Source organism: Aquila chrysaetos, chromosome Z, assembly GCF_900496995.4.
Source record: "Aquila chrysaetos chrysaetos chromosome Z, bAquChr1.4, whole genome shotgun sequence".
NCBI classification, from domain to species: domain Eukaryota; kingdom Metazoa; phylum Chordata; class Aves; order Accipitriformes; family Accipitridae; genus Aquila; species Aquila chrysaetos.
Window position 1 is genome coordinate 1,065,270 of NC_044030.1, and position 70,102 is coordinate 1,135,371.

Below are 70,102 nucleotides of genomic sequence, written 5' to 3' on the forward strand. Positions count from 1 at the left end.
AACAAAAGCACAGCATTTGCTTCAGAAATGTCAGATCGTCATGACATGATTACGTTTCTGTATAATTGATTACAGAAGTGGATAATGTCCTTCGGCCACATGAATTACTGATTGGTTCTCCTACTTCTTCGTCCAAATCTCGGTTACCTTAGCAACTTCACATTATCCAGGGGAATTTAAAACATATCACAGCCATGCAACTTCTGGTAAAACAAAGGTGGTGTGCCATGCTGTTTGCGGTGGGTGCTTCCTAGCGGTTACCACGCCTGCATGGCATGTCGCCGGTACACAGTGTATATCCAACTAATCCTTTGCCTACGAAATTTTTTTTTCTTTAAGCAGGATAAAGAAAGGATTGTTTTTAATGGCAGGAAAGATCACAAGAATCAAGAATAACTGCAGCATACATCATGCAGGTATACTTCTGTTTCACAATTCTGCTGAATTTCAGGGGGAAAAGTAACAGTCATGACTAGTAGACTTAAGTTATCACAAAACATTTTTCTGTTCTTGTATATTTTCAACAGCCTTTTGAAAACAGAAATCTTGCCTATGCTTTGATATATATGCCACAGAAATAAATACCATATATATATATGTGTGTGTATATATATATACACACACAGACACAAGCACAGCTTTAGGACTGATGGAAAACAGCCATTAGCTTAAAATTGCATAGAGGTTAAATTTTTATTCCACATCTTTCCTGTGCCTCATATAGACCAATAATATGCCTAAATAATCAGTCTGGGCAATTTGAAAGTGGTACACCTCTCAGTCTCACACAGCCAGTGAGTAGCAATAAAAATAATCCACAAACCAGAAATTATGCAAGATCAACCTTGGCACTAGGCAGATGTAGAAGGCAGCTGTACAAAGGACTTGGATTGCACAGGAATTAGGCATCTGGAACCTATATGATACCTGTTGTGGGTTCACGAGAAGGGATGGGAAGGTTTCACTTTTTGCTACGGTGATGAACAATCCCACAATAGAACAGGGATTATGGATTATGTGATCCCTATAAAAACAGAGTCTGTATAATATGTAATTTGGCATATCTTGTATGATAGACAGTATTTCACTAACTTACACTGACATTTTATGAATGTAGTGCAACAACCACATAAGTGGTTAAGTAGATTAAGAAGTCAATACTGCACTGAATTTGAAAGCAACATTTTGACATTCTTATAACCAATTTACTATTGGAGACTACTGAAAACAAAGTACAACTGTTTCTTGGGTACACTTAAAAATTTTGTTTCCACTATTTGTGGAAGTATATTTTTTAACCTCTAAAATGAGGAAATGGAGATTTTTCTTGGCAGACCACAAAATAGGCCCACATCATTCACCGCTACTCCAGCAGCATGGATTGTCACTGCAGCCTCCATTGCTCCATGAACTACAAAGAGCTCACAGTGCATTAAAGAAGGAACAAATAATGCAATTGGCTGCTTTGCAGCAGTAATTGGCTGTTTCTCCCCAAACGCTGGCTACTTTTTTTTTTTTTTGGAAAGCATGTTCGTTAGAGGAAGTGCCAGCCATAAGAACTTCAGGCGTCCTGTTTATCCAAGCTGGCCACATGTTCCAGTGGGTTCGATTCTGCACCACAGTAAGAGCGTGCAGGACTGAGGCCGTCTGAACTTTGGTTATAGTACCATCCATTACCAAGCATAAAGAAAGAAAACCCCAAAACCCCACAAGCCAGGTCATGACAACCACCTGTGAGATCTGACCTTACTCAACAGGAGCATGTGGATGTCCTGCCATTGACATTAGCGGCAAGAGGAAGACCATGCCAGAAACTTGTAGTTGTGAAAGTCCTTTGCAATTAGCTGCCTTCATCAGGCACCTAGCAGCCCGCCCCGCGTCCCCAGTGCTCTGCTCTCTTGCAGCAGTGGCACTTCAGGGGTGCTGAGCTGCCACCCCCTCGCCAGGGCAGGGCTCCAGAGCAACCCTTGGCAGAAGTGAAGCGTTGCCAAAGCATCGCTATCTCTTTCCTCCCTTCCTCAACACAGAGCAAAGCAATGCTGATTTTCGGCAATGGCATCACAGGAATTACAGCCCGATTCCTACCACCTGTCAACCAAAGCACGTAGCACAGTAGTGTGCAAGTTAACACGTCATACACCTTAAAATCATTGCTAACGTTTGCTCTTTTAATTTTGTGTGTGTGTGCACGCGTATAAATATGCTAGTGTTGAAAAACGGCAAAGCATTTTTGCTCATTTCAGTATGGAATGAAATTCAGGAAAAGCAGTAGAAGGAATGAAAATAGTCTGCTTTTATCTGTCATTTGCCTTTGGTTGTTGTATTTGCTATGAGCATAATTGTGCACCTCTGAATCACATCTGGGTTTTTTCCATATGCACCCCCTGCCTCCTTTCGGCACATACGCTGCTCTGTCATACCTCAATAGGCAAGGGATGAATGACACCGTTGCCCAGCTACCAAGCTTCTTACTTCGCAGCTCCTTTCTCCAAGCAGCTCTTCTAAGGCAAAGTAGACTATGGAAGAGGAAATAGCGTAAAAAACTAGCAGTACAGTCAGCTCCTTTCCTTCATACACTCTCCTTTTCCATTTCAAAAAACAACACCCTCCCCTGCCCCCAACCTTACATACAGGTACTAGCCTCTGCTTATAGAAAGCAACTATCAGAAAGAAGCAATAGTTTAAGATTTTTAAGATTAAATTACATTTCTCACCTTGACACTTGCAGAATGCTGTTTGAAATAACTCTAATTATCAGAAGATCTAGAAACTGCACAAATGTTAAAGCTCATCCGAGCATGGAATTTGCATGTTAAAAGAGTGGAAAAAAATAAGCCGCCTTCCATATCCACCTGTGCCAGTGGAAGAAATTATTTCACTTATCATTTGCCACTAAAGCAGTTTGTGTCAACATTTCTTAGTTAACTTTTGCAAGATAAGCTTAAACAATTTACTGCGAAACCTCTGCCATTAGCCTAAAGGTGTCCACTTACAAAGCTGCACCAGTTTAAATAGCTCAGCATACAATCACACCTTTAATTAAAAAGGTGCAACTTCATACATTGGCAAGACCACAGGTTCTTCCCTCTATAGGCAAGCCCTAAAGACCCAAAGGTCTGTAGCACGGAGAATGCAAGGCCATTGACTCCCGTGGGACACCTGCAGGCTTTTCTTCTGGGGGCTGTTTTCGGGAATAGGGCCTATGATCTCACTTTGTAAAACCAAAGAGTGAGCTGCGACACCGTCATCAACCTGGTAAGCGGTCCATTTTATTTTTTGCGAGTCTCATATTGTATCCTTGTTCACTTTGATCCTGATAATAACAGGAGCTGGACCAGATCCTAAGTTAACTGAATGACCAGAAATGTTTCATTTCCTATGAAAGATTATTTACGCTCTGCATGTTCTCACATATGAAAACTAACAGCAGAAAGAAAATCCGCAACTGGGTGAAATGAGCATAAATTAGGCTTTGCTTTTGCAATTGCTGAAGGTGTTTATATTTCCACTATAAATCTTTGGCTTGTCTTACTAAAGCTCCTAGCTGTGTGTCTCACAGACGAGGTTCTCTCTGCTTTTCCTGGGGCTGTTGGTGGGGGAGAGGATCTGCCGCCTTCTTCCTGTGGTGATGTATTTGGGAGCTTACCAATGGGGAAACGGATGGACCAAGCCTCAAAGTCGGGAGCTGAAGCAGACGGCTCTATTCTCAGGTTTTCGTTCACCTGATACCTGAAAATACAGAGAAAATTATTATAGATAGCACACACCCCCAAAAAACCAAACAGAAGGAAAGCAAAAAACCTCTTTAAAGGGCTGAGCAGTGGCAGAATGTGTTAAGGGAACAGAGAGCTCAGAGGAGGATGATGATGAATGCACTGGCTTACTAAAAGCGTGAACTCACTTCAAGACACTCATACAAACATTTTTCCTTCTACTTTCTTGCCTTTATTCTTGTACAGACTCTGCATTACCGCTTACTGCATATGTTATGACCTGGTGAAAACTTTAAGACCTACACATCGACGCGTTTTGAAGGAATCACTGATTCCTTCATTCCACTGCTCTCCATACACCGTTGGTCCCTGAGTTGTTATTATTTATATAATAATCACGTTAAGAAACTTTCACATTCCGGAGAACCAGTCTTGCAAAGAAACATATACAGGCAAGCTTGATTGCAACAGAACACTGCATAGACACACCTACAGGTATAACATTTATAGGACTTACTTAAGCCTTCCCTAAATAAGAAATGACACAGTATGGATAGAATTATGCATTATATGGTCAAGACAGTGTTACCACTAGCTTTCTTCTTACTATGTATTTTATTTGCTTAGTTTGGCCAGGAAATAATCATCACAAAAAAGTGAAGCTGAACAGGTATGTATTGGGAAATGACCAGAAGAAAGGGGGCTGTATGAGGGGGTGTGCATATATGTATGTACGTATATATATATGTATGCATGTATGAGGGGGTATATATATAATATATATATGAGGGGGTATATATGTATGTGTGTGGAGGAAAAGAACGAAACTGCTGGAGGTGAAAATCGGAAGAGTAAGTTACAATCCGAGCATGGCAGCCAGGTGACCAGACCAGGGCAGATATGGATACGGTCTTGAAGGTAAAGACAAGGTTTTAATTTGTGACACGAAAAATGTGCTTTGGAAGACAATACTCAACACATTTTAAAGAGCACGCTTTTACACCCTAACATGTAAAGATTGGACAAGTTTTTCTCGGTGCCAGCTGACCGAGATGAATCGTGGAACACAAGTGAGATTGGGCATGGGGAAAATGAAAGTAGAACTACTTGAAGCCGCCTATAAAGTATTTTCCACGCGTGTAAGTAACTTAAATGGCAACCTGCAGTCAGCACAACGATCAGCCTGTAATTTTGGTCAGCGTTAAACCTATTGCTCTGCCATGTCAGGTCCTCCTGCGGAGCACGCGGGAGCGCCCGGGTGCCTCTGGCTTGCCTCCTGTCAGGAAAACCGTGAGGCGAGAAGAGACCCGCGGGGGTCATTTCGTCGAACAGGCGGAATTTGAACGATGGTGCACCCACCCTCATCCTCACCGACGGCCTGAAGCCAGGACTGGCCCCTGCTAGAAAGGCTGTACAGGTTGCCGTTCGGGTCAGCGGTATGACGCCGCTCCCTTCCCTATGACGCGATAAAGCAGAGCAGTTTTCTCCGCCACCCTCGACTCGCACTCGAAAGCCGCTTCAGCCATTCGAACGGCCAGGCTACTCCTTTTTTTTGTTTGTTTGTTTTTTTTACTCCGAAAAGAGCAGCTAACTAGCGACGGCGGGCCGGCCCTGAGGTACCGACACCCTCCTCACACGGCGACGCGTTACCGGACGCTCCGGGCAGCCTCCGCCGCGGGGGGTGGCAGGTGCCGGAGGCCGGGGTTTCCCCGTCCTCCCCCTCAGGCCTCGGCTCGCCGGCGGGGGTCCAGCCGGTCCGGTGCCCACAGCCACTTCGGGGCACCCACGGCGGAGCGGTTCCCCGCCTCGGCCTCCCGCCTTCCCCCTCATCGATCGCGCCCGCGCCCCCTCCCGCCGGCCCTCAGCAACTGCCGCCCCAACCTCCCCCCCCGCCGCCCCGCCCCCTTCCCCTGGAGCCCCGCCCCCTCCGCCGTGACGCCACAGCGCCGTCCCTTCCCTCGCCGGGTATTCCGCCCCGCTGGGCCAATGGGCACGCCGCGGCTGCGCGTGGCGGGGATGGCGGGGACGGCGGCGGCGGGATGGTCGTAGTGACCGGCGGCGGCGGCGGCTGCTGCTGCTGCTGCTGCTGAGGGGTGGGTGGGTAGGGGGGGGGGGGGGGGTCGTAAGATGGCGGAGCTGCAGAAAGAGGAGCGGTACAGAGTGTCCTGCCAGAAAGAAGCGCAGAATGTCACGGTGATCCACGTCAAGCTGACCGAGACCGCCCTGCGAGCGCTGGAGAGGTACCAGGGCTGCAAGGTGAGAGGGGCGCGGGGTTCTGCGGGTTTACAGCGGGGGCTGGGGGTGGTGGGGTGTCTCCGCGGTGGCGGGTCTTGTGTCTTCGGTGCGAGCATCCCCGCGTCGGACCCCCCATCCCCGTTCCGCGCTCCCGTGGGGTCCCTCCCGCAGCATCCGCGGTGGCGGGTGTGCAGGTGCCGCGGCCGAAACCCCCACACCCCTCTCGGGGGGGGGGGGGACGGGACGGGACGGAGGACCCCCGCCGGGCAGGTCTGGGTCCCCACTCGTGCTCCGTGGGCTCCGCGGGAGGCAGCCGTCCCGGCGGAGGACGGGTCCGGAGCGGCGGGTGGAAGTTGGAGGGTGTTTGCGCGTTCTCCGCGCTCTGACACTTCGCAAACTTCCAGCAGCGCTCCGGCGTGCCCGCTGGCTAAAATGAATGAATTTCTCGTTACGGGTTCTTTTCGCAAGCGCTCGCCGAGCGCCGTCACGGCGGGGGGGGGGGGGGGGGGGGCAGCGGCGGGGATTTCGGTTTTTCAGGGATTTTCGAGGCTGCAAAAGGCTTGAAGGTCGCGCGCGTCCGTGCCGTGTTTGAAAGTGACTCGGGTATTTGATATTTGAAGTTGCAGCCGCTTTTCGCGGTGCCGGCATCCTCGCAGCTAATTTAAAGTCGTTAATTGGAGGTGAGCGAGCGCTGCGCTCGGGAGGAGGGATGCGTTCCCGCAGCCGGTGGGATGCAGGTGGGACGCGCTGCTGGGATGGGAGCGCTTCCCTCGTAGCGGAGCGTTAGATGAGCTGAACTCTTGATCTTGGGTATTTCACACTGTAACTGGGGAGCGGAGATCCGGAAAGGTTGTGCGCACCTTGTGGAAGTGCGATACGGGATGTTGCGGTCTGAAAGCAGATGCTTTTGTGTATTCAAACGTATGACAAGTTGGAAGTTGTGCTGACTGAAATAAAACTGCTTTCTTTACTGCAGGTAAATACAACTTGAGAGAGGTTTAATTATTTCTGATTTATGAAACAACTTGGGTAAATTATTTACCTGTGGTTTTTTCTAAACCAGGATCAATTTCCAAGTTCATGTAATTTTGTGTGAAAAATGAGTAGTACATGCCTAATCGTCAGGATATTGCGAACTGGATAAAGAGTGGTTTGCGGTCATTATGCTCAAGAAAATAATTTAAATTCTTTTCCCTATTTCGCTATTTCTTCTTCTCCCTAACTGCAAATGAGACTCCAACTCTTCCTGCAGGTCTGCTTTCTATAATCCGGTCCTGCTGAAGTTTGAATGTGCCATTTGAGCAGTGGCAAGTGGAAGAACAATGGAATATAAAAACTTCAAACTTTGTTATTCTAGCCTCTGGAATTTCTGGGTTTAGAAAGGGTCATCTTTTAAACTGTTCAACCAAATCACACATTTCTAACTTCTGCACTGGCAGAAGAACCTCCTGTGGCACTGTTCGAGAAGTGATCCTCAGAGTTATCTTATTGCAGAGGCTTTTTGGTTTGTTTTATTAATATTTGACAAGAACACCAGCATCAGGGAGAGGCATGATGGAGGTGAGAATAGACTATCTCTTTCTGTTGTCTCTGCTTTAAATAGGTCTGGCCATGATCTGCTAGCTCACACGTCTGTCCAGTGCCGGAGGAGGACAGGATTGATGGTCTGTAGCTGGTGGTACCTTCCTTCTCTCTAGCTTAATGCTCAGCTATGTTGCTGACCCATTTCAGTTCTGGCTGTGCAACTGAAAAATTTGCAAGGAAGGCTTAAAATCAGCATTGCTGAGGACTGGGGCAGTGCAATAAGGGGAATGCAAGGAAGGTAACCTACAGCTCTGCTGCTGCCTCTGTTCTGTGCTGGAAGGTCTTATCTGTGTAGCACAAGTAATACTGCAGAAAGCATGTAGAGGTGAGAAATCAGGATAACCCTCCAATGACCTGCTTATCCCATCACCTGTAGAACCTGGGCAGCATGTAATCAGGCTCTGTATACTTAATTGCTTAACATTCAAATTTAAACTGTCTGCATAAAGAGTGAAGCAGTCTCTCCTTGTTGTTACCTCTGCTAAGGGTTTTCTTAGCTGGCGAGACAGCTAAAGAAAACTTGAAAGACTCTCAAGTTCTTACATTAAAAACTTCACTTCCACCTTCAGAAATACAGAATAGAGATTGTACCTTTCAGTAGGCCTGGTCTCTGAAGCTTAGTAGGTGAGTACAAATCCTGATTCCCCACTCGCTTTATGTGCTCTATCATCACGGCCTGGGGTCGACTGGCTTCAGATGACGGAGGACATTCTTGCCTAGATTTCGTTTGGCAATATTGAGCAGCATGCTTTAAGATCCTTAAGCATCATCTGTGGCAGTGTTAATTTAAAGCATGGCTCATTGTTTTTTTAAAACAAGTTCTATGTAGTAGGGGGTGATATTTTGGCTTTAGTTTAGTTAAGTGCTGTGGGTTGCCCTCAGAGGCCAGAGCTGCAGCTGCTCCACAGCAGAGGTCCTGCTCTAAAATCAAGGCTGAGTGGTCCCTGCCCACCTCGGGCAGAGCTGTGCCTGCTGATGGGACCACACTCTGGGGCTCAGCTGCTCTGGCATCTCACCACTACCAGGTGTGGCTTTGCTGGCCTGGTAAATCACCTCCCTCCATCCCTTGTATTGCCCTTTGGGACTTTTTCTGAACCAATGTATTTAGTTGTGAGCTTCTTTTATATTTTTTTTTTTCCATGCTGGTTCGGTGCTGGATGCAGAAGCGTGAGAGCTAACGTGGTGAGAGGGCACAGAGAGCAAGTGGCCAGGATAAGTGGTGGGAGCAGAACCTTCGTTTTTCAGTGGCAGGTAACTGATTAGATTAGCTCAAGTTATAGCATGCAACTCCACCCTCTGTGCAGAAACTTTGCCCGGCAAAAAACCAAAAATCACTTTTTGCTGGCTTAGCTGTAAAGCTGGCTTACTGTATGATCCTCAGAAGCAGAATAAAGAGAACAGGTTAAAGAGAAATGGAGTCGTTTTACTTTGGTGCACACGGAGCCTCTTATCTGGTTTGGCCACAGCATATAATTTCACTCTCACTGGTGGTGGCCTGACCTAATCTGCTGACTACTCTGAAGCTGATCAGAGAATACTGCATGGAGTAGTGTTTGCAGAGAAGTGGGGACAGTGCTGCCTTCAACTGACGTGGCTTTTTGCAGGATTAATGTCTGTCTACAGTCAAGTTTCAGCTGTGCTTCTCCAGGTAAAAGCAGCTGGAGGTCTATATTTTATTCTGCATGCTGTTAAAGCAAAGGTTTTGGCCTGTAAAATCTGAGCTTTTCAAACCAAAGGATAATTGTGACTCTTAGGAATCTGTTTTGCGTTTAAGTTTTTATTCTTCAAACAGTCATTGGGATGTTCCAGCTGCAGAGTCAGTAAGCATATGAAATGCTACCTTTGCCTGATGTTCTCCCACTCTAAGCAATTGAAATGGAGTCACAGGGCTCTGCCATATTTCATTTACCAGGGTCAAATCTTCCTGTGGCTTGTATCTGCCTCAGGTGGCCAGGGTTTGGGCTGGGGGTTAGGAAACTAATTTGTTTGAAGGGTTTGGCCTTTTAGGGAGCTCTGGCAGTGTCCTGCTGAAAATGAGGATGTGCTTTGGCTCACAGATGGGGCAGATGTCTTAGGTTTTGCTTTTGAGGTCAGCTCTAAGGTAGACACCTTGTTAGTCTGTTCAGAACTGTAGCTTGCATGTCCCCACAGCTGTGCTGGATTTAGATTAAGGTGTGTAAGGATGGGCTCTGGCACCTGTGGTGGGGAGATGCTACCCTAGATGAGCAGCTGGGGAGTTGATGTGACACTTGGAGGGGGAACTCCAGATGATGACACAAGAAGATTGGGAAGATAAGCTCTAGGAAAAGAGAAGAAGCAGACTGGGGTTAACTGGGAGTGAAGGAGAAGACTGGAGCAGGAATTATTAGGAGCTCTGAGGGGGCAGCCGAGAGCTGAGGTCAGCTGGTTATCATCCCTCCTGCCTCCCATGGAAGGGAATGGGGTGAACTGAGCTAGCAGTGAGCAACAGCATGGCTGGAAGAGGTTGAGGGAAGACGCTGAAGGTAATCCTAGGAACAGGAGTGTGCGGGAGAGTCTGGTTCCTGCAGGGCATTTCCAGACCCTACAGTGGAGCTGGGAGACCCCAAGGCATTCCATTCTACTATTGGCACATAAATGAAAATCTGCCACTGGCATGCTTGCCACCAGTATCTAAACTGCAGGAGAGTGATGTTCACTTCTGTGCAAAAGAAGGAATGTGCCTATGTGACATCTCTGTGGTTTTGCCTCCAAGTTGCCGATGGACAGTTGATGGCAAGTTGTGTGTCTATTTTTGTTTGATTTCTTGAAATCTAAGATTGCATCGCTCTTACTGTATGACATGACTGATAATGCAGAGTTAATTGATTTGAGCAATATGAGTATTCATTATAAATGCATTTTCATCAATGACTGGTTGATTGTGAGATCTTTTGAACCTATTTTCTTATGGCAGCAAGGCCTGTGTGACATCACTCTGCGTGTTTTTGTGTTGTCGCTAACTGCTGAGTCTGATTTCAAACAAATCTATTAGCGGGGGAAAAAAAATCTTAATCTCTATGGTTTCTTTGGGGTAGCTGGGTGGTAGCTATAGTTCTTCCAGTGGTATTGATGCATTACCTTCCTGCAGAATTCCTACCTCATCTAGCGTACAGGACGGCCCTGGATAAGTCAGAGGTATGGTATGAAGTGACTAAGACGTGTATCCTGTTTCAGATGTCAGAAGATTGTGGCTGATGAGACATGGGACTGCAGGAAGAACTTAGGGCAGTAAAACACTGTCCTAGCAAATGTGATGGCTTGATCGTAGTGCCTTGCCTGCATCCTGCACAGGTGATCAGTAGAGACACAACTGAGCTGCATGTCCAGAGTGAACTTTTGAGGTGGCTTGAACTGATTTGAGGTTTCATGACCCCTGAAAAGGGAAGGTCCTATTCCACTTCTTCCTATTGCAGAAAACTACCCATTTAACTATTTTGTGGCATGTCTTCTAGGTTAGCAAGTTGAATGAGGTTGTGGAAAAGACCCACAAGTGCTGGAGGGAATGGGTAGGGAAAGGAGCCAGACCTTCCTCTTCAGGCACTGTGGGCTGTTGAGCAGTTGATGGCCACGCAGCAAGAATACAACTTTGTTTTACAATACAGCGAAGTAGATTTATTTGTCAGCTTCCCTAGGAGGGGCAGTCCCACCTTCTGAGCCAGCAACTCCAGTTCTTTCCCTCTCCCAAGGCTGCTCCTGTCTGGCCCCAGGGCTGCGACATCAGTGCTTCTGATGATGATGCAATGCTCCAGGAGACGGCGTGAGCTGATGAGATGCACCCTGCCCGTTCCCCTCAGCATCTGCATGCTACTTCTGCTTGCCTTGTCCCCGTGCCAGTGCTGGCAGTCCAGTTTTGGGATTGAGTGATCGGGTGCTCCCTTTGGCAGCATCCCTCATGTAGACTGCCAATGCTGTGTGCTGGTCATGGGTATAGTGAAGGGAACCACAAGCTACAGGTGAGAATATCAAGTGCCAACGAGTCTCAGTGAAAACCAGAAGTTGGGTTTTTCACATTTGACACCCAAAACTATCAGGTAACACAGATCGTAGTCACCTCTTTCTGTTACTGCTTGTAAAATGGTAGTAATGCCCACTTACGGTGACTAGGAGGATAAACGCACTGGTATTTGTGAAGTACTCTTGGGGTAACGATGAGCACTGTGTCTTTAGGGTTTGTATAGTAACCAAGTTGTGGAGCTGTGTGCTAAGGTTTTTTCAATGTTTGGGGTTTTCCTGCTCACTGAGTACTGTCCAGATCATGTGAAGCCATCCTATATTTTAAAAAAGCCACCAACAAAATAATGTAACTCCAAAACTAATAAGAATGGGTACACCAAAGGAGGCTAAATTCCTTTTGTATTTCCGTATCCACTGTCAGAATAGCTCTGCCACCCCACAACATGGTTGTTTCAATATATTACACCTCTGGAGGTCAGAGTTGGCTATCTGAACTTCGTTAAGTGCAGTCTGGCTGGCTGCTTCAGTTTCTCAGTCCTTGCAGCCGCTTGGAAGCGTGATGTGACTGATGTGCTCGCTGGAGTGTGTACGTAAGGAGGAATCCTCCATGGCAGTGCTACGCTGTCTGGAGTAATTTAATGGACTTCATCAGTGCAGGTAGTCTTTCCTTCCAAATGCTTTTTCTTCTCCTTGTGAGGACACCTCTGTAATTCCTCAGCATAAGTTGTGCTGATACATGGCCATGCTCTGAATTGATGAATGACTTTTTTGGGCTCAGTTGGCGGCTCCAAGCCCCAGGGCAGGGAAGAGAAGCTGCTGAAAGGAGGAGGAGGGGAGAGGGGAAATCCTTAGGATGGCATTGCCAGACAACACTGGTATCTTGTTCTAGCCTCCCTCTACATAATACGTTGCTCTTTAAAAATTATTGAAGCATATGAAAAACTTTATTACGTATCACAATCTCTAATGTGCTGATACAAAGGCATCTTCTGCTTACTCTGAGTCAACGTGCCTGAAAAACAGTAGATAATTAGCTTCACATACAAGGGTGGTGCCTTATAAATATATGAGTTATTTGCAGTGTGCCATGTGTGTGCACAGATCTCAAGTCTTGTGAGCAGTCGCAGTCCCTGCCCAAAGGTTGTTAAGCAAAATAGTGGACCTGGAGGAGAAAGCTCTTGAGTTTTTGCCCCCCTGGATTAGAGATGTAAGACCTGACTGTCGCAGCTCCTCTAGCTAATTTTTTTTTAACCAGTCCTGTGTAGGAGAACTTATTCCTTATCTTAAATAGAATCTTCAGATGCAAATAAAGAGTAATTACTTAAATGAAGTGTGCCTGGAGCTGTTTGTAGCTTGGGTTTCAGCTGAGTTGACAGCAGATTATTCCTACTCCTTAGTGAGGCGATGCATGTGTTGCTCCAGCTGTTTTGGGTGCTAACAGTTTTTCCAGGATCACTTCCTTGGATTAACTAGGTGGGACTCTAAGAGTTTATGCCCTAGGTGTGGGATCGTAAGGTTTTCAAGTTTGCACTGTTCCAGAAGTTTTGGGCTGAATTGGCCAAACTGGTGAGAGCAGATTGGGACAAGGGGTCAGCTCACATGTTAGGTGAGAGATGAGATTGGCACCGGAGGAATGATGTGCAGAAGTGGGTCTGGCTTAGTGGTGGCTCTTCAGGGTGGAAGCAAGTCCACCTCTGATTTCCCAAGAGTCAATCTTGGAGTCAGTTTCACTTAACATGTTCTGCAGTGGCTTGGAGAAGGTATTGAGATGTCAAAGCTTGGAGGTGATGCTAGGATTTTTCAGGTGATCAGAAAGTGATGCTGAGTTGGTCTGGAAAGATCTTGCCAAGCTGGATCGGTGCCAACAAAGGTGGCATATGGTTTTCACCACAGGTAAGGTAACATGTAGGGGAAAAATAAGCTCTGCATGACATGAATGGGCAGTTGCAACTACAGAATAAGAGATCTTGGAGTTGCTGTTTCCAGTACTGGGAAATCATTTGTTCAGTGTGCATCATCAGCCAGAAAAGCTAGCAAAGACCCAGGTACCACCTGGGAGGGCATTAAGGGTGATGGAGAGGGTCCCTTTGGTGCTGTGTAAAGTTCTTGGGCACCCACATTTTGAGTCCCCTGTGCAATCCTGGTTTGTGAGGGATGTCAGGGAGGAGAGCTGTCCTCTGCTTGCTCTCTCCAGCTGTAGCAGCTGCCTTGCAAGGAGAGACCACGGAGGCTGGGACTCTCCACTGGGGATTGAAGGATACGGGGCTGCGGCTCAAGGAATCGTAGGTGACATGACAGTAGAGCTGATACTACCCATGTCTTGCAGTATTGGAGGGAGAGGGCAGCTGATGGAACCAGCAGATAAAGGAAATCTTTTTAAAGGATGGGTCTGTTCACCTGTTGGATGGTGGACTTCTGCACCTTGCTCTCATAGGAGGCTGGGGCAGGCAGTAGCAGGGCGTTTGGGCAGGGACTACACTAATTCGTGGACAGCAAGTGTGTAAATGGCTGCAGAACAGGAGTAATGAGGGATGCACCTTCTAACACCCCTAATAAGGGCAGGTGGTAGGGAAGTACAAGGGGAATGGGCATCGAAAGTGGTGAGGCTCCTGGTCTTCTGCAGAGAGCCACTTCTCTAAAGCTTCATGCTCTTTGCTGCAAGAAAATAAATGCAGGAAAACTGGGTGATCCTGGGGGAGCAGAGGGAAGGGGGGTTTGGAGAAGTGCTTCCTGCATTTGAGTTGAAGCCTGAGGTCCATGTGGTGGTAGTTCAGAGCAGTCAGGTCGTTGGATGTGGGCCTTAACAGAAAGTTTGGCTGGAGGGCCAAGGTCCCCTGCCCGACTCCCTGGCACAGCATCCTGCTGCTCCAGACCACCTGCCAGCGGGTAGGTGTGACCTTTCTGCTTGATGCCATGCTAAATTCAGATTTTTTTTAAATTGCACTTCCTCACGCTGAAGCAGGGGAGGTGACTGGTACACCAGCGTGGTTTCTCCAGCTCGAAAACCAGCTTGTGTCAAATTTTGTGAGCCACTGCAAGAAGGTGGTGGCTGCTGCGTGGTCCTATGCAATAATTGCATCAGGGTTTTGTGAATTGCCTTCATACGTTAATTTCTCTGTGGAGCACTAAACTTCATTCTGGAAAACCTCAGACAAGGGTTAGGATTTGTAACTGTGTGCCAGACTTTGCATATGTAACCCGTCGCATTTTTTTTAAATTAGTTTACTTGTATGTGCTGGTTAAGCGGACAGGTATGTTACTAATGTCAAACTCGGCTGACTTCTAAAACTTTTAGGCTTTAAGTCAGAAGGTTTGTGGAGCAGACAAATACGCAGCAAGCCATTTCAGGGCTTAAGGTTGTATGTGTTGTTGGCCGCTGCATAACTTGAGATAGTGTATATAAGCCTCCGATCAAACAAGTGTAGTCATTTTTAAAGACCCCACCGCCGATTCGTATGGGAACTCCAGCTCTTCAGTGGTATTATTTCTGCCGGACCCCCTCTCTGGGACTTCGCGTCGTCGGGTGATGCTCACAGGTGACGTTGAGCACCGGTGAGGCTCAGCTTCGTCACGCACTCCTGCTGCCTGCCCTCGGCCGGCTCCAGCACTCTCTGACCACCCGCATGAGCAGGTTCAGCTCATCGCCAAGCCCAGCGTGGGGAGTTTTCTGCTGGATGAGTGAGATGGATTTTATTGCTAAAGGGCGAGACAAGTACAAGTGAAGGAGGAGGAACCTGTGCCTGGAAGGAGGAGAGGACAGGGGTTGAATCTAACTTGCCTTTCCAGTGATGCAGAGTCCTGAATGGCACCTAAACTTTAAGTCCATAAGCACTTGCTTTTGCTGGCATAAAGTCTGTATTAGTCAGGATTTCATCCTTTGGTGCAACTTGTTTAGTGTAAGTGTTTGCAGTGTGTTGGCAAACTCCCTGTAACACCCTGTGGACAAAGCCTAGCAAATTGAGCTAGTCAGCATAGCTGCCCTATGTTTTTGTGTCCAGCAGCATAATTTCAGGATTCAGTAAAGCTGAGCAAAGTCAGCATTGCTGCTAAAATGGGATATTCTTATCAGTGGGCTCCTGCTGGCACTGGTGGTGTTGCTGTTTGGGCTGTGTCGAGGAGCAGATCTGACCAGAAGCCAGCCTGTGACAGAAAAGTAGTTTCCAGCTAGCAAGCTCCTTGATTTTTTAATTTTTTTTTTTTTTTTTTCCCCTTAACATTTGCAAGTCTTCACGGACTGCGGTGTCATCACAGCAGCAGTGCAGGACACTTCCATCCTCACAGGTCAGGAACAGTCTGGGCTTGGTGCTGTGAAATGATAGAGACAAGGTGCAGGTGGCTTTTGTTATTTTTGGCCATATTGTGTATTTCACTTGGCAGATATGTAGCTGAAGAAGTGAGGATTGTTTGGGGGAGCTCAGAAGTTTTCTGGAGCCAGTTTGATTGTGCTGCATGTCTTTTTCGTCTTTAAGACATATGCTAGCTGAAGTTAATTAGCTCAAGTTACGAGTGTAAGAGCAGAAGAGGGGTGCTATTCCCTGCCTTCCTGTCCACACTGCTGGGAGCAACGCAAAAGGTGCTGCGGTGGGAAGCTTGGTTTCCAGTCTTGCAAGAGCTCCTGGCAGTACTGGTGGGTGCATGGGTGTCCGGGCAAAGAGCAGGTCATCTGTGACAGTGGGAAGCGATGGGGGCCTGAGCGTTGTCCTAACGAGGAAAGCCATCATTAGGAAGACCTTTTGAGTAGGCAGGTTGCCTTTGTTAATCATGCATCTCGAGCTGATACCCAGAACTCAAGTACATGTGAAAATGCTGTTATTGAATAGTCTTTTTGGAAACTAAGCCAATCCCAATCTGTAAGCAACCAGGGTAGCAGGGCAGGGCTTGAGAGGGGGGAAGCACACTGCGTTGGGCTCCCACATTCAACGGTACTTCGGGCAGAAGAGGGGTTGGTTTTCCTTTCACTGCCAACAGATACTGCTGTACAACTTTCAGAATTTTCTCAGTCTCCCCATGTGTCGTGGTTTCAGCCCAGCCGGTAACAAAGGACCACGCAGCCGCTCGCTCACTCCTCCCGCCCCCCTCCGGTGGGATAGGGGGGAGATGGAGGAGAGAAAAGAAAAAAAAACCTGGAACCTCGAGGGTTGGGATAAGGGCAGTTTACTGGGACAACGCAAAAAAAGTTACAACAACAACGACGGTACTAATGAAAGAGTATACAGAAAAGAGTGATGCACAGTGCAACTGCTCACCACCCGGGACCCGACGCTCCGCCACTTCCCCCACCGAAAGTCGAGAGCAGGAGCCCCCTCCCCCCGGCCCACTCCCCATGTATATACTGAGCATGATGTCACATGGTATGGAATAGCTCCTTGGCTAGTTCAGGTCAGCTGCCCCGGCTATGCCCCCCCACCTCCCAGGTTCCTGTAAAAATTAACTCTATCCCAGCTGAACCCAGGACATTATCCACCCCTTATTCTATACCATTTACATCATGCCCAGATCTTACATTTTCCAATCAACCACTACCACTTTCCTCGTCTTATATATAGATATATATGTATATGGACCCTCCCCTCCCCCCCACACACACACATACAAATAGTATTCCCTTAGTCAATGGGTTATCCCTCCAATGTGTCCATCAATTTTATTTAGTCCATGACTTTGAGGCTCCATCTGTTGTAACACTTCTTCAGGATGAGAGAGATGGTGTGAGGTGTTGGGTTGTTGTATGCTGTCTCTGGAACTTCTGGCTGGTACATTTGATGCAACCCACACCCTTGGTCTGCAGGTCGAAGATGTTGATCTTGAGGAAATTGCTGGGCGCCAGTTCAAGTTCTATCACTGTTGTTCTTGGCTCAGTTTCAAAGTCCATTCTTCAGTCATTTGGGTAATTCTTACAGTAATACCCTTGATATGGCATATAGACACTATAGATACAATGACATACATTGGCAGGTTATTTAGCAGTTAAATATCATACAGCCTAGTTCACTGGCTATTCTCTCCCAAAATCAAATCTCCCTGAGGTACACATCGAACTTCCCCATCCTTCTGCATCACCCACCAGGTGTACCCAGGTCCCTGAGCAAAAACAACCCCTTGGATGGGTTTGTCTCTGCGTGAGGGAGGACTAACCCAGACTGTCTTTCCTAACATACTCCTCGTGTGCACTACAGGGACTTTATCCCCTTCTACAGTATGTGGAAGTCTTGGTTGGGCGGGGCCCGCCCGATTGGTGGATCCTCTAGTATTAACTAACCAGGTGGCTTTTGTTAAATGTGTATCCCAATGTTTGAAAGTTCCACCCCCCATTGCTCTCAATGTAGTTTTCAGCAGTCCATTGTATCGTTCGATTTTTCCGGAGGCTGGTGCGTGATAAGGGATGTGATATACCCACTCAATGCCATGTTCTTTGGCCCAGGTGTCTATGAGGTTGTTTCGGAAGTGAGTCCCGTTGTCTGACTCGATTCTTTCTGGGGTACCGTGTTGCCATAAGACTTTCTCTTCAAGGCCCAGGATAGTGTTCTGGGCAGTGGCGTGGGACACAGGATATGTTTCCAGCCATCCAGTGGTTGCTTCCACCATTGTAAGCACATGGCACTTGCCTTGGCGGGTTCGTGGGAGTGTGATATAGTCAATCTGCCAGGCCTCCCACTGTTTATATTTCAGCCATCGCCCTCCATACAACAGGGGTTTCAGTCGCTTGGCTTGCTTAATTGCAGCACATGTTTCACATTCATGGATAACCTGTGCGATAGTGTCCATGGTTAAGTCCACCCCTCGATCGCGAGCCCATCTATGTGTTGCATCTCTTCCCTGATGGCCCGAGGTATCATGGGCCCACTGAGCCATAAATAGCTCACCCCTACGTTGCCAGTCCAGGTCCACCTGAGACACTTCAATCTTGGCGGCCTGATCTGCCTGCTGGTTGTTTTGATGTTCTTCAGTGGCCCGACTCTTGGGTACATGAGCATCTACGTGGCGTACTTTTACCACTAGCTTCTCTATCCGATCAGCAATATCTTGCCACAGTGCGGCAGCCCAGATGAGTTTACCTCTGCGCTGCCAATTGCTCTTCTTCCATTGCTGTAGCCACCCCCATAGGGCATTTGCCACCATCCAAGAGTCGGTATAGAGATAGAGCACTGGCCATTTCTCTCTTTCAGCAATGTCTAACACTAGCTGGATGGCTTTCACCTCTGCAAACTGACTCGATTCACCTTCTCCTTCAGCAGTTTCTGCGACTAGTCGTGTAGGACTCCATACAGCAGCCTTCCACCTCCGATGTTTTCCCACAATGCGACAGGACCCATCAGTGAACAGAGCATATTGCCTCTCATTTTCTGGCAGTTTATTATACAGCGGGGCCTCTTCAGCCCGTGTCACCACCTCCTCTGGCGACATTCCAAAATTTTTGCCTTCTGGCCAGTCCATGATCACTTCCACAATTCCTGGGCGACTGGGGTTTCCTATGCGAGCCCGTTGTGTGATCAGTGCAATCCACTTACTCCACGTGGCATCAGTCGCGTGATGTGTAGAGGAGACCTTCCCTTTGAACATCCAGCCCAGCACCGGCAGTCGGGGTGCTAAGAGGAGCTGTGTTTCAGTACCAACCACTTCTGAGGCGGCTCGAACTCCTTCATATGCTGCCAATATCTCTTTTTCAGTTGGAGTATAGCGAGCCTCGGATCCTCTGTATCCCCGACTCCAAAACCCCAGGGGTCGACCTCGGGTCTCCCCAGGTGCTTTCTGCCAGAGGCTCCAGGTAGGGCCATTCTCCCCAGCTGCAGTGTAGAGCACATTTATAACATCTTGTCCTGCCCGGACTGGCCCAAGAGCTACTGCATGAACAATCTCCCGCTTAATTTGTTCAAAAGCTTGTCGTTGCTCAGGCCCCCATTTAAAATCATTCTTCTTCCGGGTAACTTGGTAGAGAGGACTTACAATTTGACTGTAATTTGGAATATGCATTCTCCAAAAGCCCACAACACCTAAGAAAGCTTGTGTTTCCTTTTTATTAGTCGGTGGGGACATAGCTGCTATTTTGTTGATCACATCCATAGGGATCTGACGACGCCCGTCTTGCCATTTTACTCCTAAGAATTGGATCTCCTGTGCAGGTCCCTTGAGCTTACTTTCTTTTATGGCAAAACCAGCCTTCAAAAGGATTTGGATTATTTTCTTCCCTTTCTCAAAAACTTCTTCTGCCGTGTTGCCCCATACGATGATGTCATCAATGTATTGCAGGTGCTCTGGAGCTTCACCTTTTTCCAGTGCAGCCTGGATCAGTCCATGGCAAATAGTGGGGCTGTGTTTCCACCCCTGGGGCAGTCGATTCCAGGTGTACTGGACACCCCTCCAAGTAAAGGCAAACTGTGGCCTGCACTCCGCTGCCAAAGGGATGGAAAAAAATGCATTAGCAATGTCAATTGTGGCATACCACTTAGCTGCCTTTGATTCCAGTTCATATTGAAGCTCTAACATATCTGGCACAGCAGCGCTCAGCGGTGGCGTGACTTCATTCAGCCCACGATAATCTACTGTTAGTCTCCATTCCCCATTAGATTTCTGTACGGGCCATATGGGACTATTAAAGGGTGAGTGAGTCTTGCTGATCACTCCTTGACTCTCCAATTGGCAAATCAGCTTATGGATGGGGATCAGGGAATCTCGGTTGGTGCGATATTGCCACCGGTGCACCGTCGTGGTAGCAATTGGCACCTGTTGTTCTTCAACCTTCAGCAACCCCACAACCGAAGGGTCTTGAGGGAGACCAGGCAGGGTAGACAGCTGTTCAATCTCCTCCGTCTCCAATGCAGCTATACCAAAAGCCCAACGGTACCCTTTTGGGTCCTTGAAATATCCCCTCCTGAGATAATCTATACCAAGGATGCATGGGGCCTCTGGGCCAGTTGCAATGGGGTGTTTATGCCAGTCATTCCCGGTTAGACTCATTTCAGCTTCCAATACGGTTAGCTCTTGGGATCCCCCTGTCACACCAGAGATACAGATGGGTTCTGCCCCTTTATAACTTGATGGCATTAGGGTGCATTGTGCACCAGTGTCTACTAGAGCCTTATATTCCTGTGGGTCTGATGTGCCAGGCCATCGAATCCACACTGTCCGGTAGACTCGGTTGTCCCTCTCCTCCACCTGGCTGGAGGCAGGGCCCCTCTAATCCTGGTTAGAATATTCGTTACTCACTTTTCGCACACGTGAATCAGAAGTCCCTTCAAGAGGATCAGAAATGTGATCAGCCCATCTACTGCATCTGGGGGACTCCTCACAGGAAACTGGAGCAGCAGTTTTCCAAGAAGAATCCTCTTTTCTGGTTGCTTTTTCTCGCAACTCCCGTACCCGTGCATCCAGGACTGAGGTAGGTTTTCCATCCCACTTCCTCATGTCCTCTCCATGGTCACGCACGTAAAACCACAGGTTAGCCCATCTTGTGTACTTTCTCTCTCCTCTCTCTTGGGCAGAGGAATGCTTACTCCCAATAGCTGCGATGCGGGCCTGTACAGGTGGGGAGGAGGACATATCCACTTTGAATTGCTGGAACTCTCGGGACAATTCCTCTACAGCCGAGACACAGGCCCGTAGGGAGGAAGAGAGACTTCCTTCGTATTGCCGGAGTTGGACAGCCAATTCATCCACCGTTTGTCCATGGCCTTCTTTCCAGGACATTACTGCCAATGAGTTGGCATAGGTTGGTGGTGCACTTCGTAGAAACTTCCGCCACATGGGTTGTGTGCATTGGACATCATCTGGGTCTATGGGTGACTGCACATTTTCTGGATCATTATAAATCACCTCCAGCACGGCTAATTCCCTCAGGTACTGGATACCTCTCTCCATGGTGGTCCACTTGCCTTGGTGACATGTAACTTCCTCCTTGAAGGGGTATCTTTCCTTTACACCTAACAGAAGTCGCCTCCAGAGGCTGAGGACTTGTGTTTTTCTCCCAATCGCCTTGTCGATGCCCCCTTCCCTAGACAGAGATCCCAACTGCTTGGCTTCCTTACCCTCTAATTCCACACTACTAGCCCCATTATCCCAGCATCGGAGCAGCCAGGTAACAATGTGCTCACCTGGGTGGCGGCTAAAATCTTTTCGCATGTCACACAACTCACTCGGGGATAGAGATCGGGTGATTATTTCAGGTTCTGCCTCTTCCTCCTGTTCTCGTGATGACCCTGGTTCATCTTCATCTCTCACTGAGCGAACTGATTTCTTTGTGTGTTTCTTTTTCTGTACAGGGGCGACTGATGCTGGCACAGGTTGGTTCTCTGGTTTAGCTGCAGTATCTGTCACTGTGGTTGGGGTAGCCACGGTGCCTGCTGTAGGGGTAGGGGTAGCCATGGTGCCTGCTGTCCTGTTTTCCATCTTTTCCCCCTTTTCTCCCTGAGGGTGCTGCCTAATATCAAGCAGTGTTTGGTAGATACTGGCCAGGGCCCAGCACAGTGCAGCGAGTTGTACGTCTTTGGAATAGCCACAGCATTTTTCTTTCAAATATTCTACCACTTCATGAGGGTTCTGTAGTTGTTCGGGAGTGAACTTCCAAGCCACTGGGGGTGAGAAGTTCTCTAGATACCTGCCCATATCCTCCCACATGCCGTGCCACCCATGAATATCCAGCTTTGGGGCAGATCTCTGGGTGGTACTCTTAAAGAGCCTTTTTGTAGCCCTAAACAAGACCTGAAACATATTCAGGAGGCATAGCACTAACAGCACAGTGGCTTGTGCATCCCAAAGATATTCAAAGTTCTCAAAAGCTGTTGTAATTAGTTGGAAGGAGAAAAGGGAGGCGAACAGACGGGGGGAAGTATTCCCCCCTAACTCCCCCATGGATTGGCTGTAATTACCAATAAAATCCGATAGAAGGTGCCCAAAGTATGGAAATGATATCACTGCCTCATACAGATACCAGCTTAACCTCATGACCAGTGATGTAATCATTTCACAAGTCGACATTGCCCAGTACAGCAAAATGATAATCCCAATCACTCTCCCAGAGGTGAGAAACGTAACTACAGGCAATACATAGAGCATATAAGGACTTACAAAACGCCACCATGTAAACAAATTAATCAACATTGTGACTAACATCTATTTATCTAATATAAGGAATGCGTATGACAAATTTGTTTCAACACGCTCTGGCCAGATCTGTCGTTATCTCAACCCTTCGTGCCCCACGTTGGGCGCCAAAAAGGACTGTCGTGGTTTCAGCCCAGCCGGTAACAAAGGACCACGCAGCCGCTCGCTCACTCCTCCCGCCCCCTCCGGTGGGATAGGGGGGAGACGGAGGAGAGAAAAAAAAAACCTGGAACCTCGAGGGTTGGGATAAGGGCAGTTTACTGGGACAACGCAAAAAAAGTTACAACAACAACGACGGTACTAATGAAAGAGTATACAGAAAAGAGTGATGCACAGTGCAACTGCTCACCACCCGGGACCCGACGCTCCGTCGCTTCCCCCACCGAAAAGAGCAGGAGCCCCCTCCCCCTGGCCCACTCCCCATTTCTATACTGGGCATGATGTCACATGGTATGGAATAGCTCCTTGGCTAGTTCAGGTCAGCTGCCCCGGCTATGCCCCCCCACCTCCCAGGTTCCTGTAAAAATTAACTCTATCCCAGCTGAACCCAGGACACCATGGCACGCCGTTGTCCTTGCTAAGCACAATAGAGCATCGGTTCTCGGGCTCCTTGGTGCTGAGTGGAGGAAACCCTGGGTGCTGCGAGGAGCCCAGACCTGCTGCTGAAGCCCTGGCCACTGCTGCCTGGTGGGGTCTGCATCTTGGTATGGGCATGAGGAGCCTTATGGTTTGCTGTGGGATCATCCACCTTCTCTTTCTGCAGCGAATTAACTTCTGCTGGAGCGCAAAGATTTGTCAACATTTTGCTTACATTCTATTTGTTTTCTTTCTCTTGTAGGATCGTGTTTCTTCTCAACCTTCAATTCAATTTAAAGGATCCCAAGGGGTGAGTATTTTGTACTCTTGTTATACTGGAAAAGAAATGCAGTGTAGATTAACCACTTTCACTTTAAAAAAAAAAAAAATCCTACAGACATTGTTAAGATCTGCTTAATGCCAGATATGTTTCATTGTGTATTTACTTGAAAGTTGTAGCTGAAAGTGGAAGAGAATCATGCTTTAGGTATGCTTCTTTTTTATCTTACTTTTGTCACCTTTTAGCCTAAATTTGAAAGCCATGGAAATAAGTTGTAAGTCATCAACTGAGCAGTGCAAATTTAATATTTTTTAAATAGATGTTAAGAGGTTGGTTTCAAGGTGTGAAGCAGAACTGCAGTTTTGAGGGGTGGGGTTTTGCATACCACAGACTACCGATGGTTCTTGACCCTTTTCTGAAACTAATAAAACAGAGTATTTCAAGCCTGTTATAGAGTTGAAGGAAAATATGAGGAAATGTGGCCTCCTAATGGCCACAGGTCCTGTTAAACAATCAGTCAGTGGTGCAAATTGGAGAACTAAAGCTGAAGGTAACATTAAAATACAGGCTATGATCTCTAAGTAGAATGATTTAAGGTTTTAGGTTTAATATTTAAACTTTAAGGGATGGCTAAAGTCTCATTTTTAAAGACTGAAGTATGGATTGTGCTTTTTGTGCTGTTAGACTTAATTCAGATCCATTAACTGATCCAGTTTTCCATGTAGCTTTGTGGTGCTGGTGTATAAATAGCCGGGAAGGGGCAAGAGAAGGATGAGTAAGGTGTTTATGCTGGTGTGAAGAGGTACTCCTGCCCACAGGTGTGAAACTACAGTCCTGGTCCAGCATTATTTTGGCTGAAGGGTGCTCGGATGCTGGGAGAATCATATCTATAACAAAGCTACTTGTGCAGACAAAAGTGTCTTAACTGCACTTGTAAGAAAATCCTTTGTCATTATAGCTTATTCGCAATTTAAACCATACTGGCAAATATTTAAACTACACTGGTGAAAGAGTTTCCTTACTTGAATGAATAACCGTCTTAGTTGAGAGTCAGCCAAAATAGCTGTACCAGGAGAGAGTGGCTGGGAGCACAGATGAAATTAAATTTGTGCTGCCATCAAGAGGGAAGTTGCACTTGCAAATCTGGCTGGGAAGTAATCCAGTAAAACAGACTGGCCAGCCCCACCGATTAGCTTCCTGGCCTGCCGGCTGTGGCAGCAGGCACATGAGTGCTGCAAGGAATGGAGCAGGAGCCGAGTTCAAAATAAGCTCTCAGAGTATAAATAATTAACCTAGCTGTTAATCTGAAGTTCCGCAAGTAGTATGCTGTGAAAGAAAAATTACCAGGATGCTTTATCTACCCTGCACCCTCTCTTTCTCTGCAAAAGTTCATGTGCTGCTTTCTCCCATGCTCTCTAGTAGCAGTTTTAAAGCAGTTGTATGTGAGGTTTGAGATGTTACTAAGCTGGGAGAGACTTTGTTTCTCAGCTGTAAAAAGTCTGGGGGTTCTACCAAAAGCTGTCAAAATCTGGGGGTCACAAGACTGCTGAAGAGCCAAATGTTAACTTACAATGGTATCACCCCTGTTTCTATTAAAAAGTTAATCCAGGTATGTACTTTTTGATTATGAAACTCAACAGTAAGGTCTGCTTCCATGCTCTATGGGGTGGAAACATCTGCAGGGACTTCGCTGCTTGCTGCAGAAGCAGTAATCTCTTATGGTACTTTTCAAATCTGTCCGTAATTAAGGAAACGCAAACTAAGGAATTTATTGCAGGAGATTCCTAGATTCTAAGTCTTTGCAATAGGGAGAGAAATTTAAGGTAATTAAGGCGGTTGGTAACTTAAAACAGGACATTTACTACTGTATATACAGTGGGAGAGAAATAGTTAGCTTGTTATTTGTGTGTTATTTATATTGTGCAGCCACGTTCTGAGTATTTCCAGAGTACACAAATTGCATGGCAGAGGACTGACCTGGCCCTTTGAAAAGCCTGCCTTCCTCTTCTGGACTGGTTTCCAGTAGGAGGTCTCTGGAGTGAAGAGTGTTCAAGGTGTATTTTGTCAGTGCCAAGGCGTTGCAGGTTACCTATGACAGCAAGATGTTTCCTTAAATGCTGCTGAAAGCAAATAGTAATTTTCTTTGTCTCTTGAGAGTAGTTCCTCTGCAATTCAGGCAACTATCTAACTCCCAGCTGAGGATAAAATACTAGCATTACAAAAAAAAGCTTTTTGTTTTGTTTTGTTTCTTTTAAATATTCCATCTCTAGTTGCACACATTCTTGTCCCGGGCCTGTGTGGCTGATGGGAAGGGCTGGAGTGGAGAAATAAAAGGAGCTTTCTGGCTTGGAGTGGTCTAGAGTTGCATTAGATGTGGGAACTGAGCAAAGGAGCCTTACACTAGAAGAGGCAAGGGAGGAGCTTTTATTTCATGTATATGTTTAACGAGAAGCTAAGATTGGTGTCAAAGGGGTTCTGCAGTCACTTTGCCAAAAAAGAAAAGCAGGCTTCATTTTTTTTGTTGTACAGTAGGGTTGCTCTGAAGGGATCTGAAAAGTGTTGGAAGTATATAGATGGTGTCAGAAGGCACAATAGCAAATCCAGTGGTGCAGTAAGATGGTTTGCATTCAGTATGATAATAAATCATCTGTGTGTGCTGCATAGTTAGCCTCTAGATGCTGCTCTTCAGTACAAGAACCACTGAAACTGCACTGGAACAGTTTGCACAAAACACAGCTAAGAACTCTGAGATTTGTGAATTCATAAAATAACTGTGATTGTTAAAACAAACTTTTGCATCAGAGCACAAGTCAGCCCCTGGGAGGGAGAACTTTTCCTCCTGGAACATCTTACTCCCAGACACTCTGGATGATAATGTCTGCTGGTGTTTGAGAGAGCTGGAGGACACTGAAGGACTGCAAGAAGTGGATCATTACAGTGATTCAGATTAATTTTTAAGAAATAGCTTGTAATTAAACACCTAGGCAGCCTGGAGAATGTAGCAGCTGTGCTGTGCTAGATACAATAGCCCTGAGGCATGTGAATATTGGCAATTAACTTGTAACACAGTAGGGATACCTTTAAAAAAAAAAGTCCAATTATAGTCCAATGTACTTCTGTAGAGGTAATTTTTGAAACAACCCTGCTTTCTCTGCTATGGCTTCCCTCCTATATTTTTAACTTTCTCTGCTGTGTCCTGCAACTTGCAAATACATTTCTTGTACAGAGACACATTTGTGAAGCGTGCACCGTACCCACAGCTGGCGACCTCGATCTCCTGCTGCGACGCGCGTGCCTCCAGCTGCTGTGGGGCAGCCGCTGCGAGCTCACCTTCGTCCGGAGAGCGTACAAAACCAGTCGCCGGCTTGGGGGAATTCAGCAGGGTGCTGAATCTTTGGGCTCCAGTTTAGGGACAGTTGTTGCCTGCCTTGCTTTCTATCCCTGCGCAAACCTTTGGTCCTTGCGCCGGAGGAAGGTGCAGCAGTGTGGGTGTCGGGGACAGCAGTCGCAGCCCCCAGCTGAGGAGCTTTTCTGCAGCAGGTTGGTGACAAATTCCTGCTGGGTGGCAATGAAACCAGCACGGTGCCCAGCACTCAGGTTCACACGGGTGAACTGGTGCGTGAAGGTGAGCTGCACGGATTTGTGGGAGCAGATATTAAGTTCTTAGAAAAACTGCTTATTAAGCAGACGTAACTTCTTAGAAAAAAGGCCAGAGAGAAAGAAGGAAGGAGGGGCGAGAAGACTGAAACTAAAAGAAAGTCTTCTCCCTTAAGGTTATCCATTTGTCTACATGTCAACATAATCAGTAAAATGTATGTATTTGAAATGGTTTCTGTGTAGTAAAATATTTAATATTTTTTGCAAGGCAGCCACATGTAGTCACATGATTTCTGTAGAAAGGCATCTTAATTTCCTTCTTGAAAGGGACATTGGGCACATTCTGTAGTATAGATCTAATGAAGGAGGAGGAGGAGGAGGTTTCCTTAATGAAGGAAACAGCATTTTGCAAAAGAATTCTAGTATTAAAATGAAAACATATCAGCGCTGAGATTTTTCTCACTTTTAAGAGCAGTTTTTTGAAGTTTCAAATTGGTCAAGTAGGTTTCTGGAGCACTTTTGTCTCCTTGAAGGTGCAGGCTGGACATCTACATTAACACAGACAAAGAAACAAAGTTTTAAGCTTGGGAGCAAGCCCACCTGGGCAGAAGCCACTGTAGCAAAGATCCAAATCATACAATGGCAAAAATTGTCCCTCTTGGGATTTGTAAATGTGGAAGTTACATGAAACATGGCAGAGTGTCGCTGCTGAGCAAAGCAGTGCCTTTCCTCAGTAGCAGGGGTTTGCCTCTTGGCAAATAAAGTGTTGCTCTAAAGAAACTGTGAGTAAGCTCCAGAAAATGGATTAATTGGAAATGTCTCTCAAAAAAATAGTAAGAGCTTAGCTTGGAGGGCCCTGCAACTGTTAATTTTTAAATCCTTTAATCCTGTTGTAGAGACTTGTGGCGTGAGCTGGGCAGTGGTGTGGATGCCTGCATGGGGCAGGAAGCAGATTCCAGCTCAAGTTTGTGAGCTACCAACTCTTAGCCTTAAAAGTAAGGCTTTGAGGGAAAACTACTGGTGAGATGGTAAGGTTGGAACGATTCTGAGAAGAGACAGAGGAGAGAGAGGACTTGAACACATCCGCTGAGCGGAAGCACCTAAAAATACAGTGCTCATGTCAACCTGATGACGTGATGCTGTTCTGTGGAAGAACAAGAGGAGAGTGGGTAGAAGTGTTCAGAAAGAAGAGATTAAGTGACTCAGGCTCAGAGAGCAAAATACATCTGGCCTGATTTGAGGGTACAATAACAGCACACGGTATCAGCGGGAATGATGGAAAGGAGGAAGACAGAAGCGACAAAAAGCTATGAGCCAGAGAAATTGGAGTGAGTCCACACAGGAACTTCAGGAGAAAATTACGAAAACTGTTCTTACGTTACAGAGCCAATGAGGATATGTCAGAGAGAGAGAGGGTAATGATAGATCCAGAAATCAATTACCAAGAGGAAGAGATTAAAGTCAAGGGTCTGAGTTATTCTAGTGGATATTCTCTATTACTAAATTCATTAGATGGTAAGAAATTACAAGCCAGTTTGAGGATGTAGAATTTGAAATGACATTTTAAAGTAGGCTGCAGAGGGTCAAGAGCCCTTGACGCTCATCCTGAGGTGCTCCAGCCTGGCTGGTGGTGACACAGGCCAAAGCACAGCATGCCGCTCTGCGTGCATGTGAGACCGGTGTGCTGGTGCATGCGTGAGGGTCTGCAGCTGCGGGCTGTGCTGGGAGAACTCCCTCTGCAAAGGGGTGAAAGGCAGGAGGGAGGAACAGGGTACCCCTGGGTGCCACAAAGCATGCTTGTGTTAACACCTTCATCTGCCTGGCTTTCCCCAGGTCGCACAGGTGCTTGATTGGAACTTGCCAGCATTCATCCGAGTGTGTTTTAAGTCTTGACTTTTTCCTTGACAGTTAAAGGTGGAAGCTTGTTTTCATTTGAGAAGATTTAGAAGTACTCTTTCCATTCTTTTGTTTCCAAACAGCTTGCAGTAAGAAAACTTTACCGTTTTATCCCAAAGTCTCAAATTTCAAAAGCATAAAAATTCTAAGACCTAACCTCTACAGAACATTGTTCTTCCACTTCTGTTTTCTATATCCTCTGCTAAGACTTTTTTAAATTCAAGAGGACCCTGTACCAACTCAGTCCATCCTTCCTGGGATTTGCTTTAGCATATCCAAGCTGGCATCTGCATGAGTGTCACTGTATATAGGTAAATAAATAGGTTTGGTGTCCTCACTGTCCTGTGCACTGCTATGCTTACAGACACTTCTCTGCCCTTTGGTGCTAAATCTAACTGCAACAAAGAAGTTGTTGGTTTGTGTTTTAGCAAGTGATGCTCTAGGAAAGGAGGACCCTTCTGCAAATGCCATTGCTGTACATTTGCTGCAGTACAGGAAAGGACAAAGGTGATGATACAGATGGTAAAGCAGTGTGAGAAGGCAGCTGTGAAGTAATGTGGAGAGGAAATGTAGAAGGAGAGGCTTTGGAACAAACAGCTGGTCACTACAGAGCAGAAAATTTGGTCAAGCCTGGTGGGGAAAACTGAGCATTCACCTGTCTATGCCTTAGGTGCATCTTAGCTTGTTTTTTCCCATTTAGTGCCTGCGTTCTCCCAATACTGTTTCCTGGCCGTTCAGGAGAAGCACTTGTGGGTGGTACTGGTAACATTGCAGGGATGCTAAAACTTTTAGGCACGAATGGATGCTATTTACCGCGTTGTAAATTCTCACCCGCAACTTATCTGTGTTATCTTATGAAACAGACCGGTGATATTCTTTGAGTGTTTATCAATTGTGGCCTTAGCTAGAAGCAGGCAGCTAAGAGACGTATTAAGGCTGGAGCTGGGTGTTAGCTGAAACTGGGTCACTTCTCTGAAGGATGCTGAGCAGCAAGAAGGCAGTGGGAAGAGCAGTGAGGGCTGCACATGTTGGGTGGTATATATGGGGGAGCTGGCACAAGGTTTAGCACAGCTGCCTATGTGGATGTGTTTTCTGGCAGTGGAGAAAGTATTTCATGTGACGGGCTTCTTGCATAAATGGGGAAATAAGTATGTGCAAGGATAAATCGTTTCGGGCATGTGAGGAGAAAAACGATGCCCTGCCTTCCTGTGCTAGTATGTATTCTGGGAAATATATAGGCTGCAGACTTGCCAACTCAGACCAGTTAGTTAACGTGTTTGAAGTTGGGCAATATTAGGGGAAAGATGCATGGTTCATTTTATTAGGATGGTGCCTAAACCAGGGGGAGAGATTGTTGTGAACTGTGTTCTCATACACGTGCTTTCAAGACGGCCTCTTCCCTTGTCTGGACATGATCAGGGTGACTCTCTGGATAAGTTGTGCAAACATGCAGCTTCTCTTCAGAGCTTTCTCGTCTCCTTTCTTGCCCTATTTGGTTGGTTGCTGGTAAGGTTACAGTAGATCTAATGAAGGATTGTGGCAAGGACTTCACTATTTCTAGAAGAAGAGTGTAGGTCAGCTGTAAATAATGGTGGGTGTTTGCTGTTCAGAAATCTCCATCTTTGCTGTAAAGGAATATTGTAAATTTCTTTTCAATGTGTTGCAGGCCATGTACCAGCCAGGATGCTCTTTATACATGGAAGGTTGAATACAAATCAAAAGCAGCTTCTCTGAAACAAATGTGCTGACAATGGGCTTGCAGTGCTTCTTCCTGATGCAAACAAAGATTTATTTTCTATTATGGATTAATGGTGTTCCAATGTGTACTTTTTTTAATACAGGCTCCTTGACCTTTTTCTGCAAGTATTGCTCAAATAGGAAAAACAAACTTTTTGCCACTATGCTTATCTCAAGCTGAATGCAGTATCTTAATTCTGATTAAACTAAAAATCCTTGAACTGCCTATTGAACTTTTCAGAACCATATAGTATAAATTTACAGTGTAAAAACTGGTCTGTTTATTCAAAACAGGAGGCTTATTTGCAGAAGCTGCTGAGTCTATAAACTGCTTCAAAATGTTATTTTGTCTTGCAAGATACAGAAAGAAACGGCAACTATGTCAATGGCAGTAAAACTTGATCTTAAGGGTTTGAGGTGGCAGGAGTTTTTGCAAACCCAGGTGTTGTCAGCAAGTTTATCCTGTTCAAGTATTGCCTCCTCTAGGTTGCTGAGAATTTGCTAGTATCCTAGGAACACTTTCTAGGCTGCATATTGCCTAGCAAGAGCCCCATGCTTTAAAAGGGTGCCTCTGTAAGATGAGTTTACTTCATTTGTCCGGGAACGAGGTAATCTTTGCAAAGAAGCAGGGAGGGAGCCTTGAAATCTCTTCAGGTCGAAGCCGGTAGCTGGCATTTGGTGGGGGACAGCACACCAGGGCTGGGATTTGCTCTGCACGGGCGGCTGCTGAATCATCCTGCTTCTCTGGAGCAGTGCTGTGCGACGTGGTGCTGGAAGGGGGCAAGCGCGGTGGAAGCCTCTGGCGAGCCAGAAAGTGGATCAAGGGCAGCAGCTCCTGCGTGCGAGTCTCGCATCACGGTCCTGCAGTTTAACCTGCTGTTTCTTGTTGCTGTAGTCATGTCGGTGTACCCCAGTATTGTAAAAGCATGATCCTGCGGGCTTGTGTTGGTTGGATGTTCAACTGTAGCCTGCAGATCATTTTCTGTACAGGTGCTGCCCTGTGTGGGGTTTTTACTTCAAAATGAGGTACCTTGCACAGCCTCTTTTGAAGGCTATTATACACCTATTTTCAGACCTCCATCCCAGTTTTTCAAGACTGCTGTGAATTTTAACTCCATCCTCATGCATTTTGTCCGTGCCAGCTTTGTTACCTCCAGATTCAATAATTATTCTCCGTTCCATGTCATAAATGTGTGGGCTTTCACTTTTGAACCGTAATACGGGAAATAGGCTCTGATTTAATTGCATTTAATATAACTTAAAATGCATTTTTTTCCCTCGGAGCTTGTCCTAAGTTGAACTTATTTTGAGCAAATTTTTTTTTTTTTCCATTGATCAGCCTGAAGAATGTATATGCATGAAATCACCTTAAACATTAGGAATTTCTGTACCTTAATATCTGTATTTAAAATTCTGGAAGAATTGCTGTATTAAACCATAGAGTGGCTCAATGTGGTTTTATGCAACAACATGAAGACAGAAGCTGGCCTTAGAGCACATTTAAAAACATGCTTGTTGCTGTTCCAAGCATACACAGCAACGTTACCTGCTTCCTTTTGCTAGGCTGTATGTATTGAGGGCCGGCCTTAGATTGATCATAGAATATATTTGTTCATTTTCCAAAAAGTATATTGGGCTAAAAAACATTACCTGTTCTACAGTGGGTTGAATTCAAATTGTCAGATTCACACATACACAGCTGCTGTGTTTGTAGTAAAACCAGTATGCTGAAACATTCTATCAGTTGTAGTTAATTTTATAGAATGTAGATGAATTTTAGTGTCATTTGGGCCCCTGTGGTGGTCTTAGGTTGATAGTTACTCTGTAGCAACCTTCATAATCATTAAAAGGTAAAGCTGCATATATAATCCAAGCTTATGTGTTTGGTAACTTACCTGATTTATTTCCATTCTTATATAAAATGCACAGATTGCTCTTTTAGGCATACTAGCACTTGAAGCTTAAGTAAAAGAATATGGTGTTCAGGTGACTTGTCTTTCTCCTGCATGTCCAGTCACTGTCCCAAGCTGTTGGTAAGCTCTGCCAGTACTGACGATTAAAATACAAATGATAATGGAATTGTTTTGTAGCAGCACTTTGACACGCAAATGACATTGACATTTATGAAGACTGGCCAGTCTCACAAGCACAATATTGAGATAAAGATTTCTAAGTGGCTGTTGAATATTGCTTTTACATGTCTAGCTTTGTCAGCTGTATTTAATATTCCATTAAAAATTCAAGGAAATTTCAGAAGAATAGCTTTTTAGATTTACTGCAAGCTAATTTTACCTTCAAAATAAAGTAGTTGGATGGCAGTAGTTTTTGTGTGCTTTGGCATTGTTTTGTGTAGCAGCACACTGAAAAATGTGCTTATGCTAATAAACATTTTAATGATTTCTCATATTTACATTTTTAAGCTCCAGCAGAATGCAGCACATTCTGTGCTAAATGACTAGTTCAGCCAAGGAAATCAAGTTTTGTTACGTCTGACTAAACTTACAAAAAACTATTTACATTTCACATTTATGCAAATAATTGCATCTAGAGCTGAGTAAAAGAAAAAAGGCTTTTAGCGCCTGTTGGAGTTCAAATTCATCTTTTATAGTTTAGGAAGTTTTACTCTTATAATTTGGATGTTGCTGGTTTTTTACCTTCTTGGAGCCGACTCCCGTATGTGCTTTGTTAGGACTGAATAAATCACAAAGTTGGGGCAGTGACCAATGTGGTCTGTGCAAATTGCTCTTCTCTGTTTTGTTAGCTGAGCTTTGGTCCGTTTGATTATACTCAGGCACTTGCATTTGAAGTTAAGCACGTGCATATTAATTCCACTAAATGGGAAAGGATGACTTGCTACTTGAATGCTTTGCTGAATTAGAGGCTGAGCAGCTGTCACTTTTCCAGTTTCTGCTGTGACAGACACATAGCCAGCGCTACTTTCAGAGGGAGAATTGTGCCAAAGCAGTCTTTTTAGTGACATCATTGAAATCATATCAAAACTTTCAAAATACAGTTTCCTATTTAAAATTATGGTCCTAGTTAATTGCGAGCAAAGGAGTGTAGATTGAAGTTTTTACATGAACTTTTTTTTTCCTTTTAGCTTATTAAAATTCCCAGAGCTGATGTGCCAAATGAACAGCATACGTTTAACTTCTACTTGTCAAATGTTGGCAAAGATAACCCTCAGGGAAGCTTTGACTGTATCCAGCAAACAGACTCAAGGTAAGTTTTACTTAACGTTTTCTTTCATGGCAAATTTAAGTAGATTCTGTGGCTTTGAGCATATAGCGAAAACCTTTAACAGAAGTATGCTCCTAGTGATGAGCTGCAGTAGAAAATTAATTCCTAGCAGTAGCATGATTTCTTGCTAATTATAAATACTTGCCTTTACATAGAATTCTTTTTGGTTTTGCTGTTAAAAAAGTAGCCTTTTGAGTACTTTTGATTCAAAGAAACTAACACAATAGTTTGATTAACTATTGAGTAGGTATTCTTTATTGGCAGCGCTGGATGCACGGTGGATCGCTCCACCTATCGTGCACACCATCAGGTCTAATTGTGCAGGTTAAGTACATGTTCTACATACATATTCACTAGATTTCTGAGAAATGTTATACATATTCATTAGTTTTCTGGGAAACTATTAGAATATGCAAATGTCCTTTGCGCAGGCGCATTGAAGGTCTCTGGTGGTCTTCAGGAGTCCTCTGGTGGTCTTCCATAGTCTTCCTCACTTGTCCGCTATTTGACCCTCCTCAGGTGATTCTGCGCAGTATGGTCCTTTACATTTTTTGATACATCAGTGCTTGTTAGTGCTCATATTATCTAAGTTTTCATTAGTGGTATGGAACCATATGGCTAGTTTAAGCTAAATTATCTACAAGGACAAGAACAGTGGCAGGAGTTCTTATCTTTTCCAGCCCTATCTATCCAAGCAAGGCCTCTACTTGTGCCTTCTCAACAAGATTGTAAATTCATCAAACATTTAATTAAGTTTTGTGATCGCTCATGGTTCCTTCTTGCTCATCACTCCCATGTACCAGTCTCTGACAGGCTTAATCCTTGACAAACACCAGTCCTTGGTATGTAAAGTTACAGAGAGACAATCATTAAGCAATAAGCAGTTCGTTCTCTATATCACTTTCTCACCTTTTAGTGCTATTTTTAAAAGCATTTGGAGCTCAGCATCATCCAAGCTAGACCAGATCCATTCTGCAACCATATGTATATATGACTATGGCTGGCAGCATGCTAGCATGCTGGCCATGATGGATAGTTGTCTTATTTTAAGAACCACATAAGTCAGTGACCTTATCCATAATTGCATGACCATGGTGTTTCAGAACCCAAACATAACACAGCAGCATCTTGTCCTGGTCCTTTGAGTCAAAGTGAACAGTGTTAATGTCTACCAAAAAGGCAAGAAAATACCGTGCTTTTACATTAAGTGTGCTTTAGCTTGTAGAATATTATGTTCAGCGTAGTATTAATGTAGTCCAGTGGTGTTGAATAACTGTCCCATTTGATTAACTAGGACATCGCAGGCAGAGTTTGTGTATTGATCTGGGAAGCTGATAGCAAACAGGTACACTGACACATGTATCCAAAAGGTGCTGCTCAGGTTCTCAGTCACAGGAGAGCTTCTGCCTTCGATTTCAAAACAGGGATTTGTCTAGATAGCGGGTTTTGGGAGCAATAAGAAAATGAGCTGATGTAATAGCTCTTTGCCTAACAGGAGATCTGTCAGCAACCTCATCCTTCTCTTTCTCGCCTTGCGTTAGGTCTCTTCTACTACAATACAGCCTGTCAGTGAACTCACTTAACTGACGGGACTGGCAAAAAGCCAGACGGTTTAGCAGCAGACCTTGGGGAGCCTGGGGCAGTGTGGGTTTTGGGGTTTGGGGTTTTTTTGCCTTGCTTTTGTTTGTTTGTTTTTTTTATTAAACCGTATCTGAAAGGGGCCAGACAGCTGCCAAGGCTGGCACAAAGCGAGCGGCAGGAGTGCATGCTGGGGTGAGAGGTCCTGCCTCCGCTCCTGGCTTGCCTCTCCCGAGCATCTCTTAGGGCACTTTCTTCTTTGGGAAGGAGCACCTTCCATTGAATTAAATTGTATTTTTTTTTTAAGTAAGATTAAATTTAAGCTGCTTTAGCTTTGAATCATTCTGAATAGCATGCCTAGGTAGTTTTAATGTGGTTTTACTAATCTCTCAAATCTAATTCAGACTAGCTTTCACGACGTCCTTTGTAGCCAGCTCTCAGTTAGTGCAAAGTGCCTGCAAGGTTAATGCAAAACTTGTGTAGTGTTACATACAGAGTCATTTAAAAAAAATAAAACCAGAAAGGGCTTCTGCAGGGTGTCTAGTCTAATTTTGTGCTCAAGGCAGGCCTAGCTTCAAAATTGGCTTGGATTTTGAAAATGCCTAGCCCGAGGAGAGGGATTACACAGTGTCTCCATTAGTCCTTGGCCATTCCTGTGGTGAAAAAGCACATAAAGGCAGTGATGTTCAAGAAAATGGGCAATGTGTAAAAGCTGTGCTTTAGATGGAATGAAGGACCTTTTTTCCGTTGTAAACGCGGTGACTTCGGAGCAAGGAATCAATACATACCCCTAGGCTATGGACAAAACTGTAGCTGTATCGTCTTGAAATATTGGGCAGTGGCTTGGTCCAGCTTTGTGACTTGCAGAAACGACGTGGTGGGACGTGGGATTCTTGACCCTTCCTGGAGCCTTGACGGGGAGTTTTTAGGGCAACTAAAGTGTTTAGGGTTAGCTGAAGCCGGTGTCCTTTCTCTGGTCAGACCTGGTGCAACGGCGGGTGCCGCAGCGGGGTACTCGTTAAGGGTGGTGTTGATTAGGCCAGTTTAAACGAAGCCACTGTTGGTCAGTCAAGGTGCCCTCCTGGCCGGGCTCCTCCAGCGACGCTTCCCGAAGCCCAACGCCTGACGCTCCGGAGGCGACCTCGCCGTCCTTCCCCTCAGGCGGGGTTTTTCCTCTCGGTGCCTCTTCCCGAACACGAATCCTCGGAGAAGCGGGCGGGTGGGCCCGCGGGCCCTCGTCGGCGCTGTCGAACGCACAGGGCGGGCCACAGGGAGGGCGGACATCTTTGAAAGCAAGATGAGGGGGAGAGCGGGGCGCGGGCCGCGCACAGGTCTGGAGGGGAGGCTGGCTTGGCGCCGGGGGCTACCGCTAGCCCAGGGCCAGCACCGGCCACCTGAGGGGGAGGAGAGGAGATGTGTCCTGAGCTGAGAGCCGGGCGGCCGGCGGAAAGCCTCCGGGGCAGGACCTGGCTGCCATTAGGGTGTCAGCGTAACTGCCGGAGTGGTCCCGGTAATTGTCACTGCAGCAGCCATCAACGCTGCCCTCAGCCTTCCTCTCAAGTACGGTTATGTGAGGAAATTGTAATTATGCAGACAGGTAAAACTGATACAATTTGGATGTGTAGAGACGATCTGAAATGCATTTGTGCCCTAGTTCGCTGTCAGAACTGAAAAACGTTTTTCTTCACCTGTTAAGACAGGTTTTAAAGTTCCTGATGCAACCATACTTCTAAACCTGAACTAGTGCTTGGGCTCAACTTTTTTCAATGTTTTTATAGTTCTGAAGCCTCGCAACTCAGTTGCCTGGGACCTATACAGAATAAAATTACAGTATGTGCAACAAGTGAGTCCTATCTGATGACCAAAGAGCGCATGACCCAGGCAGAAGAGGAGTCGCGCAATCGAAGTGCAAAGTTTATTAAACCTGGTGGACCATTTGTAGGTACGGTTGTATTTCATTTTTTACTGGATGTCTGTAAGTTTTTTTAAACTCAGTAATTCATCTTTTCAGCGTGTATTTGGGAAAGGTGGTGTGCTCAGAGATCTCGTGTGTAGGTAGCTTGCCCTCATGTTGGAGATTTGCAGCCTCCTGTTGCTACTTTTGGACATTAGTCTTTCACTGTTCCCATATTGCTTGCCTGATTAAAATTTTGACCATCGAAATGAGGGTTTTTACCACCCAATGCACTTAGATTCTCTGGTTTCGTAGCTAATGTTTTGGTTTTGTAACAGTACTTTTAAGTACCTAAATACTGTGCTAGACCATTAACCTTAATTTGTAATCTAAAAAAATTAACATTGGGGAAGTCTCATGTACAAATTCATAAACTTAATATGAAAAACTTTGCTTTTCACACTTGCTAATGCTGATTAAACTTTATTTATTTTATGTTGTGATCATTAATAAGCAACAATTACCACAAGACCATGTTTGGTTGGTTGGGTTTTTTTTAAAAAGTTAAAGTAATGTTGGCACCTTCCCATGGATTTCATCGTCTTCCACAAAACAAAAAGCGTTTCGCTAGTGTCATTCATTATTAAACTGTTCTGAGTACCGTTTCCCCGAGGAGCCTGGCACCGGCTGCAGGTAGATCATCCACCTTATAGGCATTCAGTTGTGCAGGCAGCGGTGGTCCTGCCCACAGCAGCGAGCTGAATCAGGTACATCTGTCTTTATTACGTAGAACAGACTCTCACTTGGCTGCAGCTGCAGCCCTCTGCCAGCACGGACATCCCTGACAGTGATTGTGCAGTGCTTGCTCTGCCACAGCTTACTGCAGAGCATTTTGAGCCAGCACTGTCATGGCTTTTTGGAGATACAAAACTAAGCGTATGTGGCCTTGACGCTAAGGCAGCGTGGCATGGGTTAGTACCGGGACACGGAGTTGGGACTGCTTCCCCTGTATTGTCTGAACTGCTCTTTTAACGGCAGCATGAGAGGAGCCACATGTATTTTAAAACACCTCATTGGGGAAGTTCTATTTTACATGTCAGTGATCTGCATGATTCTTGTTCGTGGTTTAAATAGATCTTAAGTGAATATTTAACATTAAATAAATGGGTCTGAAGACTGGCAGTAGGGCAATTACGATATTTGGGGGTACTTTTGTTTCAGGCTGACATTGAGGAAGCTCGGGGAGGACGGGTCTAGTTGCTGGTAGGGCACAGGAGTGACTCTGCAACATGCTTCATGCAGTACAAATTAGGAACTCGAGTTGTTAATCATGTTAATGCTTGGTTATGTTGTCAGTTAATTTTTTTTAAGTGATTCAGTGACATGACTTTAGGAGGTGTTTTGGTTGAATGCTGCTTATACAATCAGCTGTGCTGGGGGGTTGTGTATCTACATTGCATTTAACTTGTCAAAACATTTGAAATGGGTTCAATAAGCAACTGGCAAGTTCATACTGTTCTAAAAATGTAATTGTGTGCGTTTGCACTATTAGGGTTGTTCTTAAAAAGCAGAAGGGCACAGTCCAGGGAACATGCACGGTGGAAAGGTTATAGAAGTTTGGCCTCCACTGCAAAATGGAAACAAATTTTTGCTATGTATTTGCGGTACATAAGCACAGCTCAGTCTCTGTGTGTCTGATAGAAGAGAGCAAGCTACAGATTTTCTCACCAGTACTCGTTAAGTCTCCCTCATGTACCAAATGTGAGTTGCTGGTTTCAGAAAAATGCCTGGTTTGTGTCACATCCTCTGTTGGATTGCAAACAATATTTACTGCAATGATTTTCTGTAATATTCTGATCAAGCTTTTTTTTTTTTCTGTCTGATAGCAAATGCTATTTAAAAATGCAGAGAAGTTTGGGTCTTTTCTGGAAAGCTGAGATTCAGGTTGGGTGGTGTTATTTTTAAATCCTGGATGCATCACTTGCAAACACTTGGATTGTTCTTCCGGTTGAGAAACATGTCTTTTTATAGAGTTTGATCCAAAATGCTGTGTAGGCCATGTTTTAAAACTTATCTGGCCTTGGTCCCAAGAAGTGTTAAATATTTGGTGTATTGTTTCTGACAAACCTGGGCTTATTTAATAGGAGGGGAACATTTCAGCTTAAAATGTCGTGTAACTCAAGTGATTAACACCAAATGTTGGTAGTTGCTTTAAGCAGTGATGCAATTAATTGTGTAGAGTTGGTCTCGCTAGGCATTAATGGGGAATCTTTTAATTAGATGAAAGACCTTTGCATCACACTTTAGAGTAGTCTTAAAAAAAAAAAAAAAAAAAAAAAAGAAAAGAAAAATCCCTGATTTGGGGTATTCAGTGCTTGAGCTTATAAACTGGAAAAATAATAAAAGCACCATCTATAGAAGTAATCAGTAAAGTCTTCCTACTGCTCAATGCATCTTTACTACCTGTATTCTTATAGATCTTGAAATGCTAACTAGATACAGTTTTCAGCGTTTATCTGGCTTGGTAAAGTCTTTTAAATCGACTTTCTTGTGTTCTCCCAACCTCCCATGTCACTTTTTTTTTTTTTCCCCCTTACATTAGGAAGAAAAGTACAGGTGAAAAGAGGACCACAGAACATTCCAGATACTGTGCCCAAGATGAAGAAACCAACACCCGCGACCTCTGCAAACACGGTACGGAAGACTCGTTCACGTAATGCTATTTCTCAGCGACCATACAAGGAGAGGGTGATTCACTTACTGGCACTGAAGAATTACAAGAAACCAGAGCTACTTGCTCGCTTGCAGAGAGATGGTGTCAACCAAAAGGACAAGAATTCCCTTGCAACTGTCCTTCGGCAGGTGAGATCATGGAGTTTGTGCCAGCAATTTTTCCCTCCTGCTATTCATTTAATCATAATTTTGAGCTGTGTTACTCCAGTGTTTAAATTAGAAAATAATAAACAACTTATGTAATGCTCCTTGTTTGTTTTTCAGTAAACTTTATACAGATGCCCCAAACTGCAAGTCAACGTGAGGAAGGGAAAGAAAGATTGAAAAATCTGGGGGAAGTGGTTTTGTATTGCTAGAATGGCAGGAAGTAATTAACTATTTCTAGCTTTGTTGCTCCTAATGTCTTATTTTTTCCTCTCTCTCTTACTTGGACTGCTTAACTGCTTAATTGAGAGAAAATGCCATGCGTCGTCTTGATTGTGTGAAATAGTTTGTCATAGTACTTAATATTTCTTGTGACGAGTTTAGGAGAAGAGAAGTTTGGTAATCACATAGGTTAGTATTTCACTTGAATGTATTAGGTGGCCTGTCAATGGTACTTTTCTTCTCTTGAGATCTGTTAGATTTGCAATCCAGGGAGGGGTGTTCCAGCCAAACCGTAAATGAAAAAGGTGGTAGTCTGATTCTGAGCATAGTGTTTCTTTGCTATGATGTGGATTGTGTCTTTTTCTTACTTGAAACCTTTTTCTATTCAGTAGCTTTTCCAGTGCTCCTTTGAGCTAAGTTCTACCTGTATTTCGTTATCTATCAAAATTATTGGTAAGCCTATAATGTTGTATAGGTTAAACTTTTAGGCTGTGTGTTCAAGAGCGTCCTTTACTAATTTTCTACTAAAATAGTTCAGAAAAGGTTTCTCAAAGTATTGTATGATGCAGTGGGTCCTCCCTTACTTTTTAAATTCTCCCTGTACCCATAGACAGTGGCTGAATAATGCATGTATTAATACGTAAAGTAGGAATTTTTCCTGTTTATCTAGGAAAAAAGTGTTTTGGGACCAATCAAAGTGAGTAAAATTCAACATTTATACAGCTTTGGTTGATCTTACACTGAATTTTAAAAACTCATTCCCTGAATATGTTAAGTGTTGTTGCTTTGTTTGCCCAGTAAAATGGTAGGGTTTTTTCATCCTGAAGACATACACAATTTAACGAGAGCCATGTTCTTACATACAAATTGAAGTAGTCAATTTATGCTTTAAGTTGATTATAAAATTCCAAAACCTTGGCTCCATAAGAAGATAAAAGGTGCAAAAGTTTTCTTCTGCCCCATTATGCCTGTCAGTTTTTAAGGAGACTTTCTTGGAGTCTCTTTCCTGTGTGTGGTGTGAACTACCTCGAGGTACTGGTTTGCATTCAGAAATGGTCGTATTAGCAGCATTACACCCTGAAAAGCCTTGCTCACGTTTTTCTTAGCTTCATAATGAATTTTTTTGTACAAGTCTAAAATCAGCAGCCTGAACTTGCTAAGATCTAATACGCACAGATTTGCTTCTCTTATAATACAGATTTAGTTCTCTTTTTAACAGGTGAATTACTGTTTCCGGGTATCTTTGTTACTTTTAATTTTTTTTAAGCTGCAGCCAGACAGACATGCACACAGACATGAAATAGTATTTATCATGTTTTGGAGGAAAAAACAGGCAAAGCTGCAAAAAGTGGTGGTGGTGTGTTGATGAGTTATTCAGCATTTTGTGTCAAGCAAATTGACAGAGACTGTTTTTTCTTTGAGGCTTTCTCTGAAACTCTGAACAGGTGTCAGGTGATGAAGTCTAAACAAGCACTTTAGGTGTCAATGGTCTCCGGGTTTTACTAGCTCATTTTAACTTTTTGAGTATACTTTGTATTTTTCTTAAGGAAGATACAAACCCATTTTATTTTCAAAGCTATACAGCAAGGCATGCGCACGACCTTCTCGGGACAATACTTTGCTGTAATGAACCTGTGTCTGCAAGATGAAGAATGCATCTGGGCTGTACACCCCTCCTTAAACATTTTAGCACTAAATCTTGTTTTCACAATATAACTTGTTAGATAGGAGTACAGTTACTATTTTCCCATTAGGTAAAACTTCGATATGGCTTAAAAGTAATGGGATAGGTGAATAATTCATCTTCGTACTACAAGAAGTTTAGTGCTAGTTAAGTTATCGTGTACAATTATTCAGTAGAAAGATATAGTTTCTTGTGCCTCAGGCACTTGAGAAGGAACAGCAATTCTGTTTATCAAGACAAATGATGACATACTGTGGTTGTTAACGAGATGATCGAAAACATGCATTGTTCCAGGCACAGTCTGTGCTCTGCCATAGCAGTATAGCTGTGTAAAATGAAAGAACAGCAGGTGTCCTCCTGAAGTTGAACAACTCTGAATTTGTATGTGGAGATAATGTTCTTCAGTTCTTAAACAAACAAACAAATTAAAAAAAACGAATAAAAAACTAGGCCTCTCAACATATTTCATGCAGTAAGATTTAAAGTTTTGGCATAGTTTGCCTTGATTCTCAATGCTGTGTTAAAGATAAAGAAACAGATAGATCGTGCAGAGAGAGCTTTTCATAAGAGTATGTGTCCTGGTTTGAGCTGGGATAGAGTTAATTTTCTTCCTAGTAGCTGGTATAGTGCTATGTTTTGGATTTAGGATGAGAAGAGTGTTGATAGCACACTGATGTTTTCAGTTGTTGCTAAGTAATGTCTAGACTAAGTCAAGTATCTTTCAGCTTCTCACCCCCGGCCAGCAAGAAGGCTGGAGGGGCACAAGAAGTTCAGAGGGGACACAGCCAGGACAGCTGATCCAAACTGGCCAAAGGGGTCTTCCATACCATGTGACGTCATGCCCAGTATATAAACTGGGGGGAGTTGGCTGGGGGGGGGGCAGATCGCTGCTCGGGAACTGACTGGGCATCGGTTGGTGAGTGGTGAACAATTGCATTGTGCAACACGTGGTTTGTATATTCCAATTCTTTTATTATCATTATTGTCATTTTATTATTATTATTATTTTCTTCCTTTCTGTTCTATTAAACTGTCTTTATCTCAACTCATGAGTTTTACTTTTTTTTTCCCCCCTGATTCTCTCCCTGATGGTGGGGGGGGAAGTGAGTGAGCAGCTGTGTGGTGCTTAGCTGCTGGCTGGGGTTAAACCACGACAGTACGATTCATACATGCTTGCAGCAATTTGGGATTTTCTTACATCCAAATTTCTACATCCCAAATTGACCACATTTTTTAAAATTGGTTCTCGTTACATGACAGCTACTTTGATCTTCACATCTAAAAAAACCTGGAAAACTGGTGCGTGATTTTGTTTGCAGCTTTGATTTAGCTTTGCAGTACCAATCTTATTTCTGTAGTTTGCATTTAGGTATAACGAACATTTGTTTTCTTAAATGTCTTCCTGTAGGTAGCCAACCTGAATCCAAAGGATAATTCTTACGGTCTGAAAGATTCTGTGTTTAAAGACGTTCAAAAGGATTGGCCTGGATACAATGAAACAGATAAACAGTCATTGGAGTTAATACTTGCTAAGTAAGTTCAGTCTCTAGGGGAAGGAAAATAGCCATTTAGAAAAACTTTTTCTGGGAAATGAATGTCTGTCTTCCCTATAATGAAAGAACTATGACATAGACATTTTTGCCTTGTAACCTGAAATGTTGGGTCATCCTTACAGAAAATTACAGTCATCTCAGAATGCCACCAGCCCCAGTCGTTTGGAATCTGCTGTAATTTTTAGTAAAGGTGCTCCATCAACTTCTCAGGTATTTTTTATTTTTTTAACGTTATTTACAGTGTATTTAGATTTATCACACCTTATATTGGTGTAAAAGCTGTGATGTGAAGCATTGATATTGTCTTTAACACATGAAAAACTGAAGCATTTATTTCTAATTGGATTTTTTTTTTTTAAAAGGTGGTTGCACTGTCAAAGACTGAAAAAACTTATGGTCACATAGCTTAAGGGCTGTTATATTTAGTGTTCTGTATTTTAGAATGTTTATTAAAATACTCAGAAAAAATAAGCAATTCCTGCCTACACAGTATTTTGTAAATACACCTAGATCTCTGACAGAGACTACTGCTGTTGTGTTTGAACAGCCAACACATTGGCCTAAGTCGTAACTGTCCATCCATAGCACATTGACCTTGCAGAAGCCTAAACTTGCCTGTAGAGTTTAAAATCACCTGCTGAACTTCTTCGTTGCCCATTATTGTTACACAACCCTGTACTTTCTAGTTAAATACTTAAAACTGTTTTGTATTGCCACATAACTTGTTTATCTTGGTGCCTAGGAAGGTCTTCTAAAGACAAGATGTGTATGTGGTTTTGGTACATGCTTGCATTGTGTTCAAGGTTCTTTGTGATGTGGTAGTTATATAAAATATGCATAAACGTGCTAGTGCTACTGTGTAAATGTAAAGCTTAGGAAAGTCTGGAATAAGGAGAAATTACAGTAGTGGTCCACTTGGAGGATTTTTTTTTTTTTTTTTTTTTTTTTTCCCCGCCTGTTGGCATCATTTAAGCACCCATTTTCATTCACGGTAGCCCAGGTGAGGCAGCTCTGAATCAGCAGGTAGTACATCTGCCTTCTCCCAGCCTTTTCAGACTTAAAATGTGTACATCCTGTTTTCCTATCAATACAAGAGGACAATGCAAACCCTTTTAGAAGAAGCTTGGAAAACTCTGCATAAAAGGCATTACTTTTCCTTAAAGTTTGATACTTTCTGTGACTAAAACTGCACTTCAGTGCACGCAGTGTAGAGCAGTAAGCTGGGAAGTACAGAAAGTCTTTCAGCACTGAGCTATTTACATTTAAGTAGAGGAGGGAGGACACACCTCTGTTCTTCGTTAACTTTCTTCCAGTCAGAACATGAAATGGTGCAGGTCCCAGGGACCTCTTTACACCTGCCCCCGTACACACAGAATCTGGGTTTATTTCAACAGGGTGGCACAGGGCTGTGCCTGGCACTCCTACTTGCACATCAACACAAGCAGTGTATGCTTGCTAAAGAAGAGGATGCGAACAAGCATTTCAGCTGGAGAATAGCTGGAATGGTACCTGTAGCAAAACCGGGGGTTTTACCTGTTCTGATCAGCTTTGCACTTAACACGCTCTGATAAGCACATTGCTGTGTGCTTCTCAGGGCTGCTTTAGTAAATCATACAGCTGTGTGACAGCAAAAGCTGACTCTTAACCCAGGCCGAACAGAAGTCACTACCTAAACAATACCGACCTGACCTACTCGTTTTGGTGAAGCCTTTGATAGAGCTGCTGAAGAAGCTTTCTCCCAAAGCCTTTCAGCTGTAGATTTGAAGAACAACTTGCTAAATCATAAGATTAGAAACTGAGTGAAATAAACCATGTGTTTAGCTGCAATACTTCCTTGTTTGACAGCTATTTTTAGATAAGAAAGATGTGTTTTCAACAATTGCCTGTTCAGAAATGCTCCTTTTTCAGAACAGGAACAAACCTTAATCCTGCAGATTTTTATGATTTTTTTTTTTAATTATTATTACAGACATGGTGTTTGAATACCAATTTTAGCAATCCTCTGATGACCAAAAAGCAGAGGATATCTCGCCTGAACAGTCGAGTCCAGCCATCGTGCAGCAGCCACTTTCTTGCCTCCAGGGAGAGCACCACTGCCGCCCCTCGACCGCTGCAGCCTCCCCACCGTCCAGCCACTGCTACTCCTGCTCCTCTGCTAATGCCTCCCACACTCCTTCCCACTTCCAACCCTCCTCAAACTGGCAGCTCCCACTCCGCCAGCACCCCTGAGGGGCAAAGGACACAAGACCTGCCGGTGGACAGCTTCGGTCAAAACAGCAGTAGGATCTGTGGGCACCAGCAACGAAAATACAGCTTTCAGACTCCTTCGGTAATGCCAGCGCCTGCTGCGGTGCAGGTGGAGCCTCCCAAGCCAGCAGACGAGAAGGACCAAAGTTCTGAGAAGGTAAAAGAGCATAATAAGGAGGACAAAAGCGAAATGCAGGACGCTACGAGTGCGAGCAAGGAGGAGAAACACTGTCAAAAAGAAGGAACTGCCAAGATGGAAATATTGTTCCATTTGGATTCAGGTCAAGGTATTAATATGCTGCTTTTCCTAACTGCTATATGGGTAACCCTGGTGAAAAGGTGCCAGCAAAAACAGGGACTGGAAATGCAAATAGACCACTTGCTATGTATTAAGTGCTTTGCTATTATCCCTGCTTTATGGTCATGAAGAATCAGTATTTTTTTTCTGCCATTGCATTACATTGTAACTGTTAGTTTAAAAAAACCCAAACCAAAAAACAAAACCCAGAAGCTGTTCTGCTGGAACCTTATCTAAAATTAGGTTCATTTTTAAGAATTCTCACTCTGTAGTACAAAAATCATTAGAACAAAGAAATATTGAATAGATTTCTGTTGGGCAGAAACTGGTTAACAGGAAGAGCTAGATACTAGAAAAACACAAGGAATGGATTTTTTTTTTTATGCTTGATTTCCAGTAAACTGACAGTTCACTGAAAGTTACTCCACTTTTTACATCAGCAAGTTTTAAAGACTGCATGCTGAGGATAAAAACCTGTCACACATTTATTGCCTGCTAGTTTACTGAAACTGATCAGACATAAATGTATTTCATCATGCATCACAGCACAAAGTTCATCAAACTCTGCCTTTTCATGGAAAGTCTAAAACCTACCTAAATTGGTATGTGGTTTACTAGAGTTTTGGTTTGAACTGTGCTGTGACCCTCTCTCCATTTTAGCTGCAGAATTTATTACTTCGAAAGATGTAGGAATGGTGAACGCTTAAAATGGCATTGAAAAGCTAAACAGAAATGCACAAAGAATACTTGATTTCTTAACACACACACACAATAGGACAGAGTTCAGTTCCTTTGTTAAATCTGTGTGTTGTCTAATTTCAGAGGTTTGGCCTGCAAATTAGAAGTCCGGTTTAGCCCTTTCCTGTCATAGCCCAGAGGCATCTTCAGAGTGTGCAGGGTGCCTCTTTGAAGTGTTGTGCTTGTAGAGAAGGGTGCTTTGAGATGGTCTTTTCACATTTACCCTGGACATACTACATAGTGCCCACATGGCTTGGGATTGCTTTGAAAATATTTATGCTTGAATTTATAAACATGTGAGCATCTTTCTCCAGAAGCCAGTAACAAAAATCCAAACAGCTAGGGAAGGAAAAACTTGTACTGTGTTTCAAGTTGGTGCTTACGCTGAATCTTTCAAATGGACCGAGCCATGTCAATAAATGCACTTGAATTTTTGGAAATGAAATGCTCACAGCAAAACTGTTCACATAAGTTGTATTGTACATACTGTGACTATTAATATTACTGTTTGCATTTCTCTCAAATTTTGTTCCCACTTTTACACTTCTTTTTATAGTCCTGCTATACCACATAATAATTTTAATATTAAAAGCAAAAGAATTGAGTAGAACATCACATGACAGCTCTTTTTTCTCCCCATGACCTAAAGCTCAGATGGCTCAGAGATTGGCAAGAATGGTTGCACTTTAGCAGAAATACTGTGTTTAAACAGTGGCAATGTAAGATAATAATGAATATAAGGGATTGTGTGTTTTTTAAGCTTGCCACAAAACCCAAAATGAAAAGCAGAGAGAGATTACTAAAATAGTGAGTGTTCCTTCCTGTTCCAGCTAACTTTTCCCTGTGGTAGCTGTTTTTCTTATTTATCAAAAAGATAGGGGGCTCCTGAAATATTCCTTTAAAAAGAGGGATTAGAGATTAAGTGTACTGTGCTTTCATAATGCCATTTAAAAGAGCAAAAGAGCAATTTACAAGTGCAAATAACTTTCAAACCCAGTATTGCCACGCTAATGAGGAGCAAGTCTTTGTTGCAGGTTATTGAAGCCTGAATGCCAGTAACCCATATACAATGCTATTGACTTTCCTGCTTAGAAGAGTGCTAAAATTAAATCTAACTTTGGATATCTGTAATTGGCAGGGAAAGAGGGATAAAAACATGGCGTGAAAAGAACTTCAGCTTTCTCCTCTATTTTTCACTGGAACCTGAATGTTGAGAGATAAATATATGTATATGTATATATCAAGCTGTTGTCTTTTGTGCAGCTACCTCTGTTACTGCATAATTTGAATTGCTGTGCAGATGCCACGTCATGTCTTCAAATAAGAAAAGCTGACCTCGGGTTAATACTGCAGTAGTGCAGAACCTGTAGAATAAAGTAGCCATGCCTTCTTTCTAAACCCTGGTAGTACCTACTGTGGAGAAGGTCGTGTGAGCCCTATTATTAACTTATAAAGCTTATTCCAAGTAATTTACTGTGAGAATAAAACTCTAAAGGATTTTTTCAAGCCCATCAGGTTGGTATTGTTTGGCTATATTAAAAAATCTGTTCATCGCAAGTGTCAAAATTCTGCTTTTCTGTAGGAGTTACAGAAACTTCCACTGCCTCTGCAGAAGCTCCTTCATCAGCAAGTGAACAACCAGACTACTTCGAGTGAGTAAAATAACGATTAACTGTCTTGCCACTCATTGAAGCAGTTGAAAAATCACCTATAAAAACTGTTAGCTACAAAATGGAAAATTTACCAAAATGTAATTTTAAAATAGTGACAAGTTCCTTTAAGTCACCCAGCTGCCTTATTCAAGTACCTGCAAGTTTTAAACTCTGAGGTTGCCCCTTAATTATTGTGGGGAAAAAGAATTTTTAATATACTCTAAAAGAAGACTTGAAACATTTAATTTCATTCTTCTTCAAGAATACAATAAAAAAGGAATATGAATGTGCACTGTTTTCTTTTTGGAGGTGAGGCAATACAGGAGGAAAGCCAAGTGCTAAAATACTGAGTAAGTAAATTTGAACATCTTTCCTGTGTTTTCACTGCTTAGTGCATCTAAGATGGAAAGGTGGGGGGGGAAGATAGCAGACTTTAAAGTCCAGCATTACCAAGCCTATATATAAGCTAAAAGGAGTTAACCATCAATGTTATTTCTAAAGCTTTGATGTAAAATGGCCACTGACTAACTTGAAGCTACAGCAAAACATCTGATTTCACCATAGAATTGCAGACCAAAGAGCTAGAGAAAATAGAAAAACTTCAATGCAGATTTTGAATTCTAGCTGCTTAGTTTTGACTACAAAGCAAGATAAAAGTGCATTAAGCTTGCATTGAAATGCTGCATATCTACAATGACTGGCATATTGCAGTCTATGAAATTACAGAAGGACTTCCCAGTAAGTTTAATTTTAGCTCCTAAACAAGTCACATATCAGATTAATATTCCTACAAGTTAAAATTTACCTGCTGTATAAAAAAGGTTTTCATCCATGACAAGTATTAAAGAACTTGCTTTAAAATGAAATAGCTTTAATAGCAGAATCATTTGGTTGCCTAAATACTTTAGAATATTAAAACTTTTCTAACAACAGGATTTTTCTTTACTGTTGTAAAACAGAGGAACAGCTTCTGCAAATGCCCAGTGCCTGGGCTTTTTCCCCACTGTTTTATTGGTGGCCTTTTTTTAAAAATGTGAAACTTGAAGGAGGCTGCAGTGGAGTAACTGGAATAACTTGGTCAGTGCAACCTGCATTTCTAATAAAATGCTTTTTTGTGAGGGGACGGGCACGGTGGGGAGCAATGTAAAGCTCTTTCCTCTGTTGGAAGGATGAGTTTGAGAAGGTTTTGATGGGACCTTAGTGCTCAGAGCTGAAATGAGCACCACGATAAGTAAAGCCAAGATGAGCCTGACGCTACCTAGCAGTGCATTTGTGCAGCATCAGCCGCAGTAGTGGCGCTGAGCCCCCTTGTCATATTTGCAGTGCAGGAGGGGAAGGAGAAGTGTGTCTGTCTGTTAAAATGCTGCAAACTGCCAGGTTCACCAGCTTCTGCCCGAGGAATAATGTCAGCAAGGGAGGTCAGGCTTCCCTGTAGCACTTGAACTTTGGTGCATCTTCCATCTGCGTTAAAGTAGATGGCATGGTAGCGCCCTACATCATGTTTAATAGAGTAAGTGATGCTCCGTGGAAAGACTGAAAGTAAGTCTGGCCCTGCAGGGAAGCAGTTTAGTGCTGCGCATGTCAGACTGAGAACTCAAACCTACATTTAATTCCTGGCCTCTGCTGGGTGAAAGTGGACAGATTCAGCTCTTTGCTGTCTGCTTCCCGATCAGCTGAGGACAGTGATACTGAGGATCAAAGTATATGGTTATTTGATGTAATCTAATATTAAAGTGGGATGCCAATAGTCATTGCTAAAAGTTAAAAAAAAAACAAACAACCAAAACAAACCAAACCCCAAAAACACACACACACACACACAAAAAAAAAAAAAAAAAGCCTTCATGCAAGATTTCATACAGTTGGTTTAGTTCTGAGTGGGAGTAAGAACTCTAATGACAAATTCTCTGTGAAAGGAGCAACCTCTGGAACAATCTCACAGGTAACCTACTGGCCACAGTGTCTTGGAAAAAAATTAGGTCACACTGTTTCAGACACCTGCCTGATCATTACAGAAAGACTGAAACCTGAGAGCACCTGCAATTTGATCCAGTTTAAAAGACTTTGATAGTTTATTCCAGCTTCTCTTACTGTCTCTAAGAGCTACATAATTCATGAGTATAATCACAGCTTTCGCATAAAGATATACTTTCTATCTTAATATAAAGTTTATGAGAGTAAAGGAAGTCCAGCTTTCTAAGCAAAGCTTATGTAAAAGCTAGAGGAAAAAAAACAGATTCACATTTCTCCCCACTTCTACTCATTTCTTCCCTCTCCACACACTTACATTGTGAGTGCTTTGCTGGTCTCTTGTCCTGTGCAGGACTCTTGCTGCAGGATGTAACTGTGCATAAGCCAGTACTCCACACTATTGCTACACGGGTACCTCCCAAAATGTTGAAGTCATCTTTAGTTTTCCTTTAAAAACTGTTTAATACTCCAATCAGGTGCATCTGGCCTGGGATACATCACCAGCAAAAGTTACCTGTGTTGGTACAGACTTTCAACTTGTTAAATTTTTACTGCTCATTAAAATTAATCTAAGGGTGGTTTGAAGGATTTGTCCCCATGTGGAGGTGCCATATCGTCCAAACAGAAGCAGGTCTTTAGGCTATGAGGATGAGAAGTATTGGTGTGATGGCAGTGGGAAATTATATCTATTACTTGCATTGACGCTTCATCTCAGATTTGTATAATGAGCTTGTTAAATCCGTTCATGTTGATTTGAGGGAGAGAGGAATGAAGAAAGTTTCAATTGCATCAGTGGCTTTAAGCATTTATGGGTTGCTCTCCTTAGGAAGTGATGTGATGGGCTTTTCTTTAGTTTCAGACTTCTCCACAATTTGTTTCTGCTGCTGTATTGCATATGCCTTAGTTGAATGGACAACAATGGAACTGGTCTTCACTAAAATAATCAAATTTTATCATTAACTATGCTTTGCTGTTAGGCACAAATGTAGCCAAAAACCTAAGCTGTATCCAACTCCGTAAATGCAGTCCCTTCCAAACATGTAAGGAAAATGAATTTTCAAAAGTAAATATGGCTTAATTAACCTGTCCCTTCATAGAAAGAGATTATAATCTAGCAGTTTCTCTTCTTTCACTGAGGCTGATACATTTATTGGTCGTTCTATATTTGAATGATTGCTAATGTTTTCTAAGTATGCTACAATTTTTTTTGCTTCTGAATAAAAACTCTAAACAGTAAAATATTAGCAAATAACTGTCACAAAAATATGCTAGATTTCTATAATTACCTAAATACATTCTCTTAGAGCACATGTACTTACGTGTAGAGGCAAAGTCAGTCACATAGTTAACTGATTGGGTGTCTATGCTTGATATTGACTACAAAATGTCCTTGGTGTAAAATTGCATGTATGCATATTTTTCCATTAGAAAATACGTAACTGTAGTCTCACATGAGCAACGCCAGAGTTACAAGAATGACTTCAATGCAGAGTATGATGAATACCGGAGTTTGCATGCTCGGATAGAGAGTATCAACCAGAGATTCATGCAGTTTGATGCACAACGGAAGCTTCTTTCTCCAGGGTCCAAAGAATATCAGGTAAAGAAGGATAAAACTGTGAAGATTGCATTTCATCTCCCTCTCATACCTTCCAAAAGTCCACATTTTCAGCACAGGCAGACTCTTCAGTATATTTGTCTGTTAAATCATACTGACATGGTTTTGAAAGACTTGCCAGGCTCAGTGTCTGAGACTGAGTAATAGCTGGAATTACCAGACTGGGTCAGGCTTTGCTGACTGCCTCAGCATCCTGGCCAGGTGAGGGGGTGCAGTTACACAGAGGCGGGAGAAGATTGGAAGTGCGTGGAAACCAGCAGCTGTAATCCCAAAGCTTTCCCGACCCTCTATTTCCCATGATTTTATACGCTTAACTAAACCTACAGCCACAATTTACTCATCTTCCAGGTGGCTGATCCTACCTATGATTTTAGCAGAGAAGGGTGTTAAAAACCTGATATTCTGGCTTTCCAGCCTGGACTTCTCTTATTTGGACATACAAATTCTACATGTTCAATATCAGAATTCTTTAATTCTGTGTGCACACTGAGGATTTTTGGTTGGCTGTTATTTAGCTTTTGGCCAGATTGCAAATGTATTTGTGAGCAGAAGGAGTGTTTTAAAATCCCTGGTATTGCTCAATCGGACAAAGGGAAACTTTGCAGAATTTACATACATGCTCAAACTCTGTGTGGGCTAGCTCTGATTTTTGAAGCATGGCAAAACACTGCAAAAAGTTGTTCAGCCCTCAAACTCCACCTGTTTGAGCTGTCTGTGAATGCACAGCAGCATGAGCGACTTCTCAAAGGGAATCTTTGAACACGTGCTCCTTTTGTTGCCTATTTACAGGTTTAATTGCAGATCTTGGGTGATGTAGGGAGGTGGGGGTTTATTTTTGCAATGCAGAAGAGTGGTGGCTCATGGATAAGAAAACATCTTGAGTAAAACAATGTATTTTTAGAGTTTTACATAAATTTGAGTTTTCTGGTAGTAGTGAAATGTTCTTCATATCGTCTTTGTGGTTTTTTTTCTTGAAGGTCCTTCATGAGGAAATCTTAGAAGAATATCAAAAGGTAAATCAGATTTGTTGGAGGTGGTAATCACTGAGACTAGCTCAAAGCTATCTGTAAGCAAAGGACACAAAATATTAAACTCCGCAGAAATGTTTTCATGCCCTAATTTTCTTTTTATCTTATCTTTACAGTGTAGCCCCACCTACTATCAAGACAAGAGTAGGTGTGAGTACCTCCACAGGAAGCTGTCTCATATTAAGAGACTAATAGGGGAATTTGACCAACAGCAAGCAGGGTCATGGCACTGATCTGCTTTGACCACGACATGTGAATGAAAAGAAGTGTATTTATTTAAAATTTAAGTTTAGTTGCTGTAAGATTCTGAAAATTAGTATCAAACTTTTATGTTACGAAGTTTCAGTATTAGCAGACTTAAGTTAACTACTTTTGTTGTTGATGTTGCTTATATGCATATTTGAAGCTGCTTTTTCTGGTCCTTTTTTTTCTTCAAGACTTATGTTGTCCATTGAAATAATTTTATCAGTAGGTGCTGGGGACCCAGTACCTCTACTATGAACTTGTGCACATTTTAAGAAAATATTGTAGCAAATCAAAATGTTACTGGATAGATATAAGGCTGTTTTCTGACCTTCTTTGTTAATGAAAACTCTTTGCCTTAAGTGGTAGAAGGCTTAGAAATTTGCACAAAATATAAAAAAAAAATCACATTGTTTTGGAGGGTTAAAGAGGCATGTATGTGTGCTGTATACAGCCCATTTTGTTACAACAGAAATTCACCCCTGCAACTTAAACCCCCCATTGCAGTGGTTGCCTTAAGGTGTTTGCTTGTGTATATTTAGTGTAGTTAAATTGTTAGCTACACTGCTTCCCACTTTGCTGTAGAACCTGGGAAGCACTACGTGGCCTACCAGTGTCTGGAAGTGTGTGCTTGTACTGTGTGTGTGCAAGAATGTGTGCATGTGAGCATGTGTGATGGGGAGAAAAAAAAAAAAAGCTGCTACTCTAAGTAGGCCAAATGCTCAGGTTAAAACAACTGACGAGCGTTGCTGTGGGTTTTTCCTAGAAAATCGCTACTTCTATTATGGAAGATGACAGCATTTCCATTTCAATAGTTTGTCAGCTTTAATAATATTGGGGAAATTGATACTTTACAAAAATGAAACAGATATATAGTTTTGGGGCAAGATTATAAAATTAAACATGTAGGTTACCTATTTATATACTACTATAAAGTATTTTTTGAAGAGAGATATGCAAAGAAGCTATTGCCTACATGAAATATATATTTAAAGATTTTTGTCCTGGGTGCCAGGAATATAACAAAGAACAGATATATTTAACTAGAAAATACTGTGATCATGAAACAGCACAAACTTTCATTTCATGCAGTTTTTTGGTTTGTTTTGATATAAACCATTGCTTATTTATCATGTGAAAACACAGGTCATTTAGTCAAAATTGAGCAAAGTCTTTGTGTGTCTTACTGTGTTTGTCTTTTCAAAATGATGCCAAATTGAAAAGGGAAGCATTGTGTTTTTAAATCTGATGTTGGAATTTTTGCCAAAATTTTAGTAGCATCATTAATATACTTTATCTCCAGCATCAAAAAAACCTGTTGTGCATCACTCTAAACCAGAAAATGTTTGATTGCCAGAAAACATGTGTTCAGGTAAATGGGACCAATTGAATTTTTGCCTTAAATTTGTGGGTTCAAAGATGTTATGTTCATGAAGATGGAATAGCAAGCGAGATGCGTCCCTTGCTGTTGCATGGCAGTGATATTTGTGTTACCTACTTGAGACCAGGTTGACTTTGGGACCCTTGGATTAGTGCAGTTTTCAATGCCACATTTCGAATGGCAGAATGAAGAGAAAACTTCTTGCTTCCCAGTAAGAGCTGCATTCATCTAGGTTTAACAACTGAATTTTGTGAAAATCACTGCAGTTCTGCTGCAGGTGCACTGGGTGGTTAGCTTTCAACCTAGAAACAAAGTAGCTATTCAGATTAAAATAATGTGAAGTTCCTAATGTTGGGACCAATTTCAACAGTTCTGTGTTCTTCATCTAAACTGTGTGCCTGGATCTGACATTAACTGCCATTATGGGACACACAAGGCTGCTACAACTGTCTTGATGTGTTGCAATCGTTCATAGTGCTATCACTGTATAACCAAGACCCAGTGCAATTAATTGATTTTTATTTTTTTTCCCCACCTTTTACCATTGACCTGTATTCGCATGCATCTTCTGGTTTACAGGCTGCGTATGTGTTGCAGCTGGAGGTTAGTGCTGCTTCAGAGGTTCCGCGCTGCCTGTCATCATCAGATCTGACAAGCTACTGTAAAGGCCTTAACTGAAGGTTTTGCCCATTTGCATTGAGCATTTCTGAAGCCAGCCTGTCCATTGCAAAATAGTGCTGTAAATCCACATATCTCTTGTTGCCCTGGAGTTGACATTCCAGTTCAGCAAATGTTGAGAGCCGGTTGAAGTCAGGCCTCTGACTGTATTGTTGCCTTTCCTGTAAAACTGGCCTGCTCACTCAGAGAAACAAACATTGCCCGTGGTGGCATCTTGGCTGGGGTTACACTACTACAAACCTGAAGCACATGATTGATGTAGAGAAGGGGCAACTCTGTGTGTCTCCTTAGCGGAAACTGTGAATCTCACTACAGTTTGTAAAAAAAAAAAAAAACAAAAAAACAAAAAAAAAAAACCCAAACAGATGGTTAAAAGGCAGGCAATAGCCCATTCCAGTTGGCTGAACAAAACATAGGTTAGGAGGATTGGTTTCCAGTCTTGCTAGAGTTTGAGGGAGAAAAACTGTGCCCAAAGTAATATTTTTTAAAATTGTAGATGTGCTCTAAACTGTCACTTGAATCAGCTCACTTGAGTGCTTTTAACTCTTCAGTTCACCTTGCCAGTTATCAAAAAAAAAAAAAGTTATTCAGATCTTTTAAAAGAGTTTTGTAAAACATGTAGACAAGTGTTGGAATTGGAGGCAAGGTACTACTTCAGTTTTTAAACAGAAATTGGGTTAAAAGTGTTGATATTGTAACTTTGCTTATTTGCTAACTTTTTGAAAATAGTGATGTTACAACCAGTCTTTCTAGATACGTAAGTGTTGATTCATGGCTACTTTGAAGTATAGTTCCTTTCATAAGTTTACTATCATTTGTTTCTGTACCTGATGGGGGAAGGATGTAGCCAGCAATTCCATAACCTTCTTCTGGGGAAGGATATGAAATTGATCAAGGGATGACAGTATTTGGGAGCATGAAGGCTTAAAAGAGGGCTGTGAATCCCCCTTTCTGACTTGAGAGTATTTTACAACTTCTTCAATTGTTTCCATACAAACTGTATTAAGAGTCTATATGTGAAACATCCTGGGGCGTTTTCTTAATGAACACTTGAGCCATTGTTGCCCCTCTGTTCTACATCAATTTAAATTCAATAAAGTGTTAACTTTGCAATCCTGAGACGTTGGTCTTTCCTTGTCTGGGGGCGAAGGGGTCCATCCTAGATCTCTGCAATGAAGCAGTGCGGTGAACGCGGCCGTGGGGACGGCTGCTTTACCGTGGGAGCGCAGGGTGAATTCTGCTGACGTGCAAGGGGCTCGTTGGTGGTACGTCACGTGGCCGTAACGCACGCTTCGTAAATTAGCAGGAGGACAAGAGCACTGCTGTCAAGTGTAGATAGCGAAATGAGAAAGATGTGCATTAAATGTCTGCCAGTGAACCGGAGGTGATTTGTTCTGGCCTGCTTGAGCAAGCGTGCTGCTTCAGTTAGAGCTGAAAGCAAACGTATGTAGGTATTTTCCCTGCAGGTTGTCCTCTCTTTCTAACTCCTCTCCCTCTTTTTGCCTCAAGTTCAATATCCTGCCTCCTTCACTTCCCGTTCCTCTGCTGGCAGATGACCCATGTTCCTTGTCGTCTGGTGCTGGGACCAATTTCTAACCTAAAAGAGCAAAACATTCACACGCTAAGTTGCATTTCTTGTTTTTCTCACTCTGCCCAGTTTTGGACTCCTGTCTGTGCTGCTTTATTACAAAACACAGGGCATAGTCCTGGCAAAAGACTCCTATATCCAGCAAATTTAAGCGTATGGGAAACTGTCACAGTATGCGGGGTTTTTCCCCTGCCGATACAGGCACCACCACGCAGGGAAGGAAGCAAGCAGTGCTGTCTCGGGTCTGGCTGTTAGCTGCATCGCCAGGGCTTTCTCTTCAAAAGAAATTGCTTACCTGTTGCTCACTAACTGTTGGTACAAGGTGGTTGCATCACTCTCAATTGTTGGTTATAAATATGAAACGGATGGATGGATGAAGGTTTTACAAGCAGATATCCTTATTCTGGTTCACATTTCACTGTGCCCATAAACTGGCTCTAGAATGTGTGATTTACACATACTTAATAGGCCTGTGCATTTCTGGCTGTCATTTCGATCCAGACCCCTAAAAAACAAACCAGAAACAAAACAACAGCCTCCCCCCCCCCCCCCCAAACAGGAAAAAAAATCACTTTTCTTTAAAACCCTAAACCAGAAAACACTTCTGAAGTTTTCAGTGAGCATGAAAGGTGGAAAGCTGCTCTACGTCCCTGTTAAAAATATTTTTATAAGCTCAGTAGGCTCTGGAGAGCTTCAATCTAACTCCTCCAGCTCCTGAACTCCAAGTGCTCCTCTAGCATGTATATTTCTATACAGTTTTCTATTTCAGCCCTAGTCCTGGAGCAAGTCTACATTTTCCTGAAAGCTACATGTATAGTTTGATGTTGAACAGGTATAGAAATATTCCTGTTTTCATTTTGACAAAGCCTTATGCAGGAGGATTAGGGGTGCAGCAGAAAGCGGAGGGCTGGGAGCAGTACGAGGGTTCTGGCTCAGCTGTGCCCGACTGTCCAGCTCAGTGCTGGTCACACATCCCAGAGCAGAGGTCCCTGCTCCTGGTTCTTCGCTGACTTGATGGCCACCTGGGCATTTCCACTGAGATGTACGGGTGGGTTTCCACTGTCTCCTAAGGTGCCAAAGTCATGTCCAAGAGTACTTCCTCTAAAGCCTGGTTGAAAACGCAATGTTAAGAAAATGTGAGATTACTCAGTGGGAGTCACGCTGCAAGATACAACCGTGATCAAGAGCTTAGTGGGGTTTTTAACGATTAAACTTTTCAAACTTTCAAGCTCTGCTGATGCGCTGGGGGGGGGGGGGAAGAAGCAGGAACATCCCTGAGGGCCAGGAGGCTGCTCGAGATCCCTGGGACCGGGGCAGGGCACAGCGTCCTGAGGAGACGGAGGCGATGTGGGGTTGGCAGCCCTTGCTGGCATCGCCAGGAGCCTGTCACCGCTCCTCTGTCCCCCAACCACCCCACAGCTGGGATAACCTGTGGTGCGAAACAGGACTGAGCATCACAGCTTGCGGTGCTGGCGGTGATGCTGTTCCTGTGAACGGGGTGGTCCCTACCTGCTGCTGCGGGCGACCAGCAGCTTTAATAACTCTGTTCCCCTTGCCAGAGAGGTGGGACTGAGTACGGTCGTTGCAAAGGCCGGCAAGGAGAAGCACTCTGGAATTCCTCAGGTAGCACGCTGGCGTGTTTTTTGTTCCAGGCTGGTTTTGGGGCCACAGGCAGGTTGCAAAACTCTCATCGGCTTTACCCCGGGGTTGCTGTGTGTGTTGCACATCAGAGCTGGCAGTAGGACAGTGGATTTTCTGACAGTGGATAAACGCAGCCTGTGCCAGCTCTGGTTCTGCTCTGACTGCCTCAGCTCACTGATCAAAAAATAATTGCCATGTCACAGAAACAGCTAGATGGTAAGACACCAATAAGATTTTTGGTATAGGAAAAAGCAGATAGCAGCACGTGTGTAAATAAAAAGATACCCTGGTTTTTAGAAATTTCTCCTGTATGAACTGGAGCTTCTCTGCCCTTCACAGAGGGTGGGGCTGTCATAGTCCAGGTTCATCCAGTTATTTTTTCATGTTAACAGAGCATGGCTGGATGTCTAAAAGAATTTGTGTCGTTGTTGGTTGTGCACTTACTGCCCGTAGCCAGCCCCCAAGTCTTCATCCTGAGCAACGAATAGCGAGAACTTCATGTGTTCATCCTCACATTGGAGGTCCCAGGTAAATTTCCAGATCACATGGAAAAGCTTTTAGGTTAAGAAACACCTAGTCTTCTCCCTGCCAGCCACAAAAGTCAAAACCAGGGCTGGCTTTCCTCCAGCCAAGTCTACCTCTCTGACCCACAAGGAACTTGGCCAGCAGCCTGCACAAGATGAAGAAGAGTAATTCCCCTCTGTAGGAAGCCGCACACCACACTCGATCCAAGCCCTTGCTGATGCCCTGGGTGCACCCAGCTCAGCAACCTTCCAGGTGCTCAGCAGGGATGGGGTGAGATAAACCGACCCTCCCCGCTCTCCTTGGGCAGCTGTGCTTGAACGAGCAGCTGGGAGCAGCGCAGAAACTGGGGAAAAGGAAGGGTCTCAGTACTGGAGGACTTTTTTTCCCTCCATCATTAAGCCTGAATGTTCTCTTCCTTTCTGAATATGACAGCCGTGTACACAGACTGAGAACGGCTTCAAGGCTTAATGAAATACATGCTTTTAAAATAGCCATTTTACTAGTAATAACATCGAATACTAAACCCGCACAGTAAAAAACTCTACAAGGACATTTCACTGGAAAGCCAGAAATACTGACCTGGAGAGGAATAATAACCACAAGCCTTTGAAAAATAAAGCTTTCACCAGAACTCAGCCTTCCACCCCAAACAACCCACTATACCTAGGTGAAGGTTTGCTGCCTTAGGGGTTTGTGTTCTCGGTCTTGCAGTCTGAGGCTTCTGAAGCAGACCAGGACTGGCTGATATGTCTGCCTTCGTGCTGACAACATTTTCTGCAGCATTTTCTAAGAGAGATCATGGTCGTCTTCTATATGAGACTGCTAGAGGCAGCAACTACTGTGTTACTTGCTCTCCACCAGCAGAGCTTCCCCTGCTACCACTGCTGGGAAATGGGCACAAACCATCCCCAGGTAACCCTTGATGGCTGAATACCATGTCACAACCCCAGAAACAAGATGCCAGTTGTTATCACTGTGATCTGCAGCAAACTGAATGCCAATCCACTGCATGATTTCTAAACAACCATCCATCCGTCCATCTCCTCCCACAGTAAATTGCTTGCAGTTGCACATTTTTGTCACGATGTGGCCAAAGTTTCCCCAGACAAGCTTTTAGGAAAAAGAAGAGGAGCAGAGTCTCACAGCTTTACAGTGGTGGCAGAGAAGATAAGATAAAACAGTCTTAACAGTGTCCTTGGCTGAAATGCCTCTTGCTTCCAGAACCACTGAAAAAGGCTGACACACAAGGAAAAATGCAGAGAGGCTGATGTTCATAAAGCTCCTCCATCCCCAGGACAGTGCCAGGAGAACGAGCACAGGATGAGGAGGGCAGAACAGGGAAATGGAAACTAGTGATGATTTTGCAGATCAGGAGAGAAAGGACAAAGCAAGTGCTTCAAGAGGAGCAACAGGAAGGTGGCCCCTAGGATGTCTTGCAGTGCTGTGAGGAGCAAATGCAGATAATGCAGACAATTGTGGAGAACAAAGGACACAAAGTTGTCCTTCCTAGCATCTTTCAAGGCCCATTGACAGCCAAAGCAATGGTGTGATGTGTGGGAACAATGGTTCTGTTTCAGAGCAGGCTTGCTGTGTGCTTTCCCAGTCTTCCTAGCTATCTGGCAGAAAAGGAGCACAACTGCATCTGGAAGTGTCTCTCCTGAGTCAGAAGTTTTGCTGGCATCCCAGATCAGCATCGTGGTATGGCCGGGGTGTTCTGTTGCTCATGTCTCACGCTTACAAATGCCATCCACTGCATACAGCTAAGGAGCAGGTTATGGCAGGCACTTGCTTTCACTGTACATGACCTGTTCATTTGCTCTAACCAGTAACTTAGCTGTGGCCATAGCCATACTCAATGTTGGAGTTACGAAGTTCTTTAAAGTTTGCAAAAACTTCAAAAAAAAGGATGACACCAAGTATCATGCAGTCACAGATCACCCAACAGGACATTCAGCAACCATGCCAGAGACCAGAGCTGAAGGACTGTGGGAATTTTAATGGTATGAAAATAAGGGAAACACTTAAACTATTGAAAGGGAAACAGCAAATTGTAGAAGTTGACCTCCAAAGCACCAAGGTCCTTGGGTAAGGCAACACTCCACAAAGCATTTCGGAAACATCCCTAACTCGTTGCATCAGGAAGTCACGCACAGGACAGACCATGTGGTGGCTCCAGCCAAAATTGTCCTGAGTAGAAGAGGGCACAAACACGAGACGGTTGGGCTTGGATGTCTGAGAAGGTGGTTACAGGATGCCACTGACAACAGTCTCTTGGGCACTGCTTGTCTTCACCTAAAAAACCTGCCCTAGAGGGGAAGGAGGATGAGGTCATCCCATCCTCCCTTTCTTGTAAATTGTGCACAGCGCATCCAACACACTGACAATTACAGGGCACAAGGGTGAAAACTACCCAGGTAAAGGCAAAGCAGAGCAGCTACCCGCGTGTTAGGCAGCAGGGAAGGAGATGGCTCAGAGGGACCCAGTGCTGCCTCAGCAAAGCTCTTCACGCAGCGAATCTCAGTGATGGGGCCAGAAACCAAACAGATGTGGAGAACAGACATCTTTTCATCTTTTACTGAAGTCTTTCTACAAGGGTAGGGGTTGTATTGGTAAGCACTGTGAGAAAGCAGACTGCTTACTAAATAGGAGATTTCTATCTTCAAAGACTATCAGTCAGCATCTTGCATAAACAGATGCTTCAGACTGACTGTCCAAAAAGATTCATAATCCTTCCAATGCACTGCAGTTACCTACGAGCAGGATATCAGAAGTGCCTTCCAGAAATATGGCATTTTATCTCCAGTTTCTGCCAACTGCTGTTCATAAAAAGGAGTTTTCACTCACTGCTCACTCTGTCAGTTCACATTTTAAATAACCAACTTTTCCTATCAATAACAGAATCTGCACTGCACCTCTATTCTCCTGAGTCTCTGCTCAACCGCCTCTTACATCAGCAACCTGTCACCCAAAGCACACAAAGTAGGTATTTTTGTTTTGAAGCTTTCTGCTAGTTAGAGGTTTCCCCTGCTTTTTTCCTTCTAACCTAGTACCACTGCAAATCCACAAATGATGCTAGCAACATTAAAAAAAAACAACCAAACAAAAAAGGAAACGTGTTCTTGCCTTTTGCAAGTGTTTTATTCCAGGTGTTGCTAAGAGAAATGTTAAAATAGGATGAAAATGATTCCCACAACCAACACTAAAGTTTCATATGTTTCGAAGAGGGCTTATTTTGATTGTCCTTTGCTGCTGCCAGCTAGAACTGTGCCTGCTTGTTGATCTTTTTGTGACCACACTAATTAAGAGAAGTAGCTGACGGCTTGAGTTAGAAGCTACAGTTATGATGAAGCGCATAGAGCCATGTTCTTACTAGGCGTGTTTCCTTTGACTGACAAGACAAAGTACCTCAGTTCCTGAGTGTTTCAGCTATTATGGCATTTAGAGATAAAGCACTCGGCAAGGAAAAGCTGGCTGAAAACCACCAGCCCTTTTTGATCAGAGCTCTGAAACTCCTCAAGGCTCTTTTCCCTGTGGAAACCCATATGGTTAGAATTAAGGTATAGCTGGAACAATGATGTCTAAACATAAAAATGCATATTAACTAAATTAGCCAATAAAAGCTAAAAGCCTGTCATCACATGGGGCCTGTCATGCAGGATGCTGAGAGCTGACCCCACTTGGGTCTGCTGAAAATACCAGCTGGGTGACTGCACTGTGGTGGTCCCCTTCTCCAGACACTGATCTTTGTGCTTTTAGGCTGAAGAGGGTTTCTTTGGGTTTTCTGTTGTTATTATTGTTATTGTTATTCTCTCAGAGGGGCTTCAGGTTGTACCTGACACCCAGCATCCTTCTTGGTGGTAAGGATGTTTTCCTAAGCAAATGCAGCCCTAAGTTGTTTCTGTCCTCGTCACGAACTTGGCAGTTTAGGCAAGGACTTGAACAGGTCGTATTCACACTGCTTCCAACAGTGACCATTGCTGTGATTCCCTCCCAGTCTTATATGGGGCACCACTATGAGAAATAACCTCATGAACAAGTGTGAACTGCAAGAGTCACAAGTGTATATATATACCATGGAAAGCAAAAGGGGTGGCATTTGACAGTAAGTGGCAGACCTCAGTAGACAAGTGATTATACTGAAATTTAATTCTCCTTCAGACCCAGCTAATTGTGGAAAACCTGAAATTGTTTTTTCCTTCCTTAGCATTTCACTGAAAATGAGGTGGCTTTGGTTCCTAGGAAGAACTTCTCCATATCCTTCAGTTTTGGTTTTTTTATAGGACTTTTTGATGAATTCATTAACTCCCCACCATAGTGCTGAGAGCAAAGAGTTTTAAATGAAATTTTAGCCATATTAATGCAGGGATCTTGTGTGCGTGCGTGGCCAAGGGAAGGTAGGGATCTCTCTGAAATGGCAGAAAGTGGAAGCCTTTGATAAGCAAATATTGACCACCGTGGAGGTGACCAACACTCACGCAAAGCAAACACTGAGCACAGCAGGAGCCAATGCCTCGGCTGAAAGCAGGGTAGTAATCTCACTCACCTCTCCCTGGCATCTTTGCCCCTGCAGGGTGATGTGTGAGCTGATGTGCGGCAAAAACGCTTTCCAAAGGCCAGCCCTGCTTCCCCTGCAGGCTGTCCTGGAACGGCTCTAACTGACCCTGCTCCACCTGGATCCAACAGGATCGCTTTCATACAAACTGATGCCCACCCCCCCTGAACATGTGCCTGCAGCACCTTCTGCATCCCCTCCACAGAGCTGGTCCTGCACCATAACTGTGCCTTTTGAAGCACTTGAGTGTTTTTAATGCCTTTATTTTCTTAAAATGTTAACATATTTATAGCGGTATCTCCCCTTTCTTCTGCTATTTTTTGCGGGGGTGGAGAAGGAGCCATAATCCACAGACATTCCAAGCACCTTTATGCATGACGCCTCTTCCAGATCTCTTTTCTTCCCCTTGTTTCCAAGCTGATGTTTTCTCTACAAGAGCAATTGATTATACGGGGACACCCTCCCTTGTTGAAGGCAACTGTTTCAGAAAAGATTTTCTTCCTACAGATCACTGAGGACATTCACAGAACTGCTGTTGTTTGTGCATTGACTTCAGCAGGACGCATTCATGCCCCACTACATTTCAGAGGGAAAACTTGGGGACGAAAAACCCATATAATTTCCTTTAGCCACAGGAAAAATTTTAATTGGAGCTTTCGCCCTCCTTAAATTCTCTGATGACAACCAGCCACAAGAGACAAATCAGTAGGAAGTCAGATTTCATTAATTCTAGTACCCACAAACCTGACTTTTTTCAACTCAGATTACCTCGTATGGAAGAAGTGGCTAATAACACTTTTCCTTCCCTCCCCTCTTGCCCTAGCTGTGGAAGACAAATAATAACAATACAAAAAAAAAGTTATGAGCAGGTACTTCTGGTGGCACACCAATGAGCATCCAGGCATCCACGTACAGCATGCAGAAGGGTGCAGAGGAGAAAACCTCTATCAAGGGGCTCGTGCCAGTGCAAGGGTTCCTTCTCCCCTGCAACACAATCCCCCCCCGGCTCACTGTAGTACCACAGAGTATTCAACTAGATGTCCAGTTCACCTCTTTGCTGGATGAAGCACTTTGAGAACCACATAGCAAGAGACAAAAATACCAGAGGAAAAAGGAAATAAGAGCAATGAAATGAAGATAGTCACAAGAAAAGTTCAGGAAAGATGCATGGCAATAATCCCCCCACTCCCATGAGTGACACTAGGGTAGCTTGCCTTCCTGAACCACACTGCCAAGAACTGGCATGCCCCTGCTAGAATCCAGCCTTTTTGTGTGGTTTTCAGGGCAGCCATGCACAGGCTCGCATGTTTTTCCAAGGTAGGGTGGCAGACTGCTGTAACAGTATTGATCATTTTTCTTCATCAGGAATTAGTTGAGCACTGCCTATCAAAAGGTTCAGTTTTCCCCAGGTATCCTGAAGTTCGCCTTGTTCCTACCCAAACACCAGCTGGGCCGATCTGTCTTGTGGAAAGACCTTGCCAGAGGTTCAGGCTGCAGCTGAGCCAGGAGTGTTACAAAACCAGCTTTGATCTCCGCCGGATCCTCAAAGCACCAAGGTGTGCAAGAACAACTGCAACACAAAATTCACCATGTTTTCCAAGTCTTAAAAAACAGCTCACCACGTTGGATAGACGAGTCAGTGCCCTCACCCTTACTCCTGCCGTGCCTGGCATAGTAGCAGCACACACACGAGCTGGGAGGGATGCTCAGCAGCCTGCCCCTTTTTTCTGGATGATCCCCTGTTCCTCCTGAGGGAGCAGGTACTTTTGTACCCACCCTGATCATTTTGGGCAGAGAGAGCAGGAATCTGCAGCTATTTGGTGAGGTTGGTCTGCCTTTTTCCCCATAGTCAGGGTAAAATTTCTCCAGTTCAAAACACGGTGTTGGATCCAGAGCACTGGGATCTCAAATTTCTGTAAAAACTGCCTAACTTCTTACCCATAGAAAGTTTCCTCTAAGATGGATGATGTTTTGAGTCAGTGACCCAGCACTTGCAAAAAAAGGCCTGCCAGAGCTTTTCAAAAAGGTATAATGTATAAAGAAAATAGGTCAGACTCTCTTGGAGAAGGACAGCATGGTTTGTTGAGCAGAGGTCAAGCTGCATCTTGCTGTATCACCCCGAACTCTGTGTGCTCAGATTTCAAAGCTGAATGGCTGCTTGCACCCATAACACACAGGTGTCCAGTAGCCCGTTGACATCCAGCCTAACGGCGGCTGGGCTACATGAAAGCACTTTACATCAAAGGTCCCGCTGTAAGTCAGTGCTGGAACTGGCAGGGCAATAGGGTGTATAGAGAATTCAACTGCTGTCTCCTCAGGAACAGCAAGCGCAACTTTCTTGCATGCAAACTTTGGGCCTTAGAAAATCTTGAGCAAGAAAAAACCCAAATGAGCTACAAATTGTGGTGCGCAGCGTGGAAGGAGATCAGCCTACCATGTGGAGGTAGCTGGAGAGGAGGGAGCAGCAAAAGGACCGTCCCTGGGCCATTCGGCAAGGGTGGTTTTCCATTATTACTAAAAATGGCTTATCCTTGTCAACAGTTCCTACACATAAAATTCACACTGATAAATACTTGCACGCCTTGCCCTGCCTCAGCTACGTCATGACCTACAGCACTTTGTGACGTGATGCAGCTCTGCCATGGACAAAAGGGAAGAACTGAATCACCTAATTTATAAATTGCTCTTGGTTCTTCTGGTCAAAAAAACTCTTCCTGTTTATGCAGAGACACATCAGACAGCTATGCCATCAGTAACATGAGCACTTCAGATTGCTGCAGCGTCATGTGCCAGCCTCACAAGGGGTGCTTCGGCCCTAATGATGCGGTGTTAATAGGATTCACACAACCACCTTTGCCCTGACATTGTGGTCCTCATATACTTAGAGCTGGCACACTGCTTGAGAAAATATATCAAACGACCCAAGTACGCTGTGAAGTCCCATGGAAAACACCTTTGTCTTGTTTCTTTATAGATAAGGGGCCTCACAGAACTATGGTACCATTAAAAACAAAACAATTTTTTCTTCCCAGCAACCTGGCTTGGCTTGAAATAGGAAGCAAATTTTGACAAAGAGTACGTCGCCTCTCATGGCATGCAAGCTGCAAACTTCAACAGAGCCACGGCATTATGTAGTGTAAGAGCAGAACTTCAGAGGCACGCAGTTCTCCTTCCTGAGCTGCCTGCTATACTGTACCTTAAATTAATGCTGCAGTTTGGTCTTCTCTACCTTCACTCCACTATGAGTTTGCCTTTACAAAATACGTAGCACCCCCCCTTAGTTTCTCCCTGCCTCACAGCTCAGCCCCAATCTTGTGTGTCCAGAAGAAATCAGATTCTCATTTGTTCTATGTAGCAGAGTATAAATTTGTAGGAAAAGTAATTTTAATGATTCCTGCAGAATTTCCATGGCAACTTTAGGCAGAAGTTTATTCTGAAAGTCAGAAATAAACCAAGACTAGAATTTACTGCTTTTACCTCTTGCAAAGAGCAAAGCAGGGTCTCTGAGCTATGCCTCATTTTTCCAGCTCCCTAACACTCCGGAACTAAATCATAGTTTGGGGACTGACTCAGAGGGAACTGTGTCGCCCACTGAGTCACCGCTCCTGCCACGTCCACAGGCACCGATGCTGACCGTGCTGGGTGGCTGCGGGCACCGAAGGCTTCGGGCAGCAATGCCACGCTGCTGCCAGCTGCACCGAGGTTGTGCCGAGCAGGTCGCGTGCTGCGCGGAGGAGGGGGGACGACCCTGCGGCCGCGAGGCGTGGAAGTGCAGGGACTGGGAAAAAGCAAGGATGCTGGTGGGATGTCTGCGTTGGAGCTCCAGCAGGAGCAATGGCTCCCCTTCCCAGCCAAAAGGAGATCTGAAATTATTGAAATTGTTTTACCACTTCTTGCACTGCAGCATTGTTTCTTCATGTTTGAGGAACCCCAGAGGGAAGTAAACATCAACACAAGCTGTGGCAATTGTCAGCAGTGCCCAGCCCCGAGACACCTGCAAGCCAGGGAACTTCCCGGGAGACAGCAGGAAGGTTTGGAAAGCCCATCGGCAATTAACCGCCGGGTTACTGCATACGGTATCTCTGGTGCAACAGTGGGTACCCTATTGTTGGAGGAAAATTACGGGTTAAATTTGACTCCTAGAGCACAGTGACTATTTACATAAACATCTGCTGTTAAAACAAAGTTGAGGCCAGCCTGGTGGGCTCCACACAGGTTGCTGGAGGGGTATTCTCTATGGTGAGAGGTCATGGAGACATGTCACAATGGAGGAGCAATGAGAAATGTGATTAAACCCCTCCAACCTTCACCACATACTGTGCCAAATGTACTTTTTCCTGCTGATTCCAGCTAAAAGTGAAAGGTAGACACAGCCACTGATTGTACCCCCTAATTAACTCCATGTTAAAGGCGTTTGTCATTGTGATGCTAAAAGTGACACACCATTTCTCTGTACAGTTCCAGCCTTTAAGCAACAACACAATCTGGATTGCTTCTAATTTCTGTACATACAAAGTGCTTATCACCTTGGTGAGGTGCAACTTTCTTTTTCATTGGAAAATACTTAAAAATAAGTAATTTTCTCTGTAACACTGAAATCCATGTAATAAGAAAAAAAATCTCTACAATACTAAAAAAGAAAAAAAAAAGCTGAATTAAATCCTCAGTGTGAACATCTCTCTCTAACAGGTACAGCATGTCTTCTTCTTCCTTTTTGATAATGCTTTATCATTTTAAAATAGCCTCCCAGGACACCCTGTGCCATAGCTCTGTGAAGGATTATTGCTCCTGAAATCAGAGAGCAAACCCTCACCACTAGCCTTCGTGTTGCCCAAATGTCAGAAAGCAGAATCGCATCTGACCTCGGCAGAAAACATTTCCTAGGAGTGACCTTGGGTGGACACAGCTGCTTCTCTGCAGGCTCTGCAACCCTCTGCAGGCGTTTTGGGAGATTGCACACCCACCGTGAGCTGAGGCAAAGAAACCCAGAGCCGAATGCATTCGAGGTGATGCTGGAGTCCCTTGCACTAGCATCACACCGTCTTCACAACCTGCAGTCTTCCGTCTGGCTTTCTTTTAGGAAACTCCACCTCTGAAGCCAGTTTGGGGAATTTTTGTTTTTATTTCCAAGGGATCAAACAAGCCGATGGAAGGCTGGGCTGTGACTAACGAGGGCTGCGCAGCAGGAGCGGGTGGAACTCCTCGTTGCACAACAGCAGGTTGTTGCTCCATGGACAGCTTCCCCAAAAACCTGGTTTGCTTCCTTCTCCTCCCTGCTGATAGTGTCGCAGGCACAGATCATTCCTGAAACTGAGATTAAATTTAAAATAAATTAAAAAAAAAAAAAAAGAAGTCATACTCTATGCAGCCTGTTGTGAGCCACACAGCCAGGATGCAGTGGGATTTCTCTGACCCATCAGGCAGATTTTGCTGGTCCCAGCCGTGTTCCTGATGCCCCACTGAGCATTGCGCTTCCTTCAAGGTACGCAGCAGTGGAAAAGACGGTGGGGGGGGGAGACTAATGATCAAAAGCGGGGAGCCAAACACAGATTCAGTGCAGCTGGGAGCGGAGTCTGTGCTGATGTGGCTCCTCAGGGGTGCTGCACCGCGAGATGCCGGGCTCTCCTCCCCTGCCTGCGTGGTGGGAGCAAGGGGAGAAACCATCCCTGGCCACCCATCATGACGGTCCGGGGACAGCTACAGGTTTCTGACCATAGGCAGGAGAACACATTAAAATTCTGCAAAAGCTCAGTTTTGGTAAAGTTCAGACTATCTGAGGACATACTCAAGTAAATTGGCATCTACATCCACTGAGTTTTCAAGGAGGATATCTGGCCTCCTCATTCCCTTTCAGAAAGAGGGAATAGTCACTTCACAGGTAAATCTGTTTTACTTCCCAGTGAGGCACCAGATACAGCTGGATATGTCCCTTTGCATCACCACCTTCTGCTTGGATGCTTTAACATCCAGCGGATGGACCCCCTTAAATCAGTCTGCAGGTGCTTCAGTATCTAAAGACCAGCAAAAAAAAAAACCCAACAAATGCAGTGAGGGAAATGGCATTTCATATCCAGTTATTTGGTGCTGGGTTGTTTTTTTTTTCCCCACTGATTTTTTCAGAAGTTCAGTCAGACTGGCAACAAAACCACGGTGGCATTCTGCTGTCAACAGAGCTTGAGGCTGCAAGTTTTCCTAGCACACCCT

The 70,102-nt window shown here is 44.1% G+C and overlaps 1 protein-coding gene across 2 annotated transcripts; it reads left to right on the forward strand.

The window, feature by feature from the left end:
• Window positions 1-5,840: 5,840 nt before the first annotated feature.
• On the forward strand, window positions 5,841-53,534 carry ELL2 (elongation factor for RNA polymerase II 2). 2 transcript variants are annotated; one of them, XM_030004463.2, is made up of 12 exons: window positions 5,841-5,969; window positions 23,443-23,490; window positions 33,791-33,912; window positions 37,287-37,450; window positions 40,005-40,264; window positions 43,594-43,718; window positions 43,861-43,948; window positions 45,708-46,272; window positions 48,604-48,673; window positions 52,073-52,244; window positions 53,240-53,295; window positions 53,412-53,534. In XM_030004463.2, exons 1-12 carry the CDS (start codon window positions 5,841-5,843, stop codon window positions 53,521-53,523), a joined length of 1,911 nt encoding a protein of 636 aa, XP_029860323.1. In that variant the 3' UTR covers window positions 53,524-53,534. The 2 variants fall into 2 exon arrangements, with proteins under 2 accessions (XP_029860323.1, XP_029860322.1); XM_030004462.2 differs by having other exon boundaries at window positions 53,240-53,275; window positions 53,407-53,534.
• Window positions 53,535-70,102: the final 16,568 nt, after the last annotated feature.

What these genes read in the sequence shown, in the direction of transcription:
- ELL2 (XM_030004463.2), top strand. Translation starts at nt 5,841, where the DNA reads ATGGCGGAGCTGCAGAAAGAGGAGCGGTACAGAGTGTCCTGCCAGAAA. An exon ending in ATCCAGCAAACAGACTCAAG is followed by an intron (nt 33,913 to 37,286) that starts GTAAGTTTTACT and finishes ATGTTTTTATAG; the next exon opens with TTCTGAAGCCTCGCAACTCA. An exon ending in CCATTTGGATTCAGGTCAAG is followed by an intron (nt 46,273 to 48,603) that starts GTATTAATATGC and finishes GCTTTTCTGTAG; the next exon opens with GAGTTACAGAAACTTCCACT.